Raw genomic sequence first — 59,682 nt, forward strand, 5'->3', positions numbered from 1 at the left:
GGTGTGGGAGTTTTTGTCTATTGCCTTTGGATAAGGTGTATTTTGAATTTTTTTGTTGAACATTCGCATAAAAACCTTTTCTTTTTTTTTTTTGTTATTTTGCATAGCCTTTTAGAAAAACATTTTATTTTATTTATTACGGAGCGTTGGAAAAATATTAAAACGATAAAATTTTTGTTGGGTATACCTCCTTATTGGAGTGTGGGACCCAATTGATCTATTAAAAGAGTTTCAATTTGGCTTGGTTTAGGTATAATATATTTTTATATATTATATTTGTGGAGACCTAATTCAATTTAGATACAATTAGGGTTTGATTTCAAAACCCAAGATTTAATAATATATATATCCAATATATATATTATTTTGTTTCAACACAGAAACACAGGTGAACGGCTGCCTTATGGTTTTTTTTGGGTTTTTCAAAGGTGAGCAACCATTGGTGATCATTAATTGTTGGTGAGATAGTGCTTGGTACATAATCAAAATTGGTGGTTTTTGTTCTGGTTGTGTGAGTGCCGTTTGGATCAAAAATAATTCGGTGGTATTATTTTTATTCGGTTTGGTGCTGCTTTGGAGCATAAGTTGGTTCGTTATTTTGGATCTTCTACAACTCTGGTTCTGAAGATTTTGGTTCTTCTATTTGGTGAGGTCTTTCCTCTTTGTTTATTTGTGATTATTTGGAATTCACCTAAGGGTGGTTTGTGAGACCATTAGTGTCTCGTTTGTAATCGTTTGGAACTTATTTGGTTGATAGTGGAATCGGATTTCGATCCCGTAGACGTACCTCACATTGAGGGAACCACGTAAAAATTCTTGTGTTGCCTTTGATTTTTCCTAACAACTGGTATCAGAGCTTACGGTCTATTTGAGTTTATTTATTTGTATAAATCAATGGAAGGGAATGTGGGTCGTATGTCTAGCTTCAATGGGAGCAATTGGGTAACTTGGAAAACTAAAATGGAGGACCTATTATTTTGTAAAGATTTGTATGGACCATTGAGGGTGATAATGGCAAACCCGAGGATATGAAAGATGATGACTGGAATAGGCTTAATCGAAAAGCCGTTGGTGTTATCCGTCAATGGATTGATGACAGTGTGTTTCATCATGTTGCTACTGAAACTTCAGCACATGATTTATGGAAAAAATTAGAGGGCCTTTATGATAGGAAATCAGCCACAATTAAAGCTTTTCTGTTTCGTAAGTTGGTTAATTTAAAATATAAAGAGGGCAGCCCTATTCCGGAACATCTGAATGAAATAAAGAGTATTGTTAACCAACTTGCTTCTATGAAAATTGTTTTTGATGATGAGTTGCAGGCTTTGATGCTACTAAGTTCTTTGCCCGAAAGTTGGGAGACTTTGGTTGTGACCGTTAGTAATTCGGTGCCTGATGGAGTTGTCACAATGGGCCAAGTCACTAGTAGCCTGTTGAATGAAGAAACTAGAAGAAAATCAGCAGGTTCCTCTCATTCGGAAGCATTCGTTGTGAGAGGTCGAAGCAAAACAAGGGGGAGGAGTAAGACTCCTCATGGTCGTGATCAAAGCCGTGACAAATCGAAAGATGGTTCTTTTTCAAAGAAAGACATTGAGTGCTATTATTGCCATGAGAAAGGGCACATGAAGCGGGAATGCCGAAAGCTCAAGAATAAGGAGAAAAGGCGTGACAAAAGTGTGGACAAGAAGCAAGAAGACACAACGGCAGTTACTACCAATGCTGATCTCATGGTCGTTTGTGAAGATGATTGTATCAATTTTGGGGCCAAGAGAGCAATTGGGTGATTGATTCCGGTGCTTCTTTTCATGTGACTTCTCGAGTTGATTTCTTCACTACCTACACCGAAAGAGATTATGGTTTTGTTCGAATGGGTAATGAAGGTTTGTCCAAGATTATTGGCATGGGTGATGTTTGCTTGGAAACAAATTTGGGCTGCAAGTTGTTGCTTAAAGATGTGAGGCATGTTCCCGACATTCGCCTCAATTTGATCTCTACCGGGAAACTAGATGATGAAGGCTACAACAACAAATTTGGTGATGGAATATGGAAGCTCACAAAGGGTTCATTGGTGGTGGCTAAGTGTAAGAAGACTCATACACTTTATTCGATGCAAGGAAAAATTTGTAAAGGTGTTGTCAACACACTTGAAGATGATACTTCTACTGAATTGTGGCACAGGCGACTTGGGCACATGAGTGAAAAGGGGCTGCAAGTTTTGTTCAAGAAAGAGCTTCTACCCGGTTTGAAAGGTACACATCTTAAAACTTGTGTTCATTGTTTGGCGGGTAAACAACATAGAGTTTCTTTTCATAAAAATGTTATTTCTAGAAAAGAAAATGTTTTAGAGTTGATTCATTCTGATGTTTGTGGTCCTTTAAAAGTTAGAACACATGGTGGTGCACTTTATTTTGTTACTTTCATTGATGATTATTCAAGGAAAGTTTGGGCTTTTCTACTAAAAACTAAAGATCAAGTTCTAGAAGTATTTAAGCATTTTCAGGCCATGGTTGAAAGAGAAACAGGGCAGAAATTGAAGTGCATCCGATCAGACAATGGTGGTGAATACATAGGGCCATTTGATGAGTATTGTCGTAGCCAAGGTATTCGGCACCAAAAGACAGTTAAGAAGACTCCTCAACAAAATGGAGTTGCCAAGAGGATGAACCGCACAATTGTGGAAAGAACAAGGTGTTTGCTTTCACAAGCTAAATTGCCAAGATCCTTTTGGGGTGAGGCATTGAAGACAGCGGTTGACGTGATCAATTTGTCTCCTTCCTATCCTTTGAATGGTGATGTTCCAGAAAGAGTTTGGACTGGTAAAGATGTGTCTTATGAGCACTTGAGAGTGTTTGGTTGCCGAGCTTTTGTTCACATTCCAAAAGATGAGAGGTCCAAGCTTGATAGTAAGTCAAGACAATGTATTTTTCTTGGCTATGGGCGTGATGAATTTGGTTATAGATTGTGGGATCCGGTCGACAAGAAAGTCATTCGAAGCCGTGATGTTGTGTTTCTTGAAGACCAAACAATTGAAGACTTTGGCAAAGGTGATCAACCGGAGCCAAAAGCTAGTGATCTCATTGACATGGATTTATCTCCTTCATCTTCAGTTGATGATGAAAACGGGGGAGATGTGCAGCTAGGGGTGCAACTCGGGCGGGTTCGGTCGGGTTGGGGGTCTGCCCAAGCCCAACCCGAATTGTATTTGGCACTGCCCAAGCCCGCCCAAGCCCGACCATGAACCCGAACATTGTTGCCCAAGCCCGGCCCAAGCTTTGTATTTTGAACTCGGGTTGCCCGAATTGCCCGAGTTCAGAAATCTGTAGGTAGATCTAAGGGTAGACATAAAAGATGCTAATCTAATGGTAGAAAACTAACCAAAAAAAAATAAAAAATAAAAATTAAGACTAACTCTTTTACTTAATAGAAGACTAACCAAAATAAATAAATAAATAAAAATTAAGACTAACTCTTTTACTTAATTTATATATATTACATAATTTATTAAATTATATATATATTATATATTATATATTATATATTATATAATTTATATAATATATTAAATTGAATTCGGGTTCGGGTTGCTCGGGTTGGCCATTGGTTCTGCCCAAGCCCGGCCCGAATTGCAATTCGGGCATCAAAAATCTGCCCAAGCCCGTCCAGATTACAAGATATAGTTGCCCAAGCCCTAAAAAAACTCGGGCTGGGCTCGGGTTGCTCGGGTTGAGCCCGCCCGAGTTGCACCCCTATGTGCAGCCACCCATTGAAGATGTGGAGGATGATGCTAATCCTAATGAAGATGAGCCAGAAATTGAGGAAGAGCATCCAACTCAAGTACCGTCACCACAACTTGAGTTGAGGAAATCTACAAGGGACCGACAACCTTCAAGAAAGTATCCTCCCAATGAATTTGTGTTGATTTCTGATCAAGGGGAGCCTGAGAGCTACCAAGAAGCAATTGAGCATGCAAAGAAAGGTGATTGGAAAAAGGCCATGGAAGAGGAGATGAATTCCTTAGTTGAAAATCACACTTATGATTTAGTGAAGTTGCCTAAAGGGAGGAAAATTCTGAAAAATAAGTGGGTCTTCAAATTGAAGAATGATGGCAAGAATCTGAGGTACAAGGCACGTCTTGTTGTGAAAGGCTTTGGGCAAAAGAAAGGTATTGATTTTGACGAGATTTTCTCAACAGTTGTAAAGATGTCTTCTATTCGGGTTGTACTTGGCATGGCTGCAAGTATGAACCTTGAAGTTGAGCAACTTGATGTGAAGACCGCATTTCTGCATGGTGATCTTGAAGAAGAAATTTACATGGAGCAACCGAAAGGCTTTGTGGAAAAAGGGAAAGAGAAATTTGTTTGCAAATTGAAGAAAAGTTTGTATGGTCTCAAGCAAGCCCCGCGGCAATGGTACAAAAAATTTGACTCTTTCATGATGAATAATGGTTTTTCTAAAACCACTTCGGATCATTGTGTGTTTGTGAAAAATTTTCCAGATGGTAAATTTATTATTCTTTTGCTTTATGTTGATGACATATTAATTGTGGGTCAAGATTCTACCTTGATAAACAGGTTGAAATTGGAGTTGAGCAAGTCTTTTGCTATGAAAGATTTGGGGCCGGCAAAGCAAATTCTTGGTATGAAAATTGTTCGTGATCGCAAAGAGGGGCTGATTTGGTTGTCTCAAGAAAGCTACATTGAGAAAGTTCTTGAGAGGTTCAATATGGATAAAGCGAAGCCGGTTGGTTGTCCACTTGCGGGTCACTTCAAGCTTAGTTCGAATCAATGTCCTACAAGTGAGAAAGACAAAGAAGAGATGTTGAAAGTTCCTTATGCTTCAGCAGTTGGTTCTTTGATGTACGCCATGGTTTGTACAAGGCCGGATATTGCTCACGCCGTTGGTGTGGTGAGTCGTTTTCTCTCTAATCCGGGTAAAGAACATTGGGCAGCGGTAAAATGGATTCTAAGGTATCTTCGAGGGACTTCGAAGGTGTGTTTGTGTTTTGGGAATGGTAAGCCGATGCTTGATGGGTTCACAGATTTTGACATGGCTGGTGATGTTGATTCTCGAAAATCTACTTCGGGGTATTTGATGACTTTTGCAGGGGGAGCTGTGGCATGGCAATCTAAATTACAAAAATGTGTTGCTCTCTCAACTACCGAAGCTGAATTTATTGCCATTACAGAAGCTTGCAAAGAAGAGTTATGGTTGAAGAAATTTTTGCAAGAGTTGGGTTTGAAGCAAGAAAAGTATGTGCTTTATTGTGATAGTCAAAGTGCTATTCACTTGAGTAAAAATTTTACTTTTCATTCGAGATCGAAACACATTGATGTGAGATACCATTGGATTCGTGATGTGTTAGATTCGAAATTGTTACAACTCGAAAAGGTTCACACAGATGATAATATTTCAGACATGTTGACAAAGACTTTGTCGAGGGACAAACATTTGAAGTGTCGAACTTTGGCGGGTATTGTGTGAGTGCCGTTTGGATCAAAAATAATTCGGTGGTATTATTTTTATTCGGTTTGGTGCTGCTTTGGAGCATAAGTTGGTTCGTTATTTTGGATCTTCTACAACTCTGGTTCTGAAGATTTTGGTTCTTCTATTTGGTGAGGTCTTTCCTCTTTGTTTATTTGTGATTATTTGGAATTCACCTAAGGGTGGTTTGTGAGACCATTAGTGTCTCGTTTGTAATCGTTTGGAACTTATTTGGTTGATAGTGGAATCGGATTTCGATCCCGTGGACGTACCTCACATTGAGGGAACCACGTAAAAATTCTTGTGTTGCCTTTGATTTAATTTTTCTGTATTAATTTTTATTCCCATTGATTGATTTACTTGTGGGGAATCACATCGATTTTCCCTAACAATTTTAGAGCCTTAAAAAGGGCCTAACTAAACTCAGGATAGACTAGCCCTGCATTCCTTCAATTTTTTAGCTCTGCCACCACCAAAACCGTGTATCTACCAATTGCTACCGGTGTTCTTCGCTTCACCACACTGCCACCAGCATCCTTTGTGGATAGAGCAATGGTAGAGGGCCACAAAAACAGTGGCTCAAATGGCTCAAAACTGCCAAAACGACGTCGTTTTGGGATCAAAACCTGCCAAAACGACGTCGTTTTGGTAGTTTTGAGCCATTTGAGCCACTGTTTTTGTGGTCCTCAAACATTTTTCTTGTGGATAAGATCATGTTGGAAGAAAAAAATGGGAAGAAAAGAGAAAAAGTGAGGGGATAAAATGAAAATTTAAACACTTTTAAGTCAATGTTATGTAATGAAAAGTGGATATAAAGAACTAGAAATGTGTAAATAAAAGAATTCACGAATTTGATTTTGTTTTTATCTTAGATATCATCCTTTTTAAAATTTATACTCTAGCATCAAAATCAACTTTATGTAGAAAGACAAAGTGTCACTCTATTTAAGTTTCCATATCGAAATTCAAAATACAATTTTTGTTTATAATATGTATATTGTTGATTAGGAAAAAGCCAGGTCACCTTGCCATGACTGACCAAGAAGTTATTTGTTAATTTTGAGATACAATCACAAGTCTGTTTGATAACTATTTCATTTTCAGTTTTCAATTTATATTTATAAAATTTTTAAAAATTATCATAAAAACTTGTTTGATAATTTTTTTAGTTTATAAATAGTTGTCTCAGTTTATAAATTTGAGAAAAAAAACATAAACTCAAAAAATTAATTTACGTTGATTTTTAAATAAAAATTAAAAAATTTAATTTATACCCTAGCATCAAAATCAACTTTATGTAGAAAGACAAAGTGTCACTCTATTTTAAGTTTCCATATTGAAAATCAAAATATAATTTTTGTTTATATTATGTATATTGTTGATTAGGAAAAAGCCAGGTCACCTTGTCATGACTGACCGAACTTATTTGTTGATTTTGAGATACAATCACAAGTCTTTTTTGGTAATTATTTCGTTTTTAGTTTATATTTATAAAAATTTTAAAAATTATCATAAGAACTTATTTGGTAATTTTTTTTAGTTTATAAATGGTTGTCTCAGTTTATAAATTTGAGAAAAAAATATAAACTCAAAAAATGAGTTTACATTAATTTTTAAACAGAAATTTAAAAATTTGACTAATAAATTTTTTTTCAAATAATTTTTTTAAATAATTTTTTTTTCAATTAATTTTTTCCAATTAATTTTTTTTCAACTATTTTTTTCATTAATTTTTTTTCAATTATAATGTGTATCACATTGTCATAAATATTTTAGACTTAAACAAACATATTTTTTAATTTATGTTTTTAAAATTTTTCAAACATTTCGTTCAAACCAAACGCGTTTGTAGTTTATTATTTTTTAAAAAATAAACAAAAACCAAGTTATAAAATTTTTATAAACATAAACAAAAAAACGTAAACGTTACCAAACGCTATCGTAGTGCTCTAAAGTTTTCGTTTGGAATAAGTTAAAACGAAATTTTTTGACTAAAATAATCAGTAACAGACAAAATAGATTTTTTAATCCATTAAGACAATGTCACATCCAAAGTTTTAAAAAGCGGCCGTAATCATTACATAACGCCGTTACTAGGGCTGCAAACGAGTCGAGCCGAGTTTTAGTATGTTTGAGCTTGTTTATTAAGATTTTAACAAGTTCGAGCTCAAGTTCGGGCTCGGGCTGAATAAAAAATTAACGAACCGAGTTCGAGCCGAGTTGACTTAGGCTCGACTAGAGTTTGAGCCTGTTCACGAGCCTTAACGAGCCAAAAAAATTATAAATTCATACTTGCATGTGAGACTAAAGTTACAATTAAAACTTTGATTATATAGTTATATATACAATATATATAAACATACTAAAAAAAAGTCTATATTTTACTAAAATAATATCTACTACCACTATTATATAAATGTACTATCTATAGTTAACTATTATTTACATTTATATTTTTTAAATATATAAATAGCATATTTCTCTTATTTTTTATACATATTTATATATTATTTAATATATAAATAATAAATGTTAAACGAACCAGCTAACGAGCCGAGCTTTAGAATGTTTCGGCTTATTTATTAAAAATTTAACGAGCTCGAACTCGAACGCAAAAAAAAAATTAACGAATCGAGTTCGAATAAACTCTTACCGAGCCGAGCTTGAGCCTGTTCACGAACGACTCTATTTATTTACAACCCTAGTCGTTACGTAACGATTATGGTGGTTACCGCCACCCGTTATGACCGCTTTTGCAGTGTGATTGAGATTCACAGATGTGTCAGATGCCGTAACGGCCTGTTACGCACTGTTACGTAACGGTTCTGAACTGCTTCTTTCGAAAAAATACAAAAAAACAAAATCTAATAATGAAAGAAGAGGAATAGAGAGAAGAGGGAAGATAAAGAGAGAAGATGGAAGAGCAAGAGATAGAGAGAGAGAAGAGGGGAGATGAATAAAATGTTATTGATTTGTTGAAACTGTAAGACTTATGTTATTCTATTCAACTACTGTTATTCAACTATTTTGTTTGTATGTCTCCATCTATATATTGTTTGAAAATAATAATAATAATAATAATTAGTGTGGTCATTATCTATTTGGCTTGGTTAAAATATGTATATATATATATATATATATTTAGGCTCTTATTTATTTTCTTACTTTTATCATTGTTTATCTTATATATAATAGTTAGTGATTAATTTTTTGTATAATATAAAGTCATTAATTATTAAAATAAAATATAAAAAACTCAATTTATAGTGATTTAAAGATATGAAATATATTAGATCATACTTAAAAATTTATAAAAATTGATCAATATTTATTTTAAATCCAATAAATATGATCATTGAAAAAAAAATATGCGTATTAGTAAGTTTTTTTTTTCAAATTATGCAAAAAATAAAAAAATTCACGGTTCCGATTATCGCAACCGTTACGCTACGGTCTTTACACACCATAACTGCAACCAAGCCACCGCCTCCGTTACAGCAACCGTAACCGCTTTTCAGAACCTTAGTCACATCCAAACCATAATCATTTTATTTTTTCTCTCATAAAAGTTAAAAAAACCAAAACCAAAACCAATTCCAAACGAAATTTTTTAACCAAAACTAAAATAACTAAAAAATCAAAAAATTAACCTAAATCCCAAACGAATCCTAATTGTGTTCTTATTGATAAAGGAAATGAAACTACAATTTTGTGTTAAGGAATTAAAAATTATAAAACGACATGCAAATTTATGACCACATAGTACGCTAGACCAACCAATCAATTTTCTGACTGACCACGTCAAGGTTGGATCCGCAGACGTCAAGTCGTTGCTTGATCCACACAAGTCAAGTCGTTGCTATTAATTATCACATCGTCATAATTTAAATTTAAAATTTGTTTAATCACTTGACAATTGTTAAAACTTAAAAAACATTCTTAATAACCTTCTTTCTTTTTTTTTAAATATTAACTGCATTAGTAAAACTTTCACTATATAACAGCATTAACATAACGCAATATTGTAGTTGAGAAGTCTAAACATATAGTTTTAAAGCTGTAGAAAGGTAATATTTATTGATAATTCAGAAAACTCAGTGTAATTAACCCTAGATTGAAAGATAGACACCAAGTACTCTAAAAACATTCATATTATTTCTGGACAAAATTGGCTTACCAAACATCTCCAATCCACACTACTCTTATAAGCCTGTTATTGAGGCATCAGAGTGGCAAAAAAAAAATATATATATATATATATATATATGTAGGATACATCTAGTATAGTTGTAGATGGTATACATGATCTGAAATAGGCAAATACTTTGTTATTATTTTCAAGAAGACATACATTCTGATGCTGTGTAGTATCACGAATCTATGTAATCACAGTTGGTGCCAATCGGCCTGTGAATTCCTCCATCTTAGACAGCTTGAGAGCAACCTCCACCTGTGACCAAACACACCAGATTGTTAGCAAGAAAAATAATCAGGAGCAGTAACAAATTGCCAGGATAATTGTTAGGGATGTCTCACAAGTGGACCAAGTGCTTCCTGCGAATCTCTCCCGATTTTTGACGTATCCTTCTCGTATTGCTCGATGTAAAGACGAATGGTTGCACCTTCAGAGCCAGTTCCGGAAAGACGGAAAACCTAGAATGTAGTATCAACAATGATTAACAACCAAGTGGATAGAACCAGGAAATTAATTGACACTGGCAGTCATCTACCAGTGTTCCTAAACTGAATTTTGAAGAGTGAATGGTAAAAAGGAGGCCCGTTACCAATCGTGACCCGTCTCCAAACAGATACCGAATACCCTGATGCTTTGAGATGGAACCATCAACAGGATCTTTGTATTCGAACTCATCGGCATTAACAACATTTGACACATCTGAACGTATCCCCTTGACAATTCTGCACAAATTAACTGCATGAGCGCTTCAAAAAATAAAAAAACAATAAACTTTCATCAAGGAAGACCATGGACATCGTGATAACTAAAACAACAATCTTCTTTAACGTTTTTCTCTCAGCAAATGCATCAACTCTTGAGAAGAAAATTGTAAATAAGCTATTCACAGTAGTAAATCAGCAGTTCAGCCTCAATGACTAAAATAAGCAAAGCACACAACCCTAAATTTCAAATCATAAATGTGGGATCTTTCAAAAAGAAATTACAGGAAAAATAAATAAATAAATTTGTGGAACCTCGACCTGAGTTTTCAAGACCAGAGAGAGCCTTTCCAATCAGCTGCAGTAGAACGCTGTGAACACTCTATGATTTGTGTATTCTTACTATTCATTTTTTGTCCATTATTTTATTAGAATACAATCTGGCAGACTAGGGCAGGGGGTCCAATCACCATACTTTAATTCAGAACAATGAATCCAGAGGATTAGCTCTGATTGAAAGCTAGCCTTGCACCAAGCTGGCTAACCAAACCAAAATAGTAGAATGCCCAAAGAACAAGAAACATTAGTCAACCCAAGCTCAAGTCAGATCAGAATAGGGCAGGTTGCATGGGTTATTTGGACAGGTTGGCAAAAAAACACCTTCCTTGAATATCCTGTATGCTTAACATATCGATCAGAACTTGTATCAAAGAATTCCTGATAATTTTATCACTACTAGAACATAAAATAAAGAGTAGAAAAAATCAAAAAGAAGAAATTGAAAACAATTACAGAAATATAACCAAATAAACTAGAGGTTGGGTAAAAGCCCATATTCTCCCACGACCCAGTTCATCCTTGGGCAAAAGTCCAAAAGTGAGTTGATGCATAGATTTGAATTTTGTATGAAATGCCAACCCCGGGGAAGACAAATGACGGGGAAAAATGTAGAACAAAAGGAGCACAGCTGAAAACCAGAACCTAGATATTAAATATAGTATTCAAGTCACACTGATAACTGTTGCTAACCTTTCTACCAGGCTGCCAAAGAACCATTTTCAGCTTTGTTTTATGGCATATATCTTTTTATTTATAAGCAATGGCTATGAGCATAAACAACTCTGAACCGTTTGATTGGTGATGATTATTGAGCCCAAGAATTCCTAACCATTTGTATCACCAATTACTAGTGATTGCAGTTTTCCAGGCACGTAACCCAACACATACATTGTCTTGTCACTCATAAAGAGCTTATCAACAAACTAAAGGAAGAGAAAAAAGGAATAGGGAGGGAGAAGGGAAAAAAAGAGAGTGAGATTTCATTCAACTGAAACAATGAAATTAGCTCTAGCAATGAGATGCAGAGATGTCTTCCACAGGGAATCAGCAGTATGGAACAGATCTTACCGCATCAATATGTGCTTTTGCCCGGGAGAGATGGAACCAACAGATGTGCAAACTTTTATTACCACAAGACTGAAACTTAATCATTTAGCATCCAAATTAGCTCCCTCTTTTAACTTTGACTTACCCAACAAAAGTCCACCAATAGACTTGACTTGCCAGGCAATATCAAGATTATTGAAGGGGTATGAGGCGTTTTCAAGTTATCACAATTAGAACTCCTTTACAAATCTCTCTCTCTCTCTCTCTTTCTCTCTCTCTCTATTTTCAATTTGTTTTACCACAATCCTTTTCCTCCAACTCCAATGGGCTATTATCAATCTTAGAGAACTCCATCATAAACTCAATTTGGTTCACAATCTAATAAACCAAAAAAAATTTGAGACCTATTTTCACCAGACATATATCTCAATCAACAGAAAGTATAAGGCTACATGCTTAGTTTAAAATTCAGATGACATGGTTTCAGTCTTCCTACTGTATTAATGTTTTTCAGGTTTCCAACAGGGAGATAAAATGACAGAAGAAACCAAATAAATCAATGAATAGATATATGGAGAAGGCTAAACAAAAAAGGAGTCAACAAAGTAATAATTGGAAAAGTCATAAAAGAAAAAATTGAACAAAGGAGCTTGATTCATGGCCACATCTTGAAAGAATTTGATATTGTTTCCTTTAAATTGAAAATGAAAAGAAGACATTTTAAAAAAACATCTTCAACATAGCCCTCACACCATCCCACAGATACTCTGAATTGAAGGCCTCCAATTACTACCTACAGCATCTACAAACTTGGTTTTTTCAGTCTACTTTCGTGCAAACTGCTAATTCAGCTGTGGAGGGGAACTGAAGAATCCATTAAACTGGTGATCAAAATGGATACGTTTAAATAAAAGTACATATAGGACATGTGGCAACATGTGTGTGTGCACACACACAAATTGAACAAGAATATTTAAGGTAATTAAGCATGCTACTAATAAACACTGAAGAAAACTTGGCACAAAGAGATTATCTTTAAGGTAGTATGACAAACATACTTGTTGACTTCAGTAAGATCAGATTGCAGCTTGACCAAACATGCCATCAGATCCTTTGCTGCTCCAGCATCAACATTCTTCAAGGAAAAAAAATTAAATGAGCAAAAGATGTTTAATAGTCTTACTGTCACAAAGGGATCAAATATTAAGCAACAGGCATTGCAAGATCATACATACCTCATAATCATAACGTGTATAATAGTGGCGGCCATAGATAGCCCAGTGCTGACGAACAATGTCTTCAACAGTAACGAGCTTTCCCCCACAGAGGTTATCCTTATTTTTATAAGCAATAATAGAGAGCCAAGCCAATACAGCCCAGATTCCATCTTTCTCACGAATATGGTCTGAGCCTGTCAATAGATAAAACAAATCATTAAAATACTGCATGTTATATGTTTTGAATGTCTCGCCATTAAAAAATATATATACTGAAGAATTGGGACAAAAGATCACCAGTTCCAAAACTTTCTTCACCACAAACTGAACACATCCCAGCATCCATTAAGTTACCAAAGAATTTCCAGCCGGTAGGCACCTGGCATTTTAGAGTGGGGGAAAAATTACGCCATCTCGTACCAATAGTACAGGAAGTCATAAAATTATATAGTTTGTGCAACAGAGTACCTCAAAAAATTTCAAATTTAAATGCTGAGCCACAACATCAAGAGCAGCAGATGTAGGCATGCTCCTACAGCAAGACGACTCCAATATGAGATTAAATATAAGAGTGCAATGAATGAATTCCACAATAAGATAAGCAAACTATAAAAGGATAGTCATTGTGAGAAGTACACTTGATTCCTCACAAGAGATAGGTAACTAGAGAAAGAAGCCATATCAACATGCAGGCACACATGAACATGCCCTAACATATGCAGAAATAAGGTATGACTTACTTGGACAATAACGTTATGTCAAGATGCAAGTGTAAATAAACATGCCGTCAAACAAGCACATGCACATGATAGTACCCTCACAAACACACACAAGCACCTACGAAGAAGATGCTAAGCAAGTTGTTACAGAACCTGGCAACTCCCTTAAGACCATCAGAAAAGTAAGGTATGGCTTTAACAGCATTTGCAGCAATAATTGCAACGGAATCCGATGGAGTAACAAAAAACCTGACATCACAAACATAGTTCAAAATGATAGGTTTTGACAAGAATTTTTTTTCCCAACAAAAGTTGAAGTATAATGCTACCTTTTACCAAGAATCATGTTACGATCAGCATCACCATCAGCAGCAGCACCAAATTCTGGTGGTTCACCCTGAGAGCTTGACTTGCCCAACCCCATGCGTGCAACTAACTCCTTTGCATAGGTCAGATTGGGATCTGGATGGCCTCCTCCGAAGTCCTCCTGTGGACATAAAGTAATGCACAAAAAGAACATGAAGAAACATCAATTAAGACAAATTAGTTTGCCAGTTCTATACCAAACAAGATAGTATCCACAAAATAAATATACCTTGGGTACACAGTTCAGTAATGAGCTTTCTTGTGCACCAAGCTCCTCCACAAATATGCGCTTAGCATAAGCTCCAGCAACTCCATGAAGTGCGTCATAACTTGAAAATGATAAAAGAAGTTAAGCATCAATTGCATACTGAAAAAATATACCAGGATAATATTACTTTGAACATTAGAAATGAGATGCTATCTACATACCAGAATGTGAAACTTGGAGATGAAAGCAACTTTTGGATAGCCTGGAAATCAAATATTGACCTGGGAAATCAACAACCAATTGTTGTTAAAGGAATGAAATGTTAAGATCATCATAAAAATACTGTTAAGAAAAGAATATTGTGTGAACATATTTAACTTTTTTTATGATAGCTTGAAAAAAATAATGGAACACACCAAGTTTGTGCATTCATCATAAAAGAAACAGCTCCAATAAAAATAAAAATAAAAAAGAGAAGAAAATATGGATAAGCATTAGACATCAACGAAAAACAGAAAGAACTTCAAATTGAGCCTTTGAAGATAGCATACTTCATCAATTTCATGTAATCACTGGCTGAATCAAAAACATCAACATCAAACTGTCCCTCAGGCCCTGTAAAGCTTGTTATGCCTATTGCAGAGATATCCACCTGGAGTGTATTTCAACTTTCAAGAATTAGGAGACAAGGATTGTGAGAAGATGATAAAATCAATACAGAGGATTCAAAGTAAAAACGCATATATTGCTCACGAAACATATCATACATCTGGCAGGTCTTCTGCAATTAAGTACTCCTTGATTGTTTTTGTGTTCTCATAGATCTTATCAGTAATGGCTTCTGGTGCAGGTCCACCATTTTCCATGTTGTATTTAATTCCAAAATCCTGTAAAAGAAAAAGTACAAAAAGAAAATCAAACATTCAGCTTTTCAGTTGGCTATATGAAAATTCTGTTTTCTATTTAAACACTTAAAGTGGCAGTTTCAATAATTATCCTTTCTCTTCCAATTAACTTGCCGTCTTCGGAACTTCTTCCCTCTCAGCAATCTTTTGTGTGTTACAACACATGTATAAAGGATTACAACATTGATATCTACAAACAGCTACCCATTATATGTATTTAATCATCTCTGGACAGTAATTTATTTTCCTTACACATGATTTGATTACTCTTTTTTCTTTTTCTATTCTCAGCAAGCTTTTTTTTCTTTTTCCATACCTACTTTTTGCAATTCTACATAGAAGAGTGTGTCAAGTAGCACAAACCGCAAACAAAAAGTGTACTAAAAAGTGGACAAAAGGAATTGACATTTTTCGAACTTTTTTGAAAACAAAAAGTTGGTCACACCTTAAAAATAAGAATTCACCAAATTGGGGGTTTTATATAATCTATAAAAGGATAGAAGTTGCAGCACACAAAAATATTTCATGCATATTGATAAAAAAATTCATACTAATAAATCAACAAGGCTCTTAAAAAAGTCAAGTCCAAAGAGCATAAAAGTTCAGTCCATATTGGCAGTAGAATAACTCAGGCAAGGAATGGTGGAAGTCCGTGGGAAGAATAAAAAGCAATTGCTCAAGGATAAGAGAGAAAAGTTTCCCTTCTAATGGATTCTCGATCTTCACTTCTGAGAACATTTCAAGTGAACCACATAGAGAAACACCCTATTAAAGCCTGGGAAAAGAAACCAACTAAAACAATTGAGCGTAATCACTAAGGCCTAGAATACCTTCAAACAGGCAACTTCAAATTCCTAAGTTCAAGATCAGAAAACAAGAGGATAAAAAAACAGTGCTGCACGTTACTATTGCTTTTAAAGGACACGGAAAGAATGCACTAAAAAATAATTCAATGAAACCCACTTAATTCCTCGTTGTAAGTGTAAAATGATAGTGGTGCTCACCAAACTGAAAATTTTCCCTCGAATATAAAAGTAAGATTTAAGCAAATACCAGCTGATACATACCTCATGGGGACCACCTGGATTATGACTTGCTGTCAATATGAATGCTCCTGATCCCTTAGATCCCTATGTTGAAATTTAAACATAAAAGTTCATTATGTCATCTTGAACTGGCTTTAACAGGACCTTAAAGGGAAGAAACCACGATAGGCTGCTAGGTGTAACCATTTGAACCAGATTAACTTACATCAGCGCCAACCCTTTCACGTACAACAGCTGATACAGCAGGAGTAGACAGCAAACCATTTTGGCCAACCCAAACACGTCTTACTCCATTTGCAGCTGACATCTTAATTATAATCTGGCAGTTTCCAAAAATAAAGATTAGGTAGATTACACAACATGGTCAATTAAGCATCACAGAAAAGGTGCAAGCATGCAACATGGATAGTAAGATGCAATCGCTTTTATGTTAAGGCAACTAAGGTCACTTAGGACATAAATCTCTGTTTCTTATTAGAGAAACTGCATCTTGGTCATTGATCAATGTCAACAAAGAGTCCATTAAATAGAACAAAGAAAAGCATGTAACAAGCCAAAGCCATTACAAAGTGAATCCACACCTAAATTACTCATTGGAACAAACTCAAATATTATTTACCTGGATAGCATCCTTTGAATAGTAGCGACCATCGCCAGAAACTACAAGTGTGGCACCTGTGTGCATGAAAATGCAGTTACAAGTGATTAAAACTAAATTCGTTCAAAAAAAAAAAACGGTGAATAAAACAAAACAACATAACAACATTATATGAGTAAGAAAGTCTAGAACAATTATAAAAGAGAGTATCAGCAAAATAGTGTGAAAAATAAAATAAATAGCTTCTCCCTAGAAGAAAAAACATCTATTCTATTTTACTATATGAAGCACTCAACTGAGAACAGCTTTTGAAGCTGTCACACAATTTTAATTTTTGCCAATTGAATAAATAAACATGTCACACCCAATCCAATAAATAGTAGCTAATTAGTTCTCAAAACCAACCCATATTTCTCACTCAACAAACTGCCCAAAAGCACTTCATGCAAAACATATTAGGAAAAAAACTTTGTTCAATAGACTACCATCTACCACAATGTTAACACTAACTATAAAGAAAGATCAATGCATTATGAATCTGAAAAACAAGAGCAGGTAGATTAGGTCATACTGTTACAAAATTGTTTGCCAGAAATAAATGGTTTTTGTTATACAAGAAGTTAGTCATTATGTTTTGGGTCTTCAACCTACTTCATATGGAAAGTGAGCTAAGACCAATTTATTGATGTTTTCCAACTATTTACAGAGGGAAAAATAAATAAATAAATAAATAAATAAATTTGGTGCATGAGGAACAGCATACAGAGAATAGTGGCATCACCAACAAACCTAGGCCAACTGTTTACAGAATAAAAATCTGAAGAGAATAAGTGGAAATAAACCACACTAACAAAACTAGGACCAAAGGCCTTTCCCAACTCCATAATTTTAAAATTAACACAAACTTCCAATGTTAGGCCTGTCAAATGAGACTCGATGATATTGCCACGCTTCAAAAAACTAAACTACTAACAGATATAATATACTAAACGACCAAGATTTTGAATCAAATAGAAGTAAAAACTTTATAATCTAACAAAATGGGGGCTTAAGGCCTTTTAGAATAATTTCAACGAATATAATTGATAGGACCAAAGCAATGTGTCAACCAAAAGGATCAGGAAAGTCCAAAATAAATAAGAGACCGACTGGTGAACTTTCAACAACAGTTGTATAAGAAAATGCATGAAAAGCAGGGACGAAGAAGAAAATAGAAATGCAAAACAAGACCAACCAGGCCATTAGCTTTCTACCAATTCCGAAAAGTTACAAAAGGCCTAACTTGGATCAAGAAGAGAAAGACAACATCAAAAGACATGGGCATAAGAAACAAGTATTTGCAAAGGACAGCCAAGGGTTTGAGAATAGGTTCATTGTCTTGAGTTAATATGCCTTGATGCCAAAACCAAGGGAACCAAGCAAGTAACAATAGACAGTAGAAGGATCCTAAAGTATTTATTTTCCCCGCTATCATATTTTTTAGGTTTTTTTTTTTAGGATCCCTGATATTAAAATTTTATAGCATAAAGGACATTCAATATTTTCATAATGTCTAAGGTCCCTCAATATTGATCCAAAGAAACTTCAATCCAGAGAAATTTTGGACTTCCCAAAGAATTTCTCTGGATTCAACCCAGAGAAAATTCAAATTTCTCTGAGTTCATTTTGACCAATTTTCTCTGGATTCAAATTCAAATTTCTCTGGGTTCATTTATAAACCAGAGAAAATTCAAATTTCTCTAAGTTCATTTTAACCAATTTTCTCTGGATCGTAAAGACACAATATTATTTTATGAAATCATTTTGACCAATTTTCTCTGGGTTCAAATTCAAATTCAAATTCAAATTTCTCTGTGTTCAAATTCAAATTCAAATATTGTGGATCTATTTCATTATCAAAAATAAGAAAGGGACCTTAAACCAATTTCTCTAGGTTCGGGTTCAAATTCAAATTCTTTCTCCAAAGAAATTCTTTGATAGTCTTCATCATCATCATCATCTTCTTTCTACATCAAATAAGCAGTTGTAGCAGCATCATGAAAGCCATATAAGCAAGAACACTTTGATAGCATCAACACAAATGCACAACAAGACCAATGATTAACTGGAACCTAGAGGTGGCATAAGGCAATAACAAAGCTTCCAGAGAAATTTGAACAAACCAAAGGCCTACCAGAGAAATTTGAACAACCTAGAGACCTACTAGAGAAATTTGAACAACCAGATAAATTTGAAAAAACTCCCAAATTTCTAATCTGACTTCATATTTTTTATGCTAACAAGAACACATTACCTGCCCTGCAAACCCAAAAGGAGGTGGAAACCCCAGGCACATTACCTACCAGGTAAAGAATTCTGACCAGTCGCCTCTTGAGCCCAAGCACCAACGACATTCAGCGAGCCGTCATGCAACACCAAATCAAAGGCTCAACAACCATTCTTAGCCATGAGCCGCTTGATGGCGGCTCGGCACTGTGGCTTAGTGATGTCCTCTTCAACGCCAATGGCGCCGCGAACGAGGTGAATGGGGATGAGGTCGATGCCGATGACAAGGCTGTCGACGGGGACGCGCTCGACGGAGACTTGCATCTAGCCACCGGGGGCGGCATAGAGATTGAAGATGGCGCGAGAGACGCAGAGGAAGCTAAATTTGGACTCGAGCTGGATGATATTCCATGTGGCACGAGATCTATAGCCGTGTTCTTTAGCTAGGTGGTAGTACTTGTCCAAACAATGCTTGCCCTTGACTTTGCCCATGTCTTCTCTCTAGGGTTTCGGAGAGAGAGAGAGAGAGAGATTGGAAGTGTTGCTCTGCAATAGAGGAGGAGAGACAGAGAGTCAAATTTCTCTAATCTGATATATGGTGTGGGGAAGGTTCTGAAAAGCGGTTGCGGTCGCCGTAACGGTGGCGGTGACGCGGTTGCGGTTGCGGTTGCGGAGTGTAAAGGCCGTAATGTAATGGTTGCGGTAACCGGAACCGTGAATTTTTTTATTTTTCCCACGATTTGAAAAAAAAAACTTACCAATACGCATATTTTTTTTCCATGATCATATTTATTGGGTTAAAAATAAATATTGATAAATTTTTGTAAATTTTTAAGTATGATCCAATATATTTCATATTTTTAAATCACTATAAACTAAGTTTTTACATTTTATTTTAATAATTAATGACTTTACATTATACAAAAAAATCAATCACTAACTATTATATATAAGATAAACAATGACAAAAATAAGAGAATAAATAAGAGCCTAAATATATAATATATATACATATTTTAACCAAGCCAAATAGATAATGATCACACTTATTATTATTATTTTCAAATAATATATAGATAAACACACACAAACAAAATAGTTTAGTGATAGCAGTTGAATAGAATAGCATAGGTCTTACAGTTTCAATAAATCAATAACATGTTCTTCATCTTCCCTCTTCTCTCTCTCTATCTCTTGTTCCTCAATTTTCTCTCTTTATCTTCCCTCTTCTCTCTATCCCTCTTCCCCCATTTTTAACTTTTTTTTGTATGTTTTTTCGAAAGAAACAGTTTGGAACCGTTACGTAACGGTGCGTAACAGGCCGTTACGGCTGTTACGGCACCGTTACGACCGCTACGACAGCCGTTACGCCCAACACACCTGTGAATCTCAATCACATTGCAAAAGCGGCCGTAACGGGTGGCGGTAACCGTCAAAACCGTTACGTAACGGCGTTACGTAACGGTTACGGCCGCTTTTTAAAACCTTGAGTGTGGGCTTAGGGACCTTACACATCAAAAAATAATATTGTGAATCTTTTTCATTACTAAAAATGAGAGAGGGACCTTAAAATAATTTTTCCTATTTTTTAATCTGAAGCCAAACAGACCAAGAGACTCCAGTTTGGTTTGAGTTTTTCTGAAAACTCATTTGTAGAGAAATTTTCCCAAAAATTTTTGGGAAATTCAAACCAAACGAACCCAGTATCTTAGGTTTTTGTAATTGGCAATCCCATTTGACAAAACTCCATTCAATTATAATTTTATTTGATCTTTTATTTCAATGAGGCTATGAGTATTGAGATGCGAAACCAACCCGAATTGTGCCTACGCAAAGGAGTTTGTGATCTTAATCATTTCAGTCGAAATTGTTTGACTACTCAAGTGGTCATTTGTGCGCTCGAGCGAATACACAGATCATCCAATATTTTTGCAGAGCACCTAAATTTCTGAGAAGAAAGTTTTACCGCTCGAGTGGTAAAAGTTGCGCTCGAGCGGTCAGCCTATATGTTTCGCACAGCCTTTAGTCACACCGTTCGAGCGGTGAAATGTGCGCTCGAGCGGTCTGTGCAATCCTGTTTTCTATAAAGTGCGTTGTTCACTGTTTCTAGGATTTGTGTCATCCAAATTTTCAGAGAGGAACAAGATACAGAGTGTTTTATATTGAAGGGTACTTTATAAGTGTTTCCTTGATGATTTAAGAGTTATCAATGGATCCATGAACTTCATATCAACATTATCAATGATTGTTCTTCGGTGAATTCCAGAGAACCTGAGCCTGAAACTTTGGTGGATTCCGGAGTGGCTCGTGGATTCGACATCAACGTTGTGGATTCAACGTTGGACAAGACAATTCTGAGGTGAAGACGGTGTTAGAAGACGCAAATTGAAGTCGATTCAATTCAGGCGTGGATTCACTAGGTAATTGAGAGTACACTTGTGTAATTCCTTTTTGTCTTCTTAGGCCTTGTTTGGAAACAGGCTAATTTAATAACTTTTTTGCTATTTAGCTAAAATATGAGCAAAAAAAACTAGTATGTTTGGGATGACTTTTTGACTTTTTACGAAAAGATGTGCAAAAAGTAGAGAGAAAAGAAAATCTTTGACTTTTTTGTATGAGTTGTTGCCTTTTTTATTTTTTTAGCGACTTTTTGGCTTTTTGGCTAAAAAAGCCACTTGCCAAACGAGGTCTTAGTGGATTGTTTTATGGCTTTGGCCCATGGTTTTATTATCACAATTAGAGGCACTCCAATTGTGATTTTTCTACGTTAAATCGTTATGTCAATTTGTCTTTGATTGTTTGACTGGTATTGTCATTCGTTATTTAAAATTGAAACATAATCACAAATCAATATCTTAGGTTTTTAAAAATTTTCACAGTAGATGATTGCATACTTTGGAGTTTTTAATAATTGTTGAGTTTCACTAATAGCGAGACTCATATTCCAAGGCTTTAGCAAATACAGGCTGCAATAAGTTTTCTTAATAAACAAATTGATTGGTTTTGGGGAGGAAATCAAGTTCCATAAACACAAAAAACGAAACAGAAAGATACATATTACCTTGACCAGTTCCTTGACAATCCTCACTTAAAATAGAAAAAAAACAACATTTTTTGAATAAATTTCACATTATTTTATCTACGCAATGAAATCATGTCATTGCACTGCATGAGTAGAAATACAAATATCTCATTTAACAGTAGTATCATATTGAACATACAAGTCGTAAAACAAACGACAGAACCCCTACCTCTGACTTTGTCTGCAGAAAGGGCATTGAATGTTGACTGAACAAAGTTGTGCAAGTAATGAGGTTGCATGAACACTTTGACCTAAAAAGGTCCACCAATGATTGAATCAGATAAGAAGATTTGAAAGATATTCCAGAAACAACAGCAGCTAACAAGAAAATGCTCAATGCAAAATCAGCAGAACTTCTGATACATCCTTACTCTGATCTTACTATTTATCGAAAATATCAATAATTAAAATCAGATTTGGCAGGGGAGCCTAAAAAGTTCAACCGATAGTGTGTAACAAGACACGATATGAAAGAGGCTAGAATCTCACTATCATGGTGATGAATCCTTGTGGTCATTTTAGCATAATCTGATAAATTGGTTTCATTCAAAATCATAATTAGGGCAGGCAAGGATCTATAATTTGGAAGGTGGCCATATATAGGACTTGAAAATTGGATTTAATTTAACCCAGACTACAAGACAGTCATTTGAAATACGCCAACTTCAACATGAAACTCATTGTTTTTGTTTTGTTGGCATATAAATCAAATGATGATTTCTATATATGAATGTGAAATATTATTTAGATCTTTTCAAACAAAGAAACATATATTCGCGTCACTGGTTGTGCATGCAAAGCACTATTTTTTTCAGATCGTAACACAGCATCGAACGAAACAAAAATAGATTCATCAGATCCGTCCAAGGAACAAAGATCAATTGCTGAAACACTTTGAATGCTCAATTAAACGCGAGAAGAGAAACAGATCCAACTCAAAAGCCAAAATCACAAAAGGAACAGATATGAACAGTTTGGGAACCAATTCGATAGGCCAATTAGGGCCAATTATCAGTGTGCATTGAGAACAGAAAGAGACGATACAAATGAATCGAAAAGTAAAAAAAAAAAAAAACAAAATTTTAAACAGGAATTTAGAATCACCTTCTTTCTGAGACCAGAAGTTCCCGGTTTTTGTCCATCGATAGGTGTGGTTGCAACGCGAGAAACCTTGAACATCACCATTTCTTCCTACTATCTACTTGATTAAACAAAATGAATGAATTCGAAATCAGAGAGAGAGAGAGAAAGAGAGTGATCCGATTCGAGAGCGAGAGAGTGTGAGAAATACGCAACGTTATGAGAGAGAGAGAGAGAGAGAGAGGGAGGGAGGGAGGGGATTATTGGATGGGCAATTTCAAACCGCACGCTGGCACGCATGTTGAGATCGAGCCGATTGTGGTGCGAGCTACACGTGGCGTGTCATTTTCTTAACTGACTCTATTAATCCAGTTTGTTTGGGGTTATAGAGAGGGGATTGGAATTACCAATCTATTGGTATTACTAAAGAGGGTGTTTGTTTTGAGAGATCAGAAGGGGATTATTAGTCCCTTGGTATTAGTAGTCCCCTTAAAAGGGGGATTGGTAAGGAAGAGCTAAAGATGGTATTAAAAAAATAGTAAGGAGATTAGAAATTTTTTTATTTTTTATATATTGGGAATTTTTTTAAAATATAATGTTTAATTTTTTATATTTTTTTATTTGTTTTATTATTTTATATAAAAATAATTTAACAATTCCTCACTATCAATCCCCTCACTAACAATCCCCTCACTATTAATCCCCTCACTATCAATCCCCTCCATTCTATCTCTCAAAACAAACGGGGCCTTAATACCTCGGCCTCACTCTTATTTTAACGGTATGGCTTCTGTCCAGTCTGGGATCGAACTGGACCGTACTGTTGGATCTATGGGGGTTCACCACGGGTCTCGTTTTGATAATCTGAACTGTTCAATGTGTAGAAATCGTCGAGTACTATGTGCTTGTAAAAAATCACGTTGATCGGATATCGATAGCTATGTAATCAAAATAGTTTTTTTTCAACCATTAATTTGTTCACCGTCCAATTTTTTTAATACAAAACTGATTTGATCATATAACTATCGATATCCGATCAAAGTAATTTTTTACAGACATATAGTACTCAACGAGTTCTAGACATTGACAGTTCAGATTATCAAAACGGGACCCGTGGTGGGCTCCCACGGGCCCAACAACACGGTCCAGTCCGATCCCGAACTAGACAGAAGCCATACCCTTATTTTAACTAGGGGCTGACCCGGCTATTCAAAACATGTAAATGAATCTGAACCAACACACCCTGGATTGAGAGGAGTACAAGTGAGGGAAAGTGTTGGTTGTGAGTAGATATATGGTATTTAAAATTTGTTTTCAAAAAAATTGAAGGGTTATATGTCTTTTCTTTTATTTGATTTAGAAATTTTCAAAAGAAGAAAACAAAATAATTGATTGTTGATAGTGGGCTATTTTGAGAAGATGGTTATAATCAACTTTTTGATGAAAAACTGCTTATAAGCAGCTTATAAGCAGTTTTTTTGTGAGAGATGAACCCACTTCCCAAAATAGTCCAGTATCGTGTCTTAAATTCAATTTAAATATTATTATATAGGTTTAGTTGTGGATGTTGGATTTCATTATTTTGTTATATTCGAACTTGTTAATTGATGTTAATCAATACTCTTTGCTTAGATTATTCCGTGGTTGAGTTTTGGATTTGTGATTTTGAAATTTGGACTTAGAATTAGTGTTTGGAAAGTTGAATTGGAGTAGGGAAGATCACATGTATGGTAGGGTTGTTGCGCACATATCGATTGATATACGCATGGGTTGAAGCCTAACACATGCAGAGAATGTCACCGTATATGCCGCCAAAGGATGGGGCAATGTCAATTTTAGATTGCATAGATCTACACGTATGATCGGATGGCTTCGTACATGTGATAGACCTGTGCGGAAGGCAGCGTGACAACTTCTCAGCCTTATATTTTGAATCCTTTTTTTTGTTTGTTTGTTTGTTTTTTTTTTGTTTTTTTTTTTTTTTTTTTTTTGTAGAGAGACTCTCTCTCTCTCTCTCTTTCTTCATTTGCTTTATTTCACTCTCTCTTTATATCTATTTCCTCTTCTCTATACCATAAATCCTCGATTAAAGCTCAAGTTAGAGTGCTTTAGAGTGTTAATCTTCAACTCGAGTATCAATGTTATAGAGCTCGTCGAGGGCTATGCATCTATAGGGTTCGTTTGGGATATGGGTTGGCTTTTTAACTTTTTTGCTATTTTAGTTTGGGATTAAAAAGTTTCGTTTGAGATAACCTTTTTGACTTTTGTGAAAGAAAAAATGTAATAATTATGGATTAGATGTGATATTTTGTCTTATTAGGCTAAAATGCCTATTTTGTTTTTGTTTTTTTTAACATCTAAAATAGCCAAAAAGTCCTGGGCTTTTGCTTCCCAAACAAACTCATAGTGAAGTAGTTAAAAATTAAGATAAATTACACTGGTGGTCATTCTACTACATCATCGAGCGATGCTCTCAGATCAAGATTAAGCATTATGGTCAATCAAAATGGGGTAAGTGTGTCTACACCCTCGTCATCCTCCAACCACTCCTCTCCACTATTGAAATCCCATCTTTCTTCCTCTTCTTTAGTCCTCACCATGGATTTGCCACCCTTTCCACCACAATCTCGTCACAAATCCACCACTAAAGCTGTAACGACCCAACCCATGATTAATGTTAATCCATGCTTAAGTATGCCTAACAAGTAATTAAAAAGAAATCCTGAGTTAATTACATGTGTATTACATTATTTGTGTTTATATTTGTTTAACATAAGAAGATCTGTTCATGTTTTCGTTTCGGTTTGCGAATTAAAGGCCTTATCGGCATTCAATTCAGAAATTGACTTGATTTATGTGTTAATTAGAATTTTTAGAATTTTATGGTGGGTTTAATTAAAATTCAGTTCGGAATGATTAAATTAGATTAATTTAATGACTCATTTGATTAGCCTTAATTTACTATCATTAGACAAGCTTATATAAGGCTTCTTAAGTGCTCTCACTCATTCTTTTCTTCCACTCCAACACATCTTGAGCTCACACACACACACACACAAACGTGTAGACAGAGTGAGAGACCTAAGAGAAGTTTTCAACAAGGAATTTTCTTGAGAATTAAAGAAATTGAACAAGAACTCAATAGAATTCAAGGAGTTGAGAGCCTAAGGTAAAGAAATCAAGTCTTTAGTTGTATAATTAGGATACTTATCATATGTGTTCAAATGAATTAAATGAGTTGAAGCGAGAATTAAACTTAATGAAGTAAAAAAAAAGAGTACATACTTGCATGTGCATTACATTGCATTTAGAGCATGTTGTCTAAGAATTTGTCTTATGCATGTTCATATTTTGGTTGAAGTTTAAGGATTCACCATGTTTTTAAGTAAAATATCTCATTTGATCATGTTTTGTAAGCTATGAACTCAAATAAGCACATACATGACATGTTCACATCATGTTCTTACTTTTCAAGTTGTATTTTGCACAATTGACATGCTTTTGGGCTTTGATTTCATAAAATGATCTTCAATTCTTTTGTGTTTTCCAAGGTTGGACATGTTTTATCAAGTTTTGGGGCCCAAAGGTTGAGTTTAATGGCTTTGAATTTGAGTTTTGAGCTTGGGAGCAAATCTGCAATTTCAGAATTCTGCTCCTACGCTCGAGCAAAGGAATCTATGCTCGAGCGACCACTCTGAGTGCGTGCACTTCTACTCGAGCGACCAGAAGTCCGCTCAAGCATAAAATGCATGCTCCTATAAGTTCTTATGTTTTGCAGATCGCTCAAGCGACAAAAGTTGCGCTCGAGCGAAGACATATCTCTCACACTTGAGCGAGCGTCGAACGAAAAAATCAAGCAACCAGCACTTTTGCAAAAGTTTGCAGACCGCTCGAGCGACACTCGAGCGACCACTCACATTTTGCATGTCCGCTTGAGCGTAGGAAGTCACGCTCGAACGAGGACTTTGTTTTCAGCAATTTTTGATTAAGCGTTTTTAAGTGCATTTTTGCATCCTCTTTCCATCCTAGGGATTCATAGGCCAAGTTTAAGACACCATGATGAGGATAAAGAAGTAGAAACACCAAGATAAGAAAAAAACTAAGTTAATGATTCCGGGTGTGTAATTTAGTACGTATTCGTTCTGTATCTGTGTAGGTCACGCGCCACGAGATATCTAAATTGCCTACTCCGTCCGTTTACTTAGAGCCACCTATTATCTGTGAGTAATAACTTAGTAAAACTATGTTCAAGTTAAATTATTTTTTGTATATGAAATAAGATCTGTTCTATGAAATGTCATGTTTTGTACTATGAATGATTGTCCAACTCTGACAAATGTTTGTGGTATTTATGCTATAATTCAAGTATGCTATCTGTACCCAGACCAGAGGTTCCTTTATAGAACTGACAAGTTATCTGTACCTGGCTGGAGATTCCTTATGGAACTGACAAGTTATCAATTCCCAGTCTGGAGGTTCCTTTATGGAACCGACAAGTATGATCTAAGATGCTCGGTATGTGTTATGTTAGCACTAACGGATAAACTATGTATGATCAAGTATGAATTCTGGTTTTTGTATATGAATTGAATAAGAGTACGACTATGAACCTATTCTGTGTACAAACTTAGTTACGAGACATCATTCATTTAACCCTTTACTCTGTTATTATTCACTGGGCTCCCGCTCACTATTTATATTATGTATGTAGGTGATCAGACACGTGACTAGCCTCTGAGTTGAGGACCTGGCGTCTCAGTTTTTGTCAGCCAACATTTGCGTCTCCCAAGGAGGTTCCGGATTAAGTCAAGTCTAGCGGTTGTGTTATTATAAATGTATAAGACTTTGTTTCTTTTGCTCCTTGAACAAGTTTTTCTGTTTATATGTACATAAAGTGACATGCAAATACTGTATCTTTTGACGTCACTCGTAAGTTTATGAAAGTTAAAGATTTTCTGTCTCATGTATATCTTCACAGCTCGATAGACTATGTATATTTTATGTATTTGCTTCCGCAGCCCCTAATTATATATTATTATGTTAAGAGGTCTTTGGTAATCCAAGAATTACTGGCCGGTTACGACGCTAAACCCATAGGGGTGGGTTTGGGTCGTGACAAAAGACCTCTTCCACCATTAAACAACTACAAAAGCACAAGAGAAAGAGAACACGAAAAAGAAAGAGAGGAGCCACCTTACCAGATGAGGAGATGAAAGGTGAGGAGCATTGTCACTAGATTGCAAAGTTCAAGAAAAAAGAGGTCATTGTTGCAAAATCTTGGTAGAAGAGGGCTTGCAACAAAAAGAATGATGGAAGGAAATGAGTAGGCGCTGAAGGCAAGAACAGGAGGTGAAAAAGAGGCTACTAATTAAGATTTTTGGTTGGGGTTTCAAAGGAAAGATATGACAAAAAGGGTAAAGGTGTAGAGTATTTTGGTTATTTTACAAATTTTTCATGTCTTTGCAATTTTTTTGAAGCATTTTTAAAATCTGTATACCTCCACTTAACTACAATATTTGTTTGATGTTTCAATTTTACTAAAAAAATTCTTTTTTATGCAATTTTGGAAGTCTTATTAAACAATATCATATGGCTATTAACTGACAAATTTAAATTAATTATACATTATTAATATCGTCCATTTTTAAGAAATGTACAACTATTTTAAGTATCTTAACAAATGTGATTTGAGCAATTCTAACAAGCTTTTTATATTGTGCTTCTTAGGCATTTTATCTAATCAAATTATAATTTCAATGCTTCAAGAGTGCTAACTACAATTAGATAACCAAGGCAAAAAATGACCCGGGGGGATTGGAGATTGGAGTATGAGTGAGGTGAGTTCTATTCATATTATGTTTGGTTAGAAAATGTGTGGGGGAGATTAGTATTCCTCTTGGAATAACAATTCTACATTATGATTGGACTAGTAATACTTGGAAACGCATAGAATTGAGATACAATCCTATGGGATTAATGGGTAAATACTATTTTACCCCTTAATATTTATGATTACAATAAGAGAATTTCACAGGTTTAATTCTAATCAATTAATAATATCATATTACTTCACAAACAAATACATTTTATCTTATATTTTTAACTTAATACCACCCAGCGATGCTACACGCACAAATTGTTATACCAATTAATATATCAACATATGTTATGACATTATTACTTTAAAATCATGACTCTACCTATTATACAAATTATAAATATCTAAAATTTCTAAAATTATGTCATATCATGTGTTAGTATACTAATTGATATATTAATTAGTACATATAATATTATTTAATACCATTATATTATTAATCTTTACATCTAATTTTATCGTATTCATAATTTCATTTAACATAATTCGTGAAATACAGGTGGCTAAAGAGTGATGACGTCGTGGCTAAAGAGTGATGACGTCTTGGAGCTGAGATTCCCAACTTCAACTGTGGCGGTCGCAGTGTGAAAGAGAGGAGAGGAGGGGAGGGGAGGACTACTACTAGAATTATTCTTATTTGCATTTTTCCTAGAAAATGATATAGAAATTTATTTTCTAGATCATGTCTAAAAGAAATTATTGAATGATAGTTAAAAAAAAAAAAAAATATGAGAGAGAAAACGTTACTTTAAATAATCTAATAGTCTATCACTCATTAAATTTAACTTTTAAATTAGAATAGAATAAATTACAAATACGCTCTCTTCTCTAAGATTTAAGCCTCGTTTGATAATTTTTTGTTTTAGCCAAAAAGTCAAAAAATTACTGTAAGGTATCACGTCACTCTTCCTACTTTTCTGCATATCTTTTTATAAAAGTTTAAAAAATTACTAAAATAATCTATTTCCAAACGAAATTATTAAAATACAAATTGCCTAATGTGATTTTGAAAATTATATCTCGTCACCTAAAATTTTTAATTCCATAATAAATAATTCATTTTCTTAATAAATTATTAAATCAATTAACAAATTTTAATAATGTCTGAAATTTATTTCAATTAATAATTAAAATAATTTTATTATTGTATAAAAGAATACTTAAAAATTTTATTTTTTTAATTATTTCTGTTAAATAAAAAATTTTGACAAATCTTTTTTATAATTTTTCAAATCACCAGAAATAATTTATATTTTAAATAAATTTCAAAGATATATTTATAATTTATCCATTAGAATAATAACGCTACTCTTTCTAGTTTGTGCATTTTCTTTCTCTATATTCGTCTGCTTTTCTATCATGTTTCCCTTTCTATTGTACCCTGTCCCTCTCTCTACTAATAAAACTTCACAAGGCAATCTTGAGGGTTGTCTTGGGTAATTGGTAAGTATACTTTTTATATAATTGTTTAGAGTTTAGTCTTGGACAATTGGTGAGTGTGTGTGTCAATTTTCAACCACACTGCCAACTAAGTGCTCAGCTGGAGAACACCAGCAGAATAGATTAAGCCCGAACGACCTGCAACAAAAAGAAGAGATTCCGGCGGTAGTTCGTCTACCCGGGGACACTCCGACATTCAAGTCAGTTATCTTTTAAAGATAATCAAAGTGCTTAACTCACTATTCAGAATATAAATTGTCTACCTTAGACTCATTGGGGGTGCCTCTTTTTTATAGCCAACTCAATTCTAGTCCCAATAGAAGCCTAGCTTCAATGGACTTCAGCTCAGTGCTTATCTTGGACTCTCCAATAGATAAAGATAAACTCCCTAAGAGTTTTATCCTTATCCAGGCTGAGATCCTTCCTCATTCTAGGACTCTTGTTCTTTATCCGCTTATCTCGGACTCTGATGTCTTCGGAGATAACCTCGACCTAGCCGAGATCACCTCGGCGTCACGACATGGACACGTGGCACCCTGGCTGACACGTTGGTGTCACCTTGGCCACGTGTTGGTACTCAGAAAATATATACCCACAACTGCCCCCTAGGTTCTATTACTTCGACATCTTGAGGTGATGGAACCTCTATCGTCATATCGTATAGCATATCGATTATCTTGCTGTATCATCCATTTACCAAGGTCATAATACGTCGGCTTCACACGACTAGGTCCTGTAGTCTGTCTCATCAAGGCTTTTAGAACCAATAACCTAGTTTATTCGAGTTTATTTAGGCGAGATATTCTTACCAGCCGAGGTCATTGCTTCATTAAACTAAGAACTCCAAGAGTTTTATCACGCGTATGAGCTGTCACACAAAATAAATCAACCATTTTTGCTACGTGTCTTCCCCTCACTGGATCGTACTCGATACGCACCTGTAAGTCGTCTTGTGTCTGGGTGCGCCGTCTGACAAACACGTCACCCTAGATGCATTGATGGTATTTTGCCGCCATTCTCCGCGTTTTGATCAAAATCAATTCTCTCTCTCCGTCTCTTCACTTTTTGCATCATCGTTTCTGAAGTGTCTAACTTTTTCTCTCTCTCTCTAATCTGTCTTTGTTCAAGCTTTTCTAGCTCTACAACTTGCTCCATTCACCTCCTCCGACGTGATTTTCACGCTCTGTCGCTTTTGTAACCATTGTCTGACTTCGGTGATCCTTATACCGGCCTCACTTTCTCTGGTAAGCCACTATTCCTCCTGGTTTTCAGTTCTTGATTTCACTACGAACTCTGTTGTAACTTGCTTATGTCTTCGATCATTTTTAATCTGTACCTTGATTTCCACCACGTGTTTGAGTATGTTTGCTTCGTGATTCTGTTTTTGCCCAATCCTTTCTCGAATATTCACACACTACTCACAAATTTGTTCACTTTTGCCACTGTTCTTGGCCTCGCACCCTTGTGCACACTTTGTCATAGTGTTCTTGATTCTGAAACACGTTCTTGTTTTCTGTTTTATGTGTCTTTTCCAGATTCGTGCCTTCAATTTTCGTTTCCATAGATCTAGGTTGGGGATTTGCTTATAGAACCCACAAATTTTAAGAAAAACGAAAACACATTCCCCTTAAGATCCCCACAAATTCTTACCCCAGCTCACATTTAGGTTTTAGTCGAGGTCCTTAAAAAACCGTCACAAAACACTTCCTTCCGAAATCCTACACCTTCCCCTCAGGCCGACATCATGGGTATGTGGAAGCATAGGGTAGACACCCCGACCAAGTTAGAATACTTTAGGCAGGAGTTTTCCATCCCTGCCGACGTCCACCTCAGGTTGGTAGGGGAGGAGGATTCCATTATGCCCGATGTGAACCTCATGCCTTTCCCAGTAGTGGCCTTTATCGAGTGTGGACTTAGGTTTCCACTTGGCACATTTTTTTGAGAAATCCTTCATTACTATAAATTGAACCTAATGCAGCTTATCATTAACTCTTATCGAGTTATCAACGGTATAATAGCCTTAGCCAAACAAGAAAATGCTAAGGTTACTCTTGCCGATATCCAGTACTGCTACACTATGTGTCGCCTGAAATCGAAAAAAGGCCACATCTATTACCTCAAGCCGAGGTCCACTGAGTACAAGCTCATTGCTGACCTCCCAGACTCAAACAAGGGTGTTGGAGACGATTACTTCATCGTCTCAGGCAACTGGGAGTTTCAACCAAACGATGACCTCCACCTTTATCCCCTAAGCCGAACAGTTTTTGGGGATGGAGATGGTAAGAGCCAAGCGTCACTTTTCCTTGCTCTCTTTTTTAGAGTTTTCAATACTTTGTTCTAACATCTGTGCTCTTCTTTTTACAGTTCTTTCCCAGTCACCAAAGGGCTTTCGCAAGTCTTTATTCTCCAACAAGGACTTGAAGAAGCTATTGAATTTGCCCGTCCACAAGTGGAGAGCCCCTCTGCTACTCATTTCATTCCTACTTACAAGTTGGTTCTTCCCGACGTTCCAAAGAAGAAGAAGAGTCAGTCTTCTCCGTCCCCCACTACTCCTCCAGCAACCTCGTCATCTCGGCCAGATCAAGGGTCAACCTCTGATCCAGCAGAGCAACCAGCTACCTCAGCTCCACAACTGATCCCACAATCTCAACGCCGCCGCCGACGACGCCGAACTGTTTTTGCTGCTGAGATGGGCCGCAAGAAAGCAGTCACTGAAGACCTCTTGGCCAGCATCCCATCCTCCGTCGACGCCTAACCAGCACCAACTCAGCCTCCAAAGCCGAAACAAAAAAGGCTGAAGAAGGCTCAGCCAAAAGCAACGGTGACTCAGATTGATACTGAGGACACCTTGCCAATTTCAAAATTGGCTTCGAGCGAGAAAACCCCCTCTGTCTCCTAAAAGAGGCCCGCTAAGGCCGAACCATCCCAATCAACTCGGTGAAAGAGGCTGAGGTCCGAATCTGCCACGACCTCGGGGCCCATGAAAGTAGATGCCCCTTGGGCCCCCCAGATCACCATTAAGGACAAGTCGGTCAGAGCTGGCGACAGCACAACTGATCTTGAAGTTGGTGTCGCCCTTTCAACAGCTTTGCTCCTACCAAATGATCTCAACCGCAACGCCGAGATGAGCAAGTACGAAAAATTCGCTCTGATGCTTCAGCACTCTGTTCAAGTAAGTCTTCCATACTTGGTATTTTTATTTCTTCATTCTTTCATACTCCGAGGATTTTATTAACTTTTGTTTTGCTGACTTTCTTTCAGGTGATACAGCACGCTCATTCCTTCTTGATGCAAGCTTTTGAGAACCGAAAGGAGTTGGCCGATAAGACGAGGGAGGTAACTGGTTTGCAAAAGACCCTTAAAAAGGTCGAGGCAAAAATGAAAACCTTATCAGACCAGGCTGCGGCAGCCATTAAAGCCAAAGACGTGGCTGAAGAAAAAGCTGCAGAGGCCATCAAGAAGGTTCTTTAGGCCGAAAAGAAAAAGGCTGAAGAAAAGATGGTCGAGGCCCAAAAAAAACTCCAAGATGCCCTAGCCACAAAGGAGGCCGAGATCAAGGCCGCCAATGAGAGGGCATGCGCAGTAGGGGCGGCCGACGTCAAAGAGGATTATAAAAAACAAGTGAAGCAGGCATGCAACAAGGGTTTCACCCTTGGTTGAATGGCTGCTCTAAAAAAGCTCGACATCCCCGAGGAATCCCCCCTAAAAAATGCCGACGTCCTACCCCTGTCATTCCCCCCTACTCCAAGCCAATCCGAAAACGATTCTGAGTCTGAGAAGAAAGCTTTGGTGAGGAAATCGAAGAAGGCTGCTGGGGCCAAGTCCCCTACTCCAAATGAGCAAGTCCTGGACTTGACTCAGGATGAGGAAGGTGAGGAGGTCTCCAAAGACGCTACTCCTGATAAGGCAATATCGGACGTACCTATCGCCGACAAGAGCCTCGACCAAACCCTTCAAGAAATAGATGCCGAGCTCGCGGCTGAGAAGGTTGCCGAGATGTCTTCACAGCAGTCTTTTGAACTCCAGACCCAACCAGCCGGAGGCATTGAAGAGCCTTAGATCTATGTTTTTCTTCTTTGTACTTTTTTCTTTCTTTCAAACAATTTAAGCTCTTTATGTGGTCGACATGCCATCTTTTGAATGTTAATGCAACTTCCTCTCCTGAATACTTGTATCTTTGTCTTCCTTTTACTGTTTTGTATGATTCTATACTTAGAATAATTTGGATGTCTTCACAATACACCTTATCTGTGCGATCTTCTCGGGGTGATATACCTCGATTATACCCACCAACGGTTTATCTCGACCTAGATTTAATACTTTAAACCAACATCCTTCAACATGACCTCAGTTTAACTTCAACTTGTAAATTTTTCTTAAAATTTCAACAAGTGTTAAACATGGCATTGGTTTAACTTCAACTTGTAAACTCAAGATTCAACAAGCGTTAAACATGATCTCGGTTTAACTTTAACTTGTAAATTTTTCTCAAATTTCAACAAATGTTAAACATGATCTCGGTTTAACTTTAACTTGTAAATTTTTCTCAAATTTTAACAAGTGTCAAACATGATCTCGGTTTAACTTCAACTTGTAAATTTTTCTCAAATTTCAGCAAGTGTTAAACATGATCTCGTTTTAACTTCAACTTGTAAATTTTTCTCAAATTTTAACAAGTGTCGAACTGATTTTAGCTTGTATATTCTACCTTTCCAGGGACCATTTTCCAACTCTCTGCCCCCTCATGTGAACTTAAGTTCCACTTGGGTTCTCATTATGCATGTATTCCAGAAACATCGTCAAGCATCTTGTCAGTCACAAGTGTAAAAAATCAAGCTAAAATTTTATTTATTACTTCGGCTAATAACAAAGAACAAGATAGTCTAATGACAAAAAAATTTCAGATTGCAAGTATTCTAGGGCCTTGGCAACTCTTTGCCTTCCTTATCTTCAAGTCGATATGCCCCATTGCCCAATACCGAGATGATTCTATAGGGTCCCTCCCAATTCAGGCCAAGCTTGCCCTCTCTAGGATCCTTCTTGTTGCCGACGACTTTTCTCAAGACCAGGTCACCGACTTGAAACTCCCTTGGATTGACCTTCTTATTATAAGCCTGGCAAGCTGCTGCTGGTATGCCGCCAGCTAAATTGCACCTCTCTCCATTCTTTCTTCTAGTAGATCCAGACCTTGGGCTAAGAGTACATCATTAGTTCTATTCTCCACTGCCTAGGTTCTGATTCCTGGGATGTCGACCTCCAGCGGAATAACTGCTTCTGTGCCATAAGCCATGGCAAATGGGGATTCTCCCGTTGATCTTCTCGGCGTAATCCGATATGTCTAGAGTACACTGGGCAACTCATCCACCCATTTTCCCTTTGCTGCTTGCAGCCTCTTCTTTATCCCGTCCAAGATAACTTTGTTGGATGCTTCTGCTTGTCCATTGCTTTGAGGAAAACTTGGAGTCGAAAAATAATTCTTGATTTTGAATTTTGCACAGAAGCTCTTGATTAGCTTACTGTCAAATTGTGTTCCATTGTCTGCAACTATTGCTCTTGGGATCCCAAACCAGGTGATGATGTTCTTCCATATGAAGCTCTTTACATCTACTTCTCTAATCTTGGCAAGGGGTTCAGCTTCTATCCACTTGGTGAAGTAATCTATTGCTACCAGCAGGTACTTCCTTTGCCATATTGCTTGGGGAAGTTTCCCAACAAGATCCATGCCCCATTGGGAAAAGGGCCAAGGACTGGATACTGGGTTTAGGTCTACTGCTGGTTGGTGTATCAGAGGTGCAAACCTTTAGCACTTTTCACACTTCTTGACACAAGCTTCTGCATCTTTCTGCATGTAGGGCCACCAATGCCCTTGGGTAATGGCCCTATGAGCAAGTGATCTGCCCCCAGCATGGCTTCCACATACTCCTTCATGTATTTCGTGTAAAAAAATCTTCAACTTGTGAAGGATGTACACACCTCAAAAGGGGTCCAGTGAAGGATCTTCTGTAGAGATGTCCCTCTGTTGTCAAACTGAATCTTGCCAACTTCATTCTAATCTTGTGTGCCTCCTTGTGATCATCTGGCAGTTTTTCTTCTTTCAGGAATACTATTATTGCGTTCATCCAACTTGGTCCCATGTCCACACACATTGCTTCACGCTCTGTGGTCAGTGGTTCGATGCTCGGGCTCGATAAGTTTTCAACCATTATCGTCCTTGCCTTTCCAGGTTGTATTGCACTAGCCAGGTTGGCCAGGGCATCAGCGTGACTGTTATCATCTCGACTAATCTACTGTAGTTGAAAATTTTGAAACAGGGCTATCAATCTGCCAACCTCCTTCACATAGGCCGACATCCTTTCATCTCGGGCTGCGAACTCACCTGTTGTCTAGTTGACTATAAGCTGAGAGTCACAGAAAACTATCACCTCATCTGTTTCTACTGCTACTGCCAGTTTCAATCCTGCAATCAGTGTTTCATACTCCACTTCATTGTTTAAGACCTTGAACCGCAAACGAATGGATTGTTCTAATATCTGTCCATCTGGAGATACCAGTACTACTCCTGTCCCCGCTCCTTATCGGTTTGAACTCCCACCAACAAACAGTCGAAAGGAGTCGCCAATGTAAATGCTGTAGGGTCTGAGTTTTTCTTCCTTTCTTTGTTCTGTTGCCTTGGGCTGGGCTTCTCTTTGCTTGCTTAGACATCGTTCACCTCGGCTCAACGGAGCCCGATGTACGATGTCTCCTAGTGTGAACTCGACCACGAAGTCGACCAAAACTTGGTCTTTGATTGCTGTTCTGGGTCTATATTCCAGGTCATACTGGCCCAAGGCCACTACCCATCTGGCTATTCTGCTTGTCAGATCTCCCTGTTGCAACAGGGACTTCAAAGGATGTTCAGTTAGCACCACAATTTTGTGGGCTTGAAAGTAGTGGTTCAGCTTCTTTGAAGCCATTACTAAAGCCAATGCTAACTTCTCCAAGGGTAAATACCTGGTTTCTGTATTAGCCAGGGTTTTGCTTACATAATAAACAACCCTTTGTTCTCCTTTTTCTTCTCGGATTACCACTGCACTTACTGCATGTTCCGAAACTGCTAAGTATAGGAACAGCTCCTCTCTAGGTTTTGGATTTGAGAGAACTGGAGCTGTGGTCAAATACTTCTTTAACTCGGCCAGGGCGACTTCGCACTCTTCTGTCTATAAGAAGTCTGTGGCTTTCTTCACTAAGCTGAAGAAGGGTTTGCATTTGTCTGAGCTTCTGCTTATGAACATATTCAAGGCTACAGCCCTTCCAGTTAACATTTGTACTTGCTTTGTCGAGGTTGGGCTTTTCAGTTCTAGGATGGCCTTAATCTGATCTGGGCTGGCCTCAATGCCCTTTCTAGTCACCAAGTATCCCAAGAACTTACTAGATCCAACTCCAAATGCACACTTCGATGCATTGAGTCGGAGCCGATATGTTTTTAGGATGTCAAAGACTGCCTTTAAGTCTTCTAGATGGTCCTTAGGTTCCTTGGTCTTCACAACCATGTCATCGATGTATACTTCTACTGTTCGGCCAATTAGGTGTCTGAACATTTTGGTTACCAATCTCTAGTAAGTTGCTCCTGCATTTTTCAACCCAAAGGGCATCACTCTGTAGCAATACAGTCCCTTTGGGGTGATAAACGTAGTCTTCTCCTCGTCTTGGGCGTACATGGCTATCTGATGGTACCCTTTGTAGGCATCCAGGAAGCTCATCCTTCCATGCCCTGAAGTGGCATCTACCAGTTGATCAATCTTGGGTAAAGGAAAACTGTTTTTGGGACAGACCTTGTTTAGGCTGGTAAAGTCCACGCAAACCCTCCATTTACCATTCTTTTTCTTCACCACCACTGTATTCGATAGCCATGTCGGGTAATTTACCTCTCGAATGGCTTTGGCTTCCAGAAGTCTGTCTACTTCCTCTTCCACTGCCTCAACATGCATCAACATCGGTCTTCTTGCCCGTTGAATTGCAGGTTTGGCCGACCTGCCTACGTTCAGTTTATGGCAAGTGACCTCGGGGTCAATGCCTAGCATTTCATAAGGCGTCCAAGCAAACACTTCAATGTTTGCTCTCAAGAATGCCTCAAGTTCTTTTTCCTCTTCTTCGGCTAAGCCCGAGCCGAGAATGAAGAAGCGTTCTTCATCTCCTTGCTGGACGAGGATTTTCTTTAGGGCTTCTTCACTCTTCTCGGTTGGCTCATTGCCGACGTCCTCTAGGACTTCCACGTCCTCGTCTTCGATCTCTGCCCTTTCTAGTTCTCGTATGCTGCAGATGGATTCCATTGCTGCCATGGAGCAGTTCTTTGCTTGCAGCTGATCCCCTCTGACCTTTTCTATCCCCTGCTCTGTTGGGAATCGCAATAGCTGATGCAATGTTGAGGGAACAACCTCCATTGCGTGCAATCATGGGCTCCCCAGGATAACATTGTAAGGGGAGAGTGTGTCGATTATGGTGAACTCTGTCTTTATCTTCTTGGTGCCAGCCTGCACTTCCAAGCTTGCTACTTCCAGTGTCTACGTCGACGTTCTAGTGAACCCGACCATTGGGCCATTAGATTGCTCCATATTGTTTGGGTGAAGGCCAAGCTCCTTGTAACATCTAACATACATGATGTCACAAGAGCTGCCTTGGTCAATTAGGATGCACTTTACTTGGCACTCCCCAACTTGAAGGGATACTACCAAGGCATCGTTGTGCGGATGTTGTACCATCTCCAAGTCGGCTTTAGTAAAGGACACTACCGGTCCCTGGCATTCCTCAACCCGAGGTCTTTTCTGCTGGACCTGGTATACATGCTGCAAGTGCTTTACCTTCTGAGTCTCCTCCCGTATTTCGTTTTCATTGACCTTCGAGTGAATTACATTAATTACCCGGGGTCCGCCTGTCTGCGGTTGCTGTGCTGGGGGAGGTGGAGCTGCTGGTGCTTGAGGCAGTTGTGACAACCCTCACCTCTAATTAGCGCTAATCTATGATTAAGCATGATAAGTAATTGATTAAACTGAAATTCTGAACTGATTATATAAGTGGTGGCTTTAATTGCATTTCTATCTGTTTGTCGTTAATTGATCTGTTCATGTTTTAGTCTCGAATTGCGAATTGAAGGCCTTATCGGCGGCCGATTCAGAAATTGATTGGTATTTTATGCTAGTTAGAATTTATATGATTTTATGGTAAGTTTAATTTAAATTTGATTTGGAATGATTAAATTAGAGTTATTTAAGTTAAAGTACATTAGTTGGACTTAATTATATTTTTGCCATTAGTGGGCCACTTCCACAAAACATCTTGAGGCTTAATTCATATATGTTTGGCACCTTTTTCAGCCATTTTGAGACCAAAACCGTGAGAGAGAGAGAGAGAGAGAGAGAGAGAGAGAGAATGAGATAGGAGAATTAGTGTCAATAAGAGATTAACTTGGAGAGTTAGAAGGAATTGAAGGGATTTTGCAAAATTGAGCTTGTAGACTTTGAATTCAAGACCTAGGTAAGGAATTCATCTTCTTGATTGTGAATTTAAGTTGTTTCTTGCATGATTCATGGAAAGATTAGTGATTTAAGGCAAGAATTAGCTTAATATGTTGAATTGAGTAGTAATTCATGCATGCATGTGCACATTCTTGAGTTTTGAAGTCTTTTCCATGAAATTTGCTACATGCATGTTCATATTTTGATTATAGTTCAAGAATTCATCATGTTTTTGGAAGGATTAATTTAATTGACCATGTATTTAAAACTTTGAATTCAATTGAATACATACATGTTAAATGTACATCTTATTCTTGAAGTTTATTTGAAAATGGTGTTCAATCGACTCACCTTTGGGCTTTGATTGTACAAATTGATTTACAAAACATATTGTATTGTTGGTTTTCAAGTGTTTTCCAGAAACTTGGTTTGAGCTTTGAAGGCAAATCTGGAAATTCTAGAATTTGGCTTCCTCACTCAAGCGAAGGATTCCACGCTTGAGCGACCATCGTTTGTTCAGAGCTCTGCTTGAGCGACGGAATGCTGGCTCGAGCGTAGATTGCAAGCTCTCAGGTTTTTGGTGCACCCAGATGCACGCTCGAGCGAGAGAACCTACGCTCAAGCGAGGACTGTGTCTCACGCTCGAGCGAACGTCGAGCGAGGATTTTCAACATCCAGCAATTTTTGCATTTTTACAGACTGCTCGAGCGAGGAAGTCTACGCTTGAGCGACCCCACTGTTTTGACAAGCTCGCTCGAGCGAAGAAAGCCATGCTCGAGCGAGACCCCTGCTTTCTGAAAATTCTGAAAAGTGTTTTAAAGTACATTTTTGCATCCTCATTTCGTCCTAGGTATTCCTAGGCCTAGTTTAAGGCATCTTAATGAGGATAATGTTATAGAACCACACCAAGTCAAGATAGGGGCTAAGATGTTAATCCCAAGTGTGTAACTTAGTGTGTGTTCATTCTGTAACTGTGTAGGGTTGGCATCCAAGGACGCTCATTAGCTTGCCTATAGCCCAATGCTTTGTGAGTAACAATGTCGTAAAGATATGTTCAATGATGATTATTTCCTGAATAATTAACTGTACTGTTTTCTGAAGTGATACTGTTTACTGAATGAATGATGTCCTACTTATGAACTGTATTCATGGCATCCATAGCAATTTACTGTACTGTTACTGTACTGCTACTGTCACAGAGATCTCTGTCGGTTCCAATACTTGGAACCAATACTGTATACTGTTATGATGGCCATCAACTGACTGTTCGGTCTGTTAAGACCTACTGTACTGTTGCTATTGGATGTACCACATATAGCTGCTATAGTTTCTAAATGACTGATATGACTGCTTAATGACTAGAATGACATTCATTCTTAACCTCTTTACGCATTTGTTATTCACTGGGCTTTAGCTTACTGTTTATATTTACATGTAGGTGTTTGGGTACCGGATCGATGCTAGGAGCGTCGGGTTAGCTCTCGTTTTGTCAAGCCAACCATTGTACCTCACTGCGAGGTTCCAAGTCGTCTCAAGCTAAGGCTGTATTGGGGTGTCCTAGTTTCACCCTTCTGTCTCTGTTTGTAATAAATGTTGTGGACTTGTACTGTACAGTTATGATGAAAGGATTAGGTCCCTAACCTAAAGGTTTTTATGTATCTGATTGTATATATGTTTTTGATTATGAATGTGACTTGTTTATGAAAATCTTTTCGCATTCAGATTGTCACAGCTCATTGGACATCTTTTATTTACTGTTTTGGCTTCCGCTAGCCCCTTACTCTGTATTTCTGTCATTACTATTAAGCAGGCCTTTGGTAATCACGGATTACTGGCCGGTTGCGATGCTTAAACCCATAGGGGCGGGTTTAGGTCGTGACAGCAGTCTTGCCTACTCTTCCCTTGTCCTGGCCTCATCTATAAGGTCCCTCAGATGGACTTGCCTTACCAGGTCTTCTAGGTGTGACTTCAGGGCTTTGCAACCCTGAGTCAGATGCCCATCTTCATTATGGTAAGCACAATGCTTACCAAGGCTTCTTCCCATAAACTCTCCTGGTACCCTTGCTGGTGTTCTGAAATAGGGTTGGGTTCAAATTTAATCCAGAACTTTATGAATTGGGATTCGGAATACAGTTGTGACTGCCTGTGCAGCCCTCAGTCCTATCTCTTGTTTGTTGGATCCGTTGTTTCCTCGGCCTCGCTTCGGCGAGCCGTTTCCTTTCTCTTGCTTTGCCGCCTTAATCCCTGGCGTGTCTTCCTCAACTCTGGCATATTTCTCAATTCTGGCCATGAGCTCCTCCATGTTTTTTAGCAATGTCTTTGCCAATGACTTTCATAGTGCACAATCATCTTTTAGGCCGTTCTTGAAAGACACGATCTCCACCTCTTGGTTGTACTCGGGTATTCGATTGAACACCTCATAATACCTTTTTGCATAGGCCCTAAAACCTTCATCCTCACTGATTCTCAGAGCCATCAGGGCGTCTACCCTTAATGACTGTAGTTTGTTTGTCACAAACCTGGCCACGAACATCTCGGCCAGGACTTCATAGGTCTTTTCACTTCCTTTGGCAATTTGTGAAACCAATCTGAGACAATTTTCCCGAAGGATGAGGGGAACACCTTGTTAAGCAACGGCTCGTTCCCAGTGTACAATGCCATCGAGTTTAGGTATAAACCGATGTGAAAGTTGGGGTCCAACTTACCATCGTATATCTGGAACCTCGACATATTGAATCTTTTCGGGGCCTCAAATTTGTCCAACTCCACCGAGAATGGTGTTCTCGGCTTAATAGGGGAAGTTACCTCGGCATTTTGTTGCTTCCTCTTGAGGTAATCTCTCAAGTCCTCTTTGGTCCGTCCAGGGGCTCGGTTATCTCCTGATTTCAGTCTTTTAGGTGCACTACTCTCAGCTTCATTGTGAGCTCTTTTCGACCTTTCTCCATCAGTTGCGTCGAAGCACAACTCCTGCCTTTGAACATGCTGATGTTCTCTGGGGTCTGCCTCCTTGGTGCGATGTGTCCTTCGAGATTCTTCCCTTCTCAACTTTCCCTGCCCGACCTCCCTTGAAAGCCGGTGAGAGTGTTTTTTGCTCCTAGTATGCTGGGGGGCTACAGGGATTGTTTTCTGCACTCCCTTCTGGGCATTGGCCGTTGAATCGGCGTGTTCTGCAGTGGGAACGGTGGCTGCATGACGTTGTTTTGCATCATGAAATTGACGACCGATTGCAAGTCTGCCAATTTGTTCACCATCCCCTTCATCTCTTCATCCCTCCGCAGGCATCTATCTTTCCATACCTGGAGGCTATCCTCGTTATGGTACCCGCTTTGGTCCGTTTTTTTTGGCACGTCGCCTTCCTGGCCGACGTCCTTTCCTCTGTGATTCTGATCACGAGTCTCTTTGTTGTAGTTGTCTTCTTCGACGTCAAGGTCAACAAGTTTCCCACTCCCATTAGGAGTGTCGTCCCCAACCTTCTCTTTCTGTCTGTTGTTGGTCATCTATTCTCCTTTCGTTCCCACAGACGACGCCAAATTGTGTGTGTCAATTTTCGACCACACTGCCAACTAAGTACTCAGCTGGAGAACACCAGCAGAATAGATTAAGCCCGAACGATCTGCAACAGAAAGAAGAGATTCCGGCGGTGGTTCGTCCACCCGGGGGCACTCCAACGATCAAGTTAGTTATCTTTCAAAGATAATCAAAGTGCTTAACTCGTTATTTAGAATATAATTGTGCACCTTAGACTCATCGAGGGTGCATCACATTTATAGCCAACTCAATCCTAGTCTCAATAGAAGCCTACCTTTAATGGATTTCAGCTCAGTGCTTATCTTGGACTCTCTAATAGATAAAGATAAACTCCCTAAAAGCTTTATTCTTATCTAGGTTGAGGTCTTTCCTCATTCTAGGACTCTTGTCCTTTATCCGCTTATCCCTGACTTCGATATCTTCGGAGATAACCTCAGCCTAGCTGAGATCACCTCGGCGTCACTACTTGGACACGTGGCACCCCGGCTGACACGTCGGCGTCACATTGGCCACGTGTTGGTACTTAGAAAATATATCCCCACAGTGAGTATGTTTTTTATATGATTGTTCAGAGTTTAATATTTGAGGTCAGGTTATGAAAAAGAAATTTCTCATAAATTCTCTAATTTCAGCGTGACAAACCATCCTTTAACCAGACTAAAAAAGAAATTAGTCGAAATGCACTAGAACATCTCTCATTGTTGAAAAGAAAACACAAAGCCACCACACGCAAAATTGTAATAAACAAGTATATTTCTCTCTATATCTATAACATATATTAAGGGTTGGTTTGGCATGTTTGAAAAAAGTAAAAAAGTTACTATTCTATTTAAGTCACATCATCTTATTTAAGTCATATCACCTCTTTAACACATCACTTCAAACCCAACTCATATTTTATAAAAAGTCAAAAAATATACTTATTTAGATCATCCCAAAAAACCCTTAAAAGTATGTAAGAGTGGCATAACGCTGCTGCTTGCAGTGATATAACACTCCTGTTTGCTTGGTTTCTTACTCTTTCCTTGCAGATTTTGGACTACACACATGGGGCTTCAAATCATCCACATACACAATAGAAGAAGAAGACAAATTTCACCAACCTTCTTAAAAGTTCCAAGATAAAAGAAGGGAAGCAGGCAGATCCTTTTGAATCTAACGCCTTAAAGTCCCTCATTTGTCCTGGCTTGATTGTTGATGCTTCGGTGAGTCGGTTTGGTTTGTTTTTTTTTGGTCCTCCATTTCGCCTGCTACTTTTTGGCTGAGGATGGTACTCAGAATGATTCAACTGCTTGATGCTGATGAGTCACCTGCTTGATTCTACCTCTTGGGAAAGCAAGAGACAGCAAAAACAAACCGACTATGAACTGATAAGAAGAAATAGGATTATATATATACTTTTTGCTGCTGATGTCGGTCCTATTTGTATCTATAGCAAACAAAATAACAGGTATGTTCATCTTCTCTATTTCTCTTTCTGTGGGTGTTCCTGTCTTACGCCTACTTGTATTTAATGTTATTATACATTCATGGCCTTATTTTATTGATGTTGTGTTGTTTTTTTTATGAGATTCCATGGCCTTATTTTATTGATACTCTGTTTTTTTTTTTGGGGTATGAGATGCTTTATCCACCATGTATTTGTAAACATCTTTGACTAAGAGATTGAGATGTTTTGGCTTCCATATATTGTTCACCATGTGTTTGATAATATGCCTAAACCAACTTGAAAAAAAAACTCAGCAAACAACTGTAGCTTAGGTCTTGCAAAGGAAAATTAAGAGTTTTAAATTAAACTATATTATTGTTTTTGTGTTCTTCTTGAATTTTTATTGGCTGCAAAGATGGCTTTTTTTTTTTTGTGAGCTGATTTATTTAGTTTGGATAAAACTCGCTAGGGTTCAAACATTAGAGAATCAATACAACCCATGTCTGAATTTTTTCTCGGCCGTTGGAGGCATTGTCGAAAAAGCTAAAGGCAAAAACCCTAAGAAGTTGAGCTCTTACTTAACCTATTGCTACCACTATGTACTTATCTCTCTGTTATACACACACATCAATTTTATGCATGATGAAAATACATACAGATGTGTACACTTATTATGCATATGTGGACATTTAAACATACACAAACACTGACACTCAAGTTCGTGCACAAGTTTCTCAAGATGACTTTGAGGCAACGATAATTTATCAGTTTGGATGATGAGAAAATACAGGAAAGGATATGAGAAGTTGGAACTTGGAAGTTTGTAACAAATTGGGTTTGCAATGATTGTTTTGAGATTCCATGGTTTATTTAATAACTGCAAAGGATATCTTATCCTCTTTTCCAATTTGGGTTTGCAATGACCTCTTTTTTGGTTTTCCTTAAGAATCAACTATTTGAGAATGTCTGATTGATGGTTGTCAATAGTTTGATATTCTTCCATACTTCGGAAGTTTTTTTCTATTGTTTGTTTTTTTCTAATTTATATGCAGGCTATTAACCCGTGAAGGAATCAATGCAGAGCAGTTTGCTCGGGATCTTAAATCTTTTGAATTAAAGGTAATTCTTTCAAATCTTCAACTTGATGCATAATTTATTCTTCTCGTTGACTGCCACTTATGATATTTATCTTAGAGTAATTCAATAGTTTTGTTAGGTTGAAATTCTATATCAAGTGAATCTAATCGTACCATGGATTTCCAAAATTTTGTCCTTTTTTTTTACTTTTTTTTTTATTTTTTATTTTTCACTTAGTATTGTTTATTTATTTATTTATTTTGTATCCATCCTTTCATATTTTAACTTTCTTCTTCAAGATGATTTTTGAAGATGTTTTCCCTACTGAGGTAACAATCGTGGAAGAGTATCTGCATCAGGTAACTTTTATTCATTTTGTTTCTTATTGACAACATAATGTCAAAATATTGATACTCTAGCGCTTGCTTTCTTGCATTGTTGTGTGTAAATTTTTGTTCACATTGATCAACGGAAAGAAGATTGTAAATTTTGGTTTATATTGCAACACAGAGAAAATAGTGTTTCCTTCCCTGGAATACCAATATATCAGTTATTGTGCATTACAAAGACAAATAAAGTAGTTTTAACTTTGGTCGTCATTTATGTGAATTCCATAGATTTACACACGTCTTGTTACGCATATGGATGTAGCTAGCTATCAAGCATTCACTGTTTTATAATATATGTCATTGTTGGAATTATTTTAAGATACGATAAAAAAATTCATTCTGGAATCTTGTGCGATAATCAATTCACCTTTAGTGGGTGATAGAGGGAGGTGTTATTAATTTATTTCAGTGGCATTATGGTTTGAAAAGCAACTGCATGTTTGTCTTTGTGTGTGCATGGCTCACTATGTATCCTTCACCTTATATCCTACATGCTTGCATTTCCTTTTCGGATGTTAATAATGGTCCAATATGTGATAGGCCCAACTAGCATGTTAATCTTTGCTGAAGAGCTAGAGGAAAATATGATGATAGGGCCCATACAAGTTTAGCAAATCCATTTCAGAATAATATGCAATGGTTATAAGATAAATGAATTATGAAAGTTTACAAGATAGTGAATATTATATGTTCATACTTTTAGAAATATGAATTAGTTTGAGATACCAATTGGTCGGTTTGAATGGTTGCTTCCTCTATTTTCAATTATCTAATAAATTGAATACAATACACCATAAACAACATGGTATACAAAAAATAAGCACTCCAACTACAATGCGACCCCCAAAACTCTTCTTCCATGGAAAGCTTTGGAATTTGCTTAGAGTTTAGGATTTTGCTTGTACTTACAATTCATACAATAAAATTTATAGAATTTAATAACAATTTGTCATGCTTTTGCCTTGATCTATTATTCTTAGGGTGTGTTTGGTAACGTTTACGTTTTCAGTTTATATTTACAAAAATTTTATATACTGGTTTTTGTTTATTTTTAAAAAAACATAAACCACAAACGCGTTTGGTAATTGACAAAATGTTTTAAAAAATTTAAAAATATAAAAAAGATTGAAAAATGATAAGTGGTGGCAAGTGACGGCGAAAGACGGTGGTAGAAAGTGGTGACGGCGGGTGGTGGGTAGCTGGTGGTGGATGACGGTGGCAGGTGGGTGGGTGACGGTGGCGAGTGGTGGGTAGTAGCGAGTGGATGGCGGTGGTGGTGGTGGCGGTGACAGGTGGGTGGCGGATGGCGGGTGGTGGCGAGTAGGTGGTGGTGACGGGTAGGTGGAAGGTGGTGGTAGTGGGTGGGTGGGTGACGGTGGCGGGTGGGTAGTGGTGGTGGTGGCGGGTGGTGGGTGGTGGTGGCAGATGGGTGGCGGATGACAGGTGGTGGCGGGTGGGCGGTGGGTGGTAGTGGTGGTTGGGTGGGTGACGGTGGCGGGTGGTAGCGAGTGGGTAGTGGTGGTGGTGGCGGTGGCAAGTGGGTGGCGGATGGCGGGAGGTAACGGGTGGTGGCGAGTGGTGGTGGTGGTGGTGGTATGTGGGTGACGGTGGCGGGTGGTAGGTGGTAGCGAGTGGGTGGTGGTGAGTAGTGGTGGTAGGTAGGTGGCGGGTGGGTGATGGTGGTGGTGGTGGTGGTGGTGGTGGTGGCGGGTGGGTGGGTGACAGGTGACAGGTGGTTGGTGGTAGTGGGTGGCTGGTGGTGGTAGATGATGGATGGTGATGGCAGGTGGGTGGTGAGTGGTGATGGCAAGTAGGTGGCGGGTGGTGGCGGCAGGCGGTGGATGGTAGTGGCGGGTGGTGGGTGATGGATGGCAGGTGGGTGATGGGTGGTGGTGGTGATGGTGGTAATAGTGGCAAGGGATGGGTGGTGGTGGCGAGTGGGTGACAAGTGGGTGGTGGTGGCAGGTGGGTGGTGGGGGTGGGTGGTGGTGGCGGAAGACGGTGGTGAAAAATGATGACGGGTGGTGGCTAGTGTTGGGTGGTAAAAAAAAACTGAAAACTCAAAATAGAAATATATTTTTTGTGTTTTCATTTTTTGACCAAATTTATAAATTGAGACCACTGATTTATAAATCAAAAATTTTACCAAATAAATTTTTATTTGAATTTTTAAAATTTTTAAAAATATAAACAGAAAATTAAAATCGTAAATCGTTTTGGCATGTTTTGCACCCAAAACGACGTCGTTTTGACAGTTTTGAACCATTGTAACCTCAAAAATTATGATCCTTCAACATTTTCCAACTTTATTCGTGACCAATAATGATGCGACCCTCCTGGGCTCGTGGGATCCAACTAGTATTTAAAAAAAAACAAAAACAACCCATGTTCCATCCCAACACACTTTGAAAATGTAAAACAAAGCAAAAGCACAGAAGTATAACATAATCATCATAATCAATACCACATTTTCACTTTTCCTAGACATAGAAAATAAAATAAAAGAGGATATTATAAAAAAACCTCAATTGCCGCTGCATAAATTTACATTGCAATTACAGTCACTACATATTCCCAACATCCCCACCCACCCACCCATACTAAAATAAACCTAAAGAGCATCATCACTCACCCCACAAACTTTTTTAAAATGTTCAAAAAGCAAATTCAAATAAACAAAAACTAAAAAAAAATAATAATAATAATTAGCATTAGCACCTCTAATAATATCCTTTTCTTTCATTCAGCACGCCACCGGAGCAGCCACCGCGGGCTTGACCTTTGGTGGCCGTCCTCTCCCTCTCCGCTCTCCACTAGGTGGCGGAGCCGCCGGAGCATCAGTCTTCGCTTTCTTCGTTGCAGGCGGCGGAGCCAATGGATCAGTAGATTTCGGAGGGCGGCCTCTAGGCCTCGGCGGGGAAGCCTCCTCCGCGCCAGGCGGCGGCTGAGCCTTGGTCTTCGGCGGACGGCCGCGGCCGCGTCTCGGCGGCGCGTTGGGGTCGGGCTTCATGTAGTTGTTCTTGACCATGACGAGCTGACCGCTCTGCTTCATCTTGTTCAAATGGTGAGAGAGAAGCGTCGCATGCGCCGCCGGAACGTCGCCGGAAGCGGTGGCCTCGATGTGCTTCGAGATCGCCGACTTGTTGGAACCGTTCTTGTCGTTCAGAGCCTCGATCGCAGCCATAATCATCTGGAAAAAAAAAAAAAAAAACTCAAAATCAGCTCAAATCGAGGTCGATCTTGAGAGAAAACTGTTTGGAGAGTAAGAAAATAGAAGAAAAACACATTTTGGATTACCTCTGGGTACTGAGGAAGAGAGGGAGGAGCCGGAGGATCTTCAGCTGCCATGTCAGATATAGTTTTAGAGAGAGAAAGCTACAGAGAGAGAGAGAGAGAGAGAGAGAGAGACTGTAGAGAGAGAGAGACTGTAGATTTAAAAGGTTGCAGACCGGATAGAACGGAAAAATAAAACAAAATAAAACAAAATAAAGGATTTATTTACATGGAGATATTCCAAAATGGTTGAAAAATATTATTTTAAAATATGAAAGAGTACAAATGAATAGTTTTTTGGGATGTATTACATAAATATATTTTTTGATTTTTTGGTTAAAAAAAGTAGAGAAAAAATATGTATATTTGGAATAATTTTTTAACTTCTTACTAAAAGATGTGTAATAAAATATTATAATAAAATCAAAATAACCATTTTACCCTCTTGACTTTTTCACTTTTAATTTTTTGATCTTTTGGATAGTTGGATTTAAAGGATGGTTTCCCTCCACAAATAGGAGTGTAAAATTGGCTCACGGCCCGTGGGTGGCCCGAAACCTGCTTGCGGCCAGGGGCGAGTCAGACCTATTTGGGCCCGAGCCCAAGCCCAGTCCGAGATCTTAGGCTATCATTTTAAAGCCCGATTTGGCCCGTGACCCGATCCATCGGCCCATTTGCGTCCCACTCAAGGCCCGGCCCGGGTCCCGGCCCAGCCCGCTCGAGGTCCAGTGTCTTTTTAAATAGAAATAATAAAATTTTGGTAGAAAAAATTTAAAAAATAAAAAAAAATGGACAAGTACACCCAAGACTGAGGCCAAGCTCAAGCCCACCCGACCAGCCCAAGGCTCGGACCACCGACCCGCCCAAGGGGCGAATACCCCTGGGCCTGGGCTAGGGCTAGGGCAAGGGCTAAGGCTTGGGCCTAATTTTTTGGCCCGTAGGCCAGCCTGACCAGAATTTTGACGGGAGCCCACGAGGCTCGACATGGACCGGGCTAGGCCGAGTTAGATTTACACCCCTATCTACAAGCTACCCTTAAATAGTATAGATTTTTTAATTTTTTAATAACTTTTTAATTTTTTTGACTTTTTTATTTTATCTCAAACGAAAATCGTTTTATCCTTAATTATAAAATTGTGTAAATAGATCATTATGTTGTGTTTGGTTTAGAGATTTGAAAAGGAAAAAGAAAAAGGTAGGTGAAATATAAATAAAATATATATACATTTTACATAATTGCACACACTTTTTCTCTTTTTTCTTTTTTCTAAATCTCTTCTTAAATCTCTCAATCATGTACGGCATAAAATTATTTTTTACAAAAATATTATGATTATATTTTTTAAAAAATAAATATTATGAGTGTTTTATTTTAAAATGAAAAATTCACTAGATTATATTATTTTATATAAAAATATGGACTGAATTTTTTTATTTATATATCATTAATATTTTAACAATAAAGGTTTTAAAATATAAACTAATGTCTTAGGTATATTTAATTAATGGTATATTAATTTGCCTGGATTTTGATAAATATCTATTTTTAATTACTCATTAATTGAATACATTTATTATTGAATATTTCAATGACTTTGAATTTGTATACGAGAAATGCTATGTACTCTAAATATTCTTCCAAATATTCTACCAAACTTCTTATATGACACAAATCCATATGTATGTAAATCCCACACTCATGTGAGAGATTTGGTAAAATATTTAGAGTGTCTAGCGTAACTCTTTGTATACAACTAAGTTATAATTAATATTTCAACTTTTCATATATAAAAATAGAATTTTAAGAATGTATTGAATAAGTATAATTCACCCCGTTATCGTAAAAAGTAAGAAGGATTATAAATGTATTGAATAGGTAATATATTTTTTATAAGGGCAATGGTAGAGGGCCACAATTTTTGTGGCTCAAATGGCTCAAAACTGTCAAAATGACGTCGTTTTGAGCACAAAACATGCCAAAACGACGTCGTTTTGGCAGTTTTGAGCCATTTGAACCACACAAATTGTGGCTCTCAAACATTATTCTTTTTATAATTTGACTAAAATAACCTTTATACATTTCTCTTAATTTTAATTTTTTTACTATAAAAAAAATATATCTTAACTAAACGCAACGTGATATATAACTTTAAAAAAAAATAGTCATAATTAAAAAAAAAAAAGAAGGTAAATTACACTGACACCTTTTAAGATTTCTGTTTAATACAAATTCTCCCATCACATTTGAAAAATTACACGTCCCTGTCAAACTAAAATGACATAGTAGCCACTTAGCATTTATACATATAAAATAATAAAATCATAGATATTTTGTTTATTTCATTTTAAGAAAATAACAATCATCTTCTTTGGTTTAACTCACAAAAAATTGAGTTTATTTTTTTATTTTTTGAGTTTTTTTTAATTGAATTTTTTAATATTTTAAGAAATTTTTTATTTTTATTTTTTAGATACACCTAATCTAGATATACTTAAGAAGTATAATATTTTGTATTTTTTTTTAAATTCACCATATACAAAATAATAATAATACACTATCTTATTTTGTTGTATTCAATGGATTTTTTTTTAAAAAATGCACAAATTTTATACTTTTTAAATATATCTAGATTAAATTGATCTAATCTAGATATAATGATGGAAATAAAAATGAAAAATTATATTCATATATAAAAAATAGGGCTTTTCGGTGAGAAGCCCCTCTTATTGGGCCTTTTTTGTGTGAAGGATATGGAATAAATTAATACTGTCAAAGACCCCTCAAAATTAAAAAATAAGCTGAAAAGATAGGAATACCCTTGCATATATACGGGTAATAGTAAGCAGTTGAGATGTTTGTCTCTCTTGTTCTTTTTCTTTGTTTGAAAACTGTCAAAGTTCAAAAATCCTTAATTTGAAAACCTTCACTCAAAAACTATTAATTGAAACAAAAATTGAAGCATAAGGAGAGATTTTCAAGTGCCATTGTCGAATGTTTCGAAGTTATTGAACGATTTCATCATCTTCTACCAATCGTTACTTTCGAATCAACCATCACAAGTCAAAAAAACTCTCTTTCTTTTACAACTTTCTTTCTCGGTCGACATTGCTCATCATCGGTCGACGACCACCATTTTTACTGTCAACCATCACCATCTCAAATTTGATGCCTATGAACTCATATTTGAGATCAATAACTTCATATCTGAGATAAAATGACCTCATATATGTCAAAAAATGATAAATTGATATATTACAATGAAAAATAGAGAGTTTTTTGTTTGTTTGTTCATAGATCTAAAGTAAAATTCGATTATAATTATTTTATCTAGTATGTGCTTTGTTTTCGTAACAGTAAAATTTTACTCTGGTTAATAAAAAATAAAGTTTGTTCTCTTATGCTCTCTGTATGCGATTTTTTGGCATTGTGATGTTTTAATTTGCTTAAATGTTAGATGAAGGGATTTTATCCGTGTTTTGTGTTGGTAATAATGGATAATTTATTATTATTATTATTACAATGTATAGATTATAATGCGAGTTTGTTCGATATTCATTTTGTTTCTTGTTGCTTTTGACCTTAATTAAAGCCCTAAAAACGGTCGATTTTGATGCAGTTTGGTGTGTTTGGTTGATTTCGATTTTACTTTTCTTGTTGCTTTTATGTGATTTGATTGCATTAATTTTGAAAGTAAGAGATAGTGTAGATGCTTGCCTGGTTGTTTGTTGCTTTATTGACTTATGTTACAAACAAAACTACTAATCAATCAAGGTAAAATTTTACTTTCAAAGAGAGCAATATTTTACTTCTAAACAGAGTAAAATTTTACTTTCACAGTAAAATTTACTGTTTCATTGCAATGTCTGTGCATTTTTCCCTATTTTTTTCCCCTTGGCCTCATGAATATGAATATTCTTTGTTTATATGTTAGAAATGTTAAGCTTTATGATTTTGTTGATTTTCAAATTTGGGTAAATCTAACAATATTTTGATTTCTATTAACAGTGTTGATTGCGGAATTATTGTATGTTATATCATGCGTCAAATCATGAGAGATGAACCTATTGCAAAGTCTATGGAAGATGATGAGATTAACAAATTCCAAGCACCAATAGTGCATTAATTTTTGAATGATTATTCAAAAGCATGGGGTGAGGAACAATTCAACCTCAAAGGAAAATAGCCAAGTAATAAGACCTCAAAGACGACAATGTGGACGACTTTTAAGAACTACATTTTTGTATCTGATGTGAACGATGAATGTAATTTTGTTTTTTTGTAAATGAAAGAATGCTAAAGAGTAATTGTAGGTGAAAGAATGCTAAAAGAGTAACAATGATACATGTTATACTTGTTATGGATTAGGATGAAGCATTGTTATGGATAGAATACAATGATATAGTTTATATTTTGTCTCTCTTGATAATATATGTAGTTGTGGTGTTATATTATTTTTGCACAAAGATTGTGTTATGAGCAACAGAGACTTTGTGTATTGTTGTAAATTTTGGTGCAGGTTGGAAATGTTTTCTTATAGACTCGCATACTTTAAAGTAAAATTTTACTCTACTTCAGAAAAACAAGTCAGAAATTATATAGACAAACATTCAACAACATAGTAAAATTTTACTTTCAATTTAGAGAAAATTTTACTTTGATATACAGTAAAACTTTACTCTGAAATAAAGTAAAATTTTACTTTCATGTTAAGAAAACTAATGTTTTACTATTTTTTAGACTAGAATTTCACTTCTATTAAACAAACTCATTGTTAGAAATGAGTTTTGGAAGTTTTGGAAAAACAGAATTTTTCCTCAACTTTGGTCTAATTTTTAGGTAAGACCCATGCTCCAAAATTGGCGGGTCTAAGTGGTAATGCATTCTATGTCGCGTTGTGATTCACATAGTATATTTGGTTACTCAAAACCATTATCAGTTGAATGAGAAATTGAAGCCAAAGTTAGCTCCATGGAAATTCAGTTTTTTGTGGAAATTCCTTAAGGTTTGAATAAAGGCTTGTCCCACATTGGTCTGGTGGGAAGAAATTTCTAGGTTTATAAAGGTTGGGATTATAACTTGTGAAGGGTCCCAAGGGGGCACCCCAAGTTTGTAAAAGGGAGAGATTATGGGCAAATTGAACTAGACCCTATTGGACCCAAAAATAAACACATAAACTCGCCGCCGTCTGTTCGGGTGGGCTGGGCTTGGGTGCGGTGCGTGGTGTGGGGTTGGGTTCGGCTTGCCCGGCCCAATACCTTTCTTTTTGGGCAAAAAACATTTGAATTTTATTTTATTTTATTGTAAAATAAAATCTGTCCAGAATTCGAAAATTAATTCTGAAAATCTGACCATTTAAATTCAAATTTTGGTTCCAAAATTTGCACCTTTCTGTATAGATTTCAAATATGTCCGAACACTCCCTTACCTGTTTAATTTAAATTCAAACAGATTTGTATCTGTTTGAATTTAAACCGAATAGGTACCATACCTGTTGGATTCAAACCAAACAATCACCATTCCATCTATAAATAGACAGCCTCTCATTTGTTTCTTTCACTCCAATTTTGTCCCTAACTCTACCTGCTGCTCTCTGCATATTGTTGCATTGTTTTCTTGTGAGAAAGAGTGTAAACACAAAGTGTGTTCGTTGTGCAAACAATTTGTAGAGCTGCTATTGTTTGCTGTTGATCATTTTATTCTGGAAGATAAACGTCCACATTTTGAAAGCACCATGGAGATGACGAATCTGTCTTACGAAAACAGTGTTAAACACTGGACTTGATCAGAAAATTTGTTTAACAAATTAATTTGGTAAGTAATTAATTTACTTTTCTGTGTTATTATTTTTTCTGTTTCAGATTTTGATTTTGTTTTTGTAACAAAACAAAAATCTGTTTTATTTATTTTATTTCATTTTCTGGTTTGATTTTTGTAATCGAACAAACTCTCTCATTTTTTATATTTCTTTTGTATTCCGTTTGTTGTTTAGTACACAAACAAAATTTACTTCATTAAATACAGTGAAGATTGTCTAACAATCTTAAGACAGATTATTTTTGGTGTCTTCTTTGTATTTATTTTTCTGTGCTTTCACAAAGTGTTATTTTGGTTGAAAAATACAAATAGTAGTAATATACTGTTTATTTTCTTTGACAACTAGTAGTAATATACTGGTGTCATTAACATTTGCAGAATATTAATTTGTATTATAGAAATTTATTGTAGTATTTTATTTTTCTAGTTTTAGTAATAAGGAAAATAAAATTATTTTGTGTTATAATTTATTTTCTGATTTTAGTAACTATAAAATATATTTGTGTTTTGGTTTTTTCTGATTTTTGTAATCAAATATTATGGCTACTGAATGTAGTACTCCAAATCCGATCGTTACAACGACTCCGGTCCCTATCCAGAACCATGTTCAAGTTCTGATAAATCATGGAGAAAAATCGAGAAAATTTAATGGCACTGAGTTTAAGAGATGGAGCAGAAAATGATGTTCTATCTTATAACTCTAAATTTGGCCCGGTTTCTCCGTGAAGAGACTCCAGTATTTAGAGAGGATGAAAGTGATTGGCAAGTTATTGCCGCTATAGACGCTTGGAAGCATTCTGATTTCCTGTGCAGAAACTACATCCTCAATGGCCTTGACAACATACTGTATAATGTTTACAGCCATCTGAAAACAGAAAAAGAATTGTGGGATTCTTTGGAGAAAAAATACGAGATAGAAGATGCTGGCACAAAGAAATTTGTTGTCGATAAATTTCTGGACTTCGTTATGGTAGACTCCTAAATGGTAATTTCTCAAGTTCAAAATTTTTAATTAATTTTGCATGATATTCATTCTGAAGGTATGTTTCTTAGCGAGTCTTTCCAAGTCCCTCATTTAGTGAAAAAGTTATCACCGATTTGGAAAGATTTAAAAAATTATTTAAAACATAAACGCAAGGAGATGACCATGGATGAATTGATTGTAAGACTAAGAATTAAGGAAGATAACCGAAAGGCTGAAAAGAGGAATGGTAAAAATCCCATTGAGTCTAAGGCTAATGTGGTTGAACAAGTGCACAAACCATATAATAGAAAGATGAAGTTTACTAGAGATGGTCCTAAACAAGGCGACAACAATGGCAATAAGAAGTTCAAAGGAAAATACTATAACTGTGGCAAGATTGGACATTGAGCTTCTGATTGTCGCTGCCCTAAGAAGAATCGCGGAAGTACAAGCAAGAAGACTACCAATCAAGCCAATGTGACAAAACTTGTAGGGGGAAGCAATATTGTCTGCTAATTATGTTCTTAATAGAATACCTCACAAGAAAACCAACAGCACTCCTTATGAATTATGGAAAGGTCGACCACCTTCCTACAAATACTTAAAAGTGTAGGGGGTGTTTGGCAAAGGTAGAAGTTCATGTTCTTAAAAAGACTAAGATAGGACCAAAAAAAAGTAGATTGTGTGTTTATTGGTTATGCTCAAAATAGTAGTGCATATCGGTTTCTAACTTATAAATCAGAAATACCTTATATAAATGTGAATACCATTATAGAGTTCAGAAATGCTGTGTTTTTTGAATATGTCTTTTCTTACAAGAAATGACAGGAATTAAGTTCATGGAAAAAAACTTATGATTGTACACAAAGTCAAGAGACTAATGACAATCAAGCACAGGAGACTAGTAATGGTCTCAACTAACAGGATTTAACTGATAATGAACCAAGATGAAGTAAGAGAGCAAGAACATCAAAATCCTTTGGTCTAAATTTTCTAATATACCTGTTAGAAAATGAACCTCAAAGCTTTAAGGAAGTAACGACAGGTCCTGAAGCACCTTTGTGGAAAGAGGTTGTTAATAATGAAATTGAATCCATCATGCAAAATCATACTTAGGAATTTGTGGATCTTCCACCTGGTTCTAAACCTCTTAGATGTAAGTGGATATTCAAAAGAAAAATGAAAGTAGATGGTTCAATAGATAAGTATAAAGCAAGACTTGTAGTAAAAGGTTGCAGACAGAAGGAATGTCTGGACTATTTTGACACATATTCTCTTGTGACAAGAATAACATCCATTCGCATGCTTATTGCTATAGCAGCATTGTCTAATTTAGAAATACATCAAATGAATGTTAAGACGGCTTTCTTAAACGGTGATCTAAATGAAGCGATCTATTTGGAGCAACCCGAAGGGATTGTAGTGTCAGGGCAAGAAAATAAAATTTGTCGGCTTGTGAAATCTTTTTATGGATTAAAATAAGTACCTAAGTAATGGCATGAAAAATTTGATCATGCTATGCTTACTAATGGGTTTAAGACAAACGAATGTGACAAGTGTCCGTTTATGTTAAAAACACTGACCAAGGTTATGTCATAATTTTTCTTTATGTAGATGACATGCTTATCATTGGAAGCAGTCAAAACATGATCAAATCAACTAAGCAAATGCTGAACAAAAGATTTGATATGAAAGATATAGGGGTTGTAATAGGAATGAAAATTACTAAAACATCTGACAGATATGCATTATCTCAATCACATTATATTAAGAAAAATCTTGGTAAATTTATTAAGGATGATATGAATGTAGCTAAAATACCTGTAGACATTAGTTTTTATTTATCAAAAAATAAAGGTGATGCGGTGTCTCAGTTAAAATACTCCTAAATCATTGGAAGCCTAATGTACCTAATGAATTGTACTCGTCCTAATATAGCTTATGTTGTCAGTAAATTGAGTAGGTACACTAGTAACCTCAGAGAAGATCATTGGAAAGCGATCATTCGGGTTCTTAGATATCTAAGATTTACCCGTGATCATGGTTTGAACTTTACTCGATATCTAGTAGTACTCAAAGGTTGTTGTGATGCCAATTGGATATCGGATACTAAATATTCAAAATCCACTAGTGGATATGTCTTTACTCTGGGAGGCGCTGCTGTTTCTTGGAAATCCACGAAACAAACATGCATCACACGATGCATAAGGGAATCTGAGTTCATTGCTTTAGACAAAGTCGGAGAAGAAGCAGAATGCTTCGTCACTTCTTAGAAGACATTCCAATGTAGCCAAAACCTGTGCCAGCCATTTACATTCATTGTGATAGTCAATCTGCAATAGGTAGGGCATAGAATCATATGCATAATGGTAAGTCACGACATATTCGTCGTCGACATAAATCGTAAGGTAATTGCTCTCAAATGGAATAATCTCAATAGATTATATAAAATTTAAAGAGAATATTGCAGATTCGTTAACAAAAGGTTTGACAAAAGAGCAAGTATATAGTTCATCAAAGGGGATGGGATTAAAACCTATTGCATAAGAGTCATCATAATGGTAATCCTACTTATATGACTGGAGATCCCAAGAACTAAGTTCAAAGGGACAACTAAGTTATGTGTGGTTCGCCAGAAATCACCAAGGGATTAGAATTCCCTACCCATTCCTATGGTGAGAGTGATATCTGCAACATATGTTGTATATAGGGGTTTAAGGATAAGTTTTACTTTTAATGATTACTTATATCTTGATTTAGGCATAAAAATCAAGACGAGTATAAGAGATACTCACAATAAGAATCACCTATATGAGTGTCGAACTGGGGTCGGTTCTATGAGAATGAAGAGGCTAAATTCTCTAGAAACACTCATGAACAACTAGGAGCGTTCAAGGCCAAAATGAACACAACCGTGAGAACCACGATGTGTCAGAAGATATTTTGTGTGAAATCTATTGTCTTGGCTTACACAAATGGCTAAGCAATTCAAGGTATCGTGTCCATTGGTTAGCTAGTAAGTCCGATAGGTTATCACTAGAGAAGGTTCAAGATTGAAAGCTACCTATCCTGATGCAAGATATTTTCGATTTATACTCTTTCGACAAATTCTGCATATTGTTGCATTTCCATTGTCATCAAATTCTATT

The 59,682-nt window shown here is 36.8% G+C and overlaps 2 protein-coding genes across 3 annotated transcripts; both read right to left on the reverse strand.

Moving 5' to 3' along the window:
* Positions 1 to 9,614: 9,614 nt before the first annotated feature.
* Positions 9,615 to 23,626, reverse strand: LOC114264654 (phosphoglucomutase, cytoplasmic). 2 transcript variants are annotated; one of them, XM_028205349.2, is made up of 18 exons: positions 23,274 to 23,626; positions 22,339 to 22,420; positions 16,844 to 16,899; positions 16,430 to 16,543; positions 16,246 to 16,308; positions 15,041 to 15,160; positions 14,825 to 14,925; positions 14,495 to 14,554; positions 14,295 to 14,394; positions 14,029 to 14,186; positions 13,853 to 13,948; positions 13,449 to 13,512; positions 13,278 to 13,359; positions 12,999 to 13,174; positions 12,822 to 12,898; positions 10,266 to 10,398; positions 10,018 to 10,134; positions 9,615 to 9,931 (listed from the first exon to the last, which is right to left on the reverse strand). In XM_028205349.2, exons 1-18 carry the CDS (start codon positions 23,352 to 23,354, stop codon positions 9,860 to 9,862), a joined length of 1,752 nt encoding a protein of 583 aa, XP_028061150.2. In that variant the 5' UTR covers positions 23,355 to 23,626; the 3' UTR covers positions 9,615 to 9,859. The 2 variants fall into 2 exon arrangements, with proteins under 2 accessions (XP_028061150.2, XP_082726799.1); XM_082870673.1 differs by lacking the exons at positions 9,615 to 9,931; positions 10,018 to 10,134; positions 10,266 to 10,398 and adding an exon at positions 10,699 to 11,051 and having other exon boundaries at positions 23,274 to 23,605.
* A 25,349-nt stretch (positions 23,627 to 48,975) lies between these two features.
* Positions 48,976 to 51,078, reverse strand: LOC114264662 (HMG-Y-related protein A). The gene is made up of 2 exons (XM_028205353.2): positions 49,779 to 51,078; positions 48,976 to 49,671 (listed from the first exon to the last, which is right to left on the reverse strand). The coding sequence occupies exons 1-2, from the start codon at positions 49,827 to 49,829 to the stop codon at positions 49,225 to 49,227; spliced, it is 498 nt and encodes a 165-aa protein (XP_028061154.2). The 5' UTR covers positions 49,830 to 51,078; the 3' UTR covers positions 48,976 to 49,224.
* Between the last annotated feature and the right edge of the window lie 8,604 nt (positions 51,079 to 59,682).

Source organism: Camellia sinensis, chromosome 5, assembly GCF_055761805.1.
Source record: "Camellia sinensis isolate YWXY chromosome 5, ASM5576180v1, whole genome shotgun sequence".
Classification (NCBI taxonomy): domain Eukaryota; kingdom Viridiplantae; phylum Streptophyta; class Magnoliopsida; order Ericales; family Theaceae; genus Camellia; species Camellia sinensis.

Bases quoted from the DNA above. Each gene is read 5' to 3' on its own strand.
- LOC114264662 (XM_028205353.2), bottom strand. From the start codon at position 49,829: ATGGCAGCTGAAGATCCTCCGGCTCCTCCCTCTCTTCCTCAGTACCCA. The intron at 49,672-49,778 runs GTAATCCAAAAT...TTTTTTTTCCAG, and splicing joins CTCTTCCTCAGTACCCAGAG to ATGATTATGGCTGCGATCGA.
- LOC114264654 (XM_028205349.2), bottom strand. From the start codon at position 23,354: ATGGTGATGTTCAAGGTTTCTCGCGTTGCAACCACACCTATCGATGGA. The intron at 16,544-16,843 runs GTAAATAATATT...GGAAACTGCCAG, and splicing joins ATTCAAAGGATGCTATCCAG to ATTATAATTAAGATGTCAGC. The intron at 14,555-14,824 runs GTATGCTATCTT...TTGATTTCCCAG, and splicing joins GATTACATGAAATTGATGAA to GTCAATATTTGATTTCCAGG.